Source organism: Rosa rugosa, chromosome 2 (assembly GCF_958449725.1).
Source record: "Rosa rugosa chromosome 2, drRosRugo1.1, whole genome shotgun sequence".
Classification (NCBI taxonomy): Eukaryota; Viridiplantae; Streptophyta; class Magnoliopsida; order Rosales; family Rosaceae; genus Rosa; species Rosa rugosa.
Genome location: NC_084821.1, coordinates 31534835 through 31606923, shown reverse-complemented (window position 1 = coordinate 31606923; position 72089 = coordinate 31534835). Strand labels below are relative to the sequence as shown.

Below are 72089 nucleotides of genomic sequence, written 5' to 3'. Positions count from 1 at the left end.
AAGGCAAGATGGAACAGTTCAAGGTGCGCCAACCACCACCAGTGATCGCCAACGTAGAGACGTTGGGCCGCATTAACACAATCGACGGCGGTGCTCCAATCACGGGCTTGTCTCACAAAGCCAGAAAGCGTTACGCACGCGTTAATCACCCAAAGGAAGTCTGCAATATCCGTTACGAGAGATCCGCCAAGGTCCCAAAGGTTGGTTGGGAACCTATCACATTCTCTGAGGAGGAAGAGCGCGGGGTGCACCTACCCCATGATGACCCCTTCTTGGTCGACGCCATTCTTGGTAGGTTCTCAGTGGGGAGAATATTGGTAGATAGCGGGTCAGCTGTCAACGTCATCTTCAGCGGTTGCTACAGCCATCTCAAGCGGAATAACAAGTTGCTCCAGGATCATGAGCCACTGCTCAGCTTCTCTGGTGACGTCACACAGCCACTCGGTTCTGACTACATGCGGTTGACTATGGGCACTAGTCCGTGTATGACGGAGGTACATACAGAATTTATAATCGTTGATTGTCTCAGCTCATATAATGCCATCCTCGAACGACCGGCGCTCAACAAGCTTAAGTGCATTATCGCCGGGTACATGCTTCTCTTGAAGTTCCCCACACCTAACGGCACAGGCAGTGTGAGGGGAAGCCAGCAGTTGGCACGCGAGTGTTATTCAACGACTATGGCACGGTCAACACGCCGCCATGATGTCCTAACGGTAGGAAACCAGGCACCGCCACCAAATATCTTCGAGGACCCTAGGGATGAGGAGAAGATGTAAGGAAGGAGCCGGTCAACCCGGACACATCCTTGAAGGTTGTCTGCATCTCGGACGAGCACCCTGAGCGGACGGTCCGTATAGGCGCCCAACTAGATCCAGAAGTAGAGGCAGAGCTCATTCAATTCCTACGTCATAACGCCTCCGTCTTTGCATGGTCTTACGCGGACATGCCAGGTATCTCCCCTGAGATTATCACTCATAAACTGACCATCAAACCCTCTTTTTATCCCATCAAGCAGAAGCGGAGGGCCTTCGATGAAGAAAAATACCGGGCAATCGGAGAAGAGGTCGCCAAACTCCAGGGCATTGGATTCATCCGCCAAGTCGTCTATCCCCAGTGGATCTCAAATTTGGTGATGGTCAAAAAGCCCAGCGGCAAGTGGCGGATGTGTGTTGACTTCAAAAACCTCAACAAGGCATGCCCAAAGGATAGTTTCCCGCTACCCCGTATCGATCAGCTGGTCGATTCCACCGCCGGACATGAGCTCCTCAGCATGATGGATGCTTTCTCCGGATACAATCAGATCAAAATGCACCCCAGCAACCAAGAATGCACAACCTTCACGACCGACAAAGGCCTCTACTGCTACAATGTCATGCCTTTCAGTCTGAAGAACGCCGGTGCCACCTACCAGCGGTTGATGAACGCCATGTTCGCGGAGCATCTGGGAAAAATCATCGAGGTCTACGTGGACGACATGCTGGTTAAGAGCGTAAAGGCCGACGGACATGTGGCAAACCTCAGGATCATAGTAACCATTCTCTTGGCCTATGGTATGCGCCTCAACCCGGAAAAATGCTTCTTTGCGGTCACCGCTAGCAAATTCCTGGGATACATTGTCAGCGAGCGGGGCATCGAGGCTAACCCAGACAAGGTCCAGGCCATCCTTGACTTGGCGGACCCAGAGTACAAGGTGCACGTCCAATGCCTCCAGGGCAAGTTAACCGCCCTTTCTCGATTCATCTCTCAACTCACTGACAAGTGTGCCCCATTCTTCAAACTCCTCAAAACAACGCACAAGAAGGTCATCGACTGGAATCCGGAATGTCAGGCGGCGTTCCAGGGCCTGAAGGAATATCTGGCGGCAGTCCCTCTCCTCTCCGTCCCTGTCCAAGGAGAAACCCTATTCATATATCTAGCGGTATCTGCATCAGCGGTAAGTTGCGCAATTGTTAGAAGGGAAGGCCAGGATGAGCTCCCGGTGTTCTACGCCGGCAGAGGCATGAACGGAGCAGAAACAAGGTATCCCCCCTTGGAGCAACTGGCCCTCGCACTTATCGTCGCCGCCAGGCGCCTCCGCCAGTACTTCCAGGCCCACACGATCCATGTGTTAACCAATCAACCACTGAGGCAAGTCATGCAGAACCCTGAACACTCGGGGCGCCTCAGCAAGTGGGCCATCGAGCTCAGCGAGTTCGACATAGAATACAAACCAAGAACCGCCATAAAGGGCCACGCAGTGGCGGACTTCATCGCTGAACTCACCGAACGCCAACCTGAACCCGGTGTAGAAATGGTACCCGGAGCGGAAGTGGTAACCGTCGGGGAGGCAAGCCCCCTCCAGTCGGATTGGAACCTACATGTGGACGGATCCGCCAGCGCCAAGGCCAGCGGCGCCGGGGTCATCCTAACAGTACCGGGGGGACTGAACGCGGAGTACGCATTGAAATTCAACTTCAAAGCTTCAAACAATGTGGCAGAGTACGAGGCCCTTATCGCCGGTTTACTCCTCGCCATTGACTCAGGGGCTGACAGCGTCAACATATTCAGCGACTCTCAGTTAGTCGTTAACCAGGTCAATGACAGCTTCCAGGCCAAGGACCAACAGTTAGCAGCATACTTGGGATATGTCAAAACGTTGCTAAAAAAGTTCAACTTCCACACCATCACACAAATCCCCAGGGAAAAGAACGCCAAGGCTGATTCCCTGGCAAGACTGGCAACCGCCCAGCCACATCAGAGTCCAGCGGACACAAAGGTGGAATGCCTCGACAAGCCAAGCATCACAAAGACCCGGGCAGAGATCTTCAACATTGAAATCAACCCCAGCTGGATGGACGAAATCACTGCATACAAGCGCAGCGGCACACTACCAGAGGATAAGGTCAAGGCACGCCAAATTCAGCGGAGAGCAACCCGCTACAATATCCAGAATGGCAAACTTTACCGCCAGGGGTTCACTCACCCCAACCTCCGCTGTTTGACCCCGGAGGAAGGAAAGCTCGTGCTGGCAGGAATTCACGGCGGGGAGTGCGGAAACCACTCGGGGGCCAGATCCCTGGCCAATCGTACAATGCGACAGGGCTACTTTTGGCCTACGCTTGGTGAGGACGCCCGGCAGGTGTCAAGATCTTGCCACAAATGCCAGCAGTTCGCCGATCTCCCACATGCGCCGGCTGAACCACTTTCAGTCATCATCGGTCCATGGGTCCACTCTACATGGGGCCTCGACTTAATGGGAAAATTCCCAACCGCCAAGGGACAGTTCAAGTACATCATTGTCGTTATCGACTACAACCGCAAGTGGATAGAGGCCGAGCCACTGACGGCCATCACTACCGCCAAAGTCATTCACTTCCTCTGGAAAAACATTTACTGCCGCTATGGTGTCCCACACACAATCATTACAGACAACGGCACACAGTTCAACAATGAGGAGCTCATTTCATTCACCGCCAATCTGGGCACCAGGATGAGCTTTGCCTCTGTCGCCCACCCCCAAACCAACGGCCAGGTCGAAGCGGCAAACAAGATAATCAAGAAGCTGCTAAAAAAGAAACTCGACACTGCCAAGGGCCTGTGGGCGGAAAAGCTTCCAGAAGTGCTATGGGCCATCAGAACGACTCCATCCTCCGCCACTGGTGAAACCCCCTTTTGTATGACGTTCGGAACTGAGGCCGTTCTGCCTGTCGAGGTGGCTCAACCCACCGCTCGGGTCGAATGCTACCACCCAGAGACCAACGGCGATGGCATCAACCTGGATTTGGACCTCCTAGAGGAAAAACGACACAAGGCCCATTTGCAAAACCTGCAAAACAAACAACGAGTTTCGCGTTTCTACAACGCCAGAGTCAAGGCCCGCAACCTCCAACTGGGGGACTGGGTAATGAAGGAAGTCATTCCAGCACCAACAAAACTCCGCCCAACTTGGGAAGGTCCATATAAAATAGTAGAAGTCGTTAGCCCAGGCACCTTCTACTTAATGGACAAGGATGGCGTCACTACGACCCACCCTTGGAATACCGAACACCTTCGGTATTACTACAAATAGTCGTGTCACTACCCAGGAGCATCTTGACTTAGCTAAATTTTTGTTCAATATTTAGCTAAGGGAAGCTACCCAACGGGTACATCCCCACTTTTGTTAACACTGACCAGTCAGTTATCAATGAAATGAGGAATTATTCAAACCATTGTTACCAAGTCTAGCACTGAGGGCAGCTGGCAACGCCAGCAATCGTCAGCGGACCTCGTCCGCTACGTTGTGCACTTGGACCAATCTTAATTCCTTTAATTTTTCATTGATTGCAAAAGAAAATCCTAAGTCAAACTCTAGCGGTATAGACATATCATCACACAACTTCAAAAATTCCATATTTCATATATTCAGGGCTGGGACTCCCCACCCAAAAAATTGTTCCTTACATTCAAAAAAAAAAAAACACAAGTACATATATTTTCAGCCTCAGCGGCTACACAGTCAAAACAGGGCACGTCCGGCATGTCAGGGGTTGGCCTCGGCGTCGCCTACTTCGGCCTGCGACGGCTGTTCACGGCTTGCTTGGTCGGTCCCTCGAGCGGTGGGACTTGGCGTCTCAATGGTCCCATCCGCCGGAGTCTGATACCCACTGCCTGAGCTGCCACCTCCTGCGGGGGGACTGGGTACTGGCGGGGGTCTCTTCGTCGGCGCTGCATTTTTTGCCTGCGGCGCCTTGGGCAGGGACGCCTTGGCCCAATCAATTGCACCCTTCGCTCGCAACAGCTCGACATTCGCCAGGGCGCCGGCCTTCGCCGCTTCATTCAGCGCGTTTTTGTATTCCGCCGACTGCTTGAAATTCTCCACAGCGGCGGCGGCGGCTCGGCTTCCGTCATCCCTCAGCCGGGTCAACTCTCCCTCCAATCTCTTCACTTCCCCCTGCCTGGCGGCAGACTCCCGCTGCAGGATGTCAATTTTCTTCTCCTTGGCGGTTACACGCTCTTGCAGCAAGGCCTTGTCTTGCTCCAGCTGGGAGACTTGATCATTTCGTTCTATGTCCCGCTGGATGGCGACGTCTAGCTTGCCCCGAGCGTCCGCCGCGTCACAGTCTGCCTTCATCAGGCGTCGCTCCACATCCACCAGCCTGTCCTTGGCCTCCGCCAGCTCCCTCTCCAGCCTCTTCACCTCCTCCCGGAGCTGTCCCTCAATTCGCGGTTGCTTGGAGGCCGCCAAGAACATTTCGTTCAGCCCAACCGCCAGATGCCCGAAGGCTGAGCTGAAGGGCGACTGCTCGATCGCCGTTGGCCGCGTCATCCCTGCCAGACCGCCGAACGACAACCGCTCGCACAAGTGGTAGAGAAACTCCCGCTCGCTGTTGGTCATGAACTCGGTGAAGGCAGCGAACGAGTCCAGATCGCTCACGGGCATCTCTCTCTCGGCCGTCACAGGAGCCTTCGACGGGTCCTGTCGGCTCCTCTTCTGCCTGTGGACCTCGAGGGTCTCATCATCATCCTCCTCCCCGTCCGAATCACACTGGCGCCGCCTCCGCAGGATCGACCGGGTATCTCCAGTGGGCGCAGCCCTGGTCCCCTTCGGCGGTTGTCTCCCCACCGCAGCGGCGGCAGCCCCCACTGGAGCCACGACCTTTTCTTTCTGTGGCCCGCGTCGAGTGGCAACCACTCTTTCCTTCTGCGGCCCGCCAGAGGATCCCTTTTTCCCCCCGCCCGCTTGTCCATCCACCTGCACGCTGGGCAGACCGTCGGCCCCTAGGTGCGAGTGGTGCGGCATGGGCAGCGTCACCGGACCCTCGGATGCGCTCACCTCCAGCGTCTCGGGGTTCACAACTGTCATCTGGGCCGCCTCTCCTGAAGCATACATTGTCTCCAGGAAGTTTTCTATCTCCGCACGGTCCATGGCTTTGTCAAAGGCGTCACGGCTCGCTTTGTTGCCTGGCGGAGTCTCTGAGAACATGCAAGCGCCCGTTAGCTTTAACCAAGTTATCAAGAGATACAAGGTGGCGGAAATCTCTTACCAATAGCGCGCGTCAGCTGCTGATCGACCAACAGCTCCCAGCCGGTGAGGAGACGGAAGTCCAACAAATTGCGGTTCTTCCAACAACCTTTGATGCGCGCAACCCGGCACTCTTCCTCTCGCGTCAGATTGTAGCGCAGTCCCGCTGTAAAACAACAGAAGGTGTCAGTCAAACGATTGCAACATATATACATTAAAACCGCCAACTATGTTCAGCGGAGATCGACGGACAACCTCGGATTGGCTGAAACTCCGACTTAATCCTAAACGTCGGCTCCCCCTGGTTGGACTCCGCTTGATACTCCCACCCCGTCGTCGCCACGCAAAACGTCCCCCGCCAGTAGGACATCGAGTCCCTCAAATTTTCTATCAGCTTGGGCGCTCCCTGCCGGCGGCTCAAATTTACTTGCCCCCTACAACCTTGGCGCTTAACGTACACCAGTTCGTAGAAATGCAAGACCTCCGCCACCGTCGGCCCCTCGCACCCGGATAGCCGCCACAAGGAGTTCATCGCCAGCATCAACCGCCACATGTTGGGACAGATCTGCCCAAACGCAATGCCGAACTCACACACCAGGATCTGAAGGTTGGGCACTAGCGGTAACGTCACTCCCTGGCGGAATATTGCCTCGTGAACGGCGGCGAACCCCGCTGGAAGGATTGAGGCCTTCTCGTCCGCCGTCGGTTGACGCAGTTTCACAACTCCCGGCAGCCGGTATGTCCGTTTCATCCGATTAACCGCGGCGGCCGTCATCCGCCCTCCCGCCTCGTCGACGGGGGTCCCATCCGGGAGCACCCACGCCGATTCCGTTTCCTCCCCCGTCACGTTTCCCCCGTCAGCAGAACCACTGGCGGCACTATTACTTGCTCGCCGCTCCTCACTCTCCCGCGCAGCAGCCTCCTCACCCGCCCTAGAACTCTCCGGACGCGACGTACGGCCCATGACAACTTCCCAGGGTATGGTTTGCAGCGGCTCGATGTCTAACGGCTCTGGCAGTGAGGTTCCTGCACGGGCAGACGGACGCAACGAGTCAATAAAAACCCTATCCGCCGCACTGATTGACACGTCAGACCCGGAGTCCTCACTGCTCGAGATCTCTACGACGTTGGCCATCCCAAAACCCTAAAACCCAAATCAGTTAGCCCACAGAAGGATCTAACCTATCCCTATATCAGGTGTAGAACAGAAACACCACGAACAGCTACCCAGAAAATACCAAAATATGAACAAACCCCCCTCAACCCAGATTCAACCATCTAGCAAAACCCTAACTGACAACTCTCTGTTAAACACCGTCCCCTACCCTCAAAATTCATCTTACACCCCCGACGAACATCAAGAAACCCAGTTCAAACACCAATACCAGACACAAACACCAGTCCCATAAATTGACAAAAACACGAAACCAAAGAGAAGGATAACCAGAACACTCACCTCAGTCGTGAACTCTCTGGCGTGCTGGTACTCGCTGTGCCCCGACGACGGGAATTTTCGTCTCTCCGACCACAAGAACTCCACCAACGCACTGCACTCTCCGCAAATCTCGGCTGGGCAGAGCTTGAAGACGACAAACAGTTCGAATGGATTTTCTGATCCCCCTTCTCAATACGTTCCCCCCCTTTTATGTCAACGTCAGAGGCTTTTGGGCCGTCCGCTAGAAAACGACATCACACCCCAGCCGTACACGTGTCCCCTGTCCACACTAACCCTCCGGGTTAACCGAGGCGCCGCCTCGGTTACGAATTCCATCATTACTCGCATTAATGACGAGAGGACGGCCGGACTGAGGAGACGCGTCTCCACACGCTAACCCTCTAGTTCTTTGCCACGTGTCAAGGCGTATCACGAAAGCAATCCAGGGTACGCCCTTCTCCAAGTGAGTCTCCGCTGAGCGAAACCCCGCCAGCGAAACTTCTCTCCAGGTGACCATCTCCGCTGGGCGGAACCCCGCCAGCGGAACTTTTTCACTAGCTTTTATTCACGAAGTCTCCCAACCGCGGAACTTCTCCCTTGTCATCATACAAACGGGGCACCTTCCGCTACACACCTCTAGCGGAAACCTCTTTTATCTGGCAAGTCGCGTACTTTGTTCAGCGCGGTACCGCTCAATAAATTAACGCCAAGCACGTCCACTGGACGCTGTTTACTGCTGTGAACCAGCGGGGGGACTCACGCTAGCGGCGGATCCCGAGGCCACGCCTCATTCTGACAAATGACCGCCACGCGACATTACAGTCAGATTGTCCCTACGGGACACGGGGACTAGTCAACAGTCTACGACGACCCTGATCAGGTACGTTGACCCCCGTCACTCGGGTCCTAAAGATTGGGTTCGCTACCCAACACCCTCTGCTCCGTGCAGCTCCCCCTCACCAAACAAATTTTGCGACCATCCGGATGTCCATCTTAGCCGGGGAGTGGGGGACTCCCTGGGGGGCCTAGCAGGGGCCCACCCGAAAGGGTATAAAGCGTTTGCTCAGTAATATCTATGGTTGACAACGCACTGACGCTAATTATGCTTTTGCAAAAGTCTAGCGGAAGAAAACGCTTCATACCGCCGATCAACTCCCCAACCAAGATTGCCCTCCTTGACTGGGGACTTGGGGGACTTGTACCTACATGTACGTTGCAAAGCATAATTAGCTATAATCAGACACACTCATCGTACCGCCAGAGGTACCAACTATCGTCAAAGGAGTAACCCACAGATAGGCAGCCAGGCGGGCCACGGCCTGAGCACAAGCGTTCCCCAGGATCCCCGCTGACGCGCCGCCACGCACTCTGCCAAGACGGCATCAGAAGCTACTGAAACTGGGAACTGAAGCACTTCAGTCCCACATCGAAAACAAGGAGAAGATCAGACCTCTCCTCACCTATAAAAGGTCCTCTCTTCTCCCTTCATTAAATTACGCATTAACTCTCATTTATTACTGTGCTGTCTATATATCAACTGACTTAGGCATCGGAGAAGTGAAGACCGCCCAACGCGGTCTCCCTCTGACGCCCTGTCTTTCACTTGACAGCTAGCAGGAATTACCAGGTATACAGAGTAACGGTCCGCCCGCCGGACCCGCGTTAAACGGAGGTTTGGCTACCGCCAGACTTTGAGCATTAACACTCGCATTAATGACGAGAAGACAAGTGTGCTGAAAAGACGTTACTGCACACGCTAAACCAATCCATGACGACCACGTGTCGGGCGTTGCCAAATGAAGCGTCTACCCTAAGTAACCACCAAGGAGGTAGACTACGAAATGACAGAGTCTCCGCTAGGCGAAACACCGCTAGCGGAACTTCTCTCCATCTTGCAAGCGAGATAGTCTCAGCTAAGCGCAACACCGCTAGCGGAACTTCTCTCCATCTTGCAAGCGAGATAGTCTCCGCTAAGCGAAACACCGCTAGCGGAGCTTCTCTCTTTCCATCTTGCAAGCGAGATAGTCTCTGCTAAGCGCAACACCGCTAGCGGAACTTCTCTCTTTCCATCTTGCAAGCGAGATAGTCTCCGCTAGCGGAACTTCTCTCTTTCCATCTTGCAAGCGATATAGTCTCCGCCAAGCGTAACACTGCTAGCGGAACTTCTCCCTCGGCACCGCTAACCACAACAACATTTGCCACACTACCGCCAGGCAGGCCCTCGCAACACTGCAAGCCACTTATCTTCAGCGGAGGGAATTCCGCCAACGACGATTCCTGAGGCGATGCCTCACTATGACAACGACCACAACGCGGCGTTGCAGTCAAAACATGATCCTCCGGGACAGGCAAGAGGATACGTCAACACAGTCTTCGACGGCCCTGATCAGGCATGTTGACCCCCGCCACTTGGGTATCAAAGATTGGGTTCGCTACCCAACACCCTCTGCTAAGCGCAGCTCCCCTCAACAAACAATACACTGGCCAAACAGAGGTCTATCTTAGCCGGGGAGTGGGGGACTCCCTAGGGTGCCTAGCAGGGGCCCACCCGAAAGGGGTTAAAGCGTTTGCTCAGTAAGTCCATGGTTGACAACGCACTGATGCTAATTATGCTTTTGGCAAGACTAGCGGAAGCAACGCTTTGAACCGCTAGGCAACTCCCCAACCAAGATTGCCCTCCTTGACTGGGGACTTGGGGGACTTGTACTTACATAGCCATTTGCAAGCATAATTAGCTATAATGAGCCACGCTCATGCTACCGCCAGCGGTACCAACTCCCTCCAAGGGAGTGACCTACGGGAACACAGCCAGGCAGGCTACCGCCCGAGCCCCGGCTTACCCCCAGATCACCGCCGACGCGCCGCCACGCGCTTCGCCAAGATAGCATCAGAAGCTCCAAAGCTGGGGACTGAAGCACATCAGTCCCACATCGAAAACATGAAGAAGATCAGCTCCTTATTCACCTATAAAAGGTTCTCTCTTATGTCGTCATTAATTACGCATTAAATACTTACCTACTGTTACTTTGTCAACATAAATACATTGACTAACTTTGGCAATGGAGAGTTGAAGACCGTCCGGCGCGGTCTCCCTCTGACGCCCTCTGTATTTCACTTGACAGGTAGCGGAAGCTTTGAGAACATCACAAGTATCGATCCGCCCATCGGATCAGCGTTAACAAAGGTTTAGGTACCGCTGAACTTTTAGACATTAACAGTTCTCTTGACCAATTTTAGGCTTGGTTGTTCCGAGCCGGGCATGTAAATAGCTTGGTGCTATTTTGTGGTTTTGTTTGTTAAATTATTGGTGACTTAGTAATCGGCATAACCAAGGATTGGAGTTAGCTTTTCAATCCCCGTGGTACGATAGTTTTGAGTTCAAATATTTCCCACTTCTTTGATGATCGTGCCCTTATTGCGTGTAAGTTGCATTTAAGCACCAAATCACACAACGTGTTTCATGTGTCTCAATCAAAGAAAAGTTCACCGGAAGCTCATCAAGTTCTAGCATGGATGGATTTGCCACTACATAGTGATGCAACATACGAAGAAGGACCTACGAGCATACCAAGTCGGAGTACCAAGAAATTAAGGAACCGCGTAGTCCCCTTGGTGAAGTTCCAATGGATTCATTATGGAAAAGAAAAAGCAACATGGGAGCTCGAGTCTGAGATGCGAGAGAAGTATCCACACCTCTTCTGACAACCAGGTAAATTTCAAGGACGAAATTAAGGAGGGGAGAGTGTGAGCCCCCATAATATTTCTTTTACTTTTAGCACATATATTTCGCGCATAGGAATTTTTTTTGAGGCCATTAGGAAATAAGCCGTGATTAATTTATAGGTTTAGACGAAATATAGGGTTTTGGAAGTGTTGGGGTGTTGAGAAATTCGATAAGGAAATAAGGATTGGAAGTTGGATTTGATGTTTGTACATTGGGCTTACAAATAGGTTAGAATTATAGTGAAAAATCAGATTAAGGCCCAAAGCCCATATGGAAGGACATTTTTGTCATTTCTCATTTTATGCATATATAGGAACTAAATCGAACCAATCCAAACCCTAGCCTCATTTTCACTTCAGCTCTCTCTCTAGCTGAGACTCTCTCTCTCTCTACCCTATCGCCGGAAATCGCCTCGCCATGCCAGAAACGCCACGCCGGCCACCGGCCGCCGCAACCAGAAAACGCCAAAACCTCCAAATTTTCTTGATTTCTTCTCCTCTACCCAAATTTGAGCATGATATCACGAGATCAAGCCTCAAAGCCATGAAATCTCTCAAACCCGAAGGCAAACTAGAGGGTTTTCAAGATTTCTCCGTTCATAGGTTGATTTGAGGTGAGATTCTTCATTCTAGGCTTGAATCCGAGTTTCTATTACGTTTTGGGTAAAGATTTAGTGACATGCAAGTAAAAATTTCAGATTATTTGAAGATATCTCCAAGTTCGTAGTCATAATTAAAGGAAGAAGTGGAAAGTCGTCATCTTTGGGTAAGGTTTCATACCCTAGCCTCGAAATTATGGGTTTATTGGTAAGGTGGTGATTTGCATGTTGGTTTTATGTAGAGATAAGAGTGTTGTCAAGGGAGCCAAGGAGGAAATTGAATGAATTTTTGGTAAAATCCAAAAGGTAAGGTTCGTGGGCTAAAGAATAGCCTTCATTCTTACAATTTCGACAATTTTATTGGAGTAAAATGGTTTTTGATAGGGTTGGATTGTTCAATTTTATTTGCATGTTGTTCTTGGTTTAACAATGATGTTTTTGGTGAAGAGTGGGAAGAACAAAAAAAAAAAAAAAGAAGGAAAAGAGTTATTCACTAGGCCAAAAAAGCTAACAGACAACGGACCAAATTCGTTGTGTGATTTGGACGATCTCCGTTGTGTATCGGAGCGTTGTGTGATGAAAAATGGCACAACGGTGGAAACCCGTTGTGTGAATCACAAACAGTCAACACTTATTTGGTTAAAACTGTTGTGCCTTCTCTCTGCAGATGGCAGCCAAAGTTTCCGTGCAGTCATGCTGCACATGTCATTGGCATCATTCACACAACGAAAGTTGTTTCCGAGACGTTGTATGAAAGGCGAATCAGACAACAGCATTTTATTTTCTCTGTTGTATGAGTTATCCTCACACTTCACTTTTGGAAATTTTATTGTTGTGTGTTAGTTTTTAGATAATGTATTCTAGTTATTACAGTTGTGTGATTATAAATAAGACAACGTATGTTTGTTAGAACCGTTGCATGGTTATATAAGGATTCATTGTGTGAACATCCAAATTGTTACTTCAGACAACATTATTAACATTAGAAATTCTGTTGTGTGATAATCGTCTTTTCTGGATTTTGTGCATTGATAATAATGCTCCATTTTACCTAATAAACAGTGACTAATTGTAAAGAAAAGACACTGGAATCTATTAAATGAGTAATCCAACTCATACTATTTGAAGAAAAGCATTCAAATGTTAAAAGGGAGGATTTCCCAATCATCCAAGCCAACTTTGAAAGAAGTAAAGCATTCAACTGCATGCCCATCTACTTGGGACATCAAAAGCTGATACAAATACAAACTATTTGTTACAAAACATGCCACATAGTGCATGAATATTGTACCAGCAGAGAAGCACAAAAATGATGCTTTCCTTCAGCAACAACCTACTTCCTCTTATGCTTTCCTTTAGCTCCTACACATACGCCTTCACGACATACTTTGCCCATTCATTTCGCATCATATCTATGTCTGCTTGGGTATATTGACTGTTGCCTCTCCTCTCCCACTGAATATGTCAGCAAATGCATTCTAGCTTCAACAAATGCATTCAACAAAACAAAGGCAAAGAGTAGCAGTCAAGCAACACTCACCAGTCAAGCTAGCTCCTTACAACTCCAGCAATAGCAGCATAGCCAACAATAACAGCTCTCCAACAAGAAAACTCTGTCTAACAATAGTCAACTCCTTTAATATGTACTCCTAAACACAAGCCCATAAAGGTAATTAGAATTTAACATAGGAAAATTTACCTGTATGTACATATCCATCAGGACCATCACCATCTTCATTCAATCCACACAAGAAAACCAAATACCAAACCCACAGGTAATTAATTTTGGGAAGAAGCGAGGTGCTTGGGACTAATTTTTATAGCTTTGGGAGATATATAGATGTGTCCCAGACCTGCCATACTTGTTTCCCACTACATGAAAAGCACCATAGCTATAACCTAAATTTATAATATTTCAGATTTGAGTTTATTAATTGGTTAATGGAACCCCTGAAAGCTTAAGAATTAAGGTTCTATAATTTTGGTGGAAAAACCCCTGAACCGGTAACATAAACCAAAGTCTATCATAAAAAAAACAGAAACCAAAGTCAAAAGCATATTTTGCTTATAAAGCTGCAACCATACAAAAGAATCATTCACAAGTACAGCTATGTTTTCTGCATTTCACAAATTATGGTTGCAAAACATAGATGAAAGTCTTAACAGAGAAACTGAAAAGCAAAGTACATTTATAGAATCCAATAAGAAACTAAAACAGAAAAAGAAACGTAGGCCTTAGAAGAAAGAAGAAATGAGTTCTTACATCTTCTGCTTTTAATTTCAATCCCTAGATTTTTTTTCTCAGCTACCCTTGCTTGGGCTTCCAGTTGGTCTTTTTTCTTATTCTGCAATATGATTTCATCAACAACCTGCTAGGAAACAGAAACATTACACCTGCAAGAAGATAGAATATATAATTAAGACAATTGACAATCTATAAAAGCAATGTGATCAAACGTAGAATCCAAACTCCAATGCTCTTGCATTTAACTCTTTTACTTGAACACCCAATAACTGCCCACCCAACACAAGTGTGACTACTCTCCCCAAAGTTCTAGTACAATCATCATGAGTTCCCAAGGAAATAGATTATCATTACAAAAGTACAACAGTACATCAACTTAAACCCAAAATCCATCACATCACAGCAAGACTTGTCATGTTTTATAAATGCATCAGATTTCATGGCACATATATTCAGAGAATTATGCATTTAGTTGAAAGCAACTTTAATCAAAGAATAGCATATGTAGCATCACCAACAATGAACATAAAAGGGTTTCGGTTCTATTACATAAGCATTGTTTATGAACCCAAATCAGAAGCAAAACCAAAATAGAGACAGAAATTCTTCACCTCCTTTGCAAAAGCTCAGCTCGTCCAAGCACCAAAGAGCATTAATAGAACACTGCAAAAATCACAAAGAGGGTCAATTTCTTATAGCAATGTAACCCAGTTTCATCAAAAACAAAAACCCAAAAACCAACTTAATTACTATATCGTTTATGGGATACAAAACACAGAGGCTGATGCTGAAGAAAGAAAAAAAAAAGGAATTATTTTTGTGACAAAACAGCTTATTTTCAATTATCCATGGCTTTCTTTGTAACTGAACTAACAACTAACAGAAATATAATGAAGTCCTCAGTTTCATAATTATTTTACATATTCACCCATCCGAGCATAAATCTTTCAGAAATTCTGAAACTCAGTTTCATAATTATAACGCTCATCTCCATGTTCTTATGCAAGCCAAAAACAAAACAATCTAATAACCATCGATGCAAGTGCCCATATTCTAAATGTACAGTACAATGAGATATAAGCAAATGACTAACTATCATCTTATCAGATACAGCACCTTATTTTGAATTCCAATATACAATGATATAGCATATAGCAACTATACAATTACATAACTGGAAAAGCTTTTCTTCTCTCAAGCAAATACATTTGTTTTGGTTGCTTTGTCTAAACCAGTACAATTAATCTTCCGGAAAAACTTGTCACTTTTGGTAGCAAAAGTAGCAAGGGAAATTGGTACATTTTATTAAAAAATGTTGCTCTTTGGTTTATTCAAGTTTCCTAGATCTCCCCAGCACATTACTGATGATGGTCCTCTGGCATCACAATAAGTCCTTGCAATCATGTATCAGACCTATACAACTTTAACAACCAACTTTTAAAATATATGCCCTAGAATCGAACCTTGTGTGTATGAGAGAGTATATAATCATATATATACCTAATCAATTAATTGGTAAATAGAATTGCTCAAGAATTGGTAAACATACCAACTTGCCTCAGACCAAAACCCAATAAGACATGCAGTTTCTCTATGTAAAATTTAAAAAAAAAATTAAAAAATATATAAATCAAAATAAGAACAAAACACCTCAATTACATTGGGTTGCCCCATACACCTTATCCCCGAAGCATGACATAACCTAATCTTTTATTTATTTATTTTTTTTCTTGAGCATGGATTACCCTCTGACTTATACATGGCATATGCAGAATCATAAGACTATGATTGAATCATTATCCTCCGCAAACTTATTAAAACTCACACCACAATTGAACCTCAAAACACTATCTTCAACTAAATATCCATAAAATGAAGCCATTCACCGTGGATGATTGTTTGGAGGGGTATTATGATTAGGTATATGAATATATCATCATCACAAAATTGGGAATCATATTAAAATAGCAGAGAAGCTTACCTAAGCTTTGACCAAGTTATGATCAGAAATTTTGATTGAAAGAAATGCACTAAAGCCTTGGCAAATATTTGATGATAAAATTCTGTGGGAATTAAACACACAGTTAAATTAGCTTTAAGGAAAAACTGAGGCATAAGAACGTCATTACAAAATAGGATTACAAATCAAACGCAGTAGCAAATCAAAGAAGCAATTAAGAGCAGTTTACCGAAAAGGAATGGTTTTTAACAGTTGAACATAGGCAATGCTGCTATATTTTTTTTACAAAGCCATAGTCTCTGAAATTATGTTTCATTTAAGCTATAAAAATCCTTAAAACTATTAAATGCACAGAACCATTATCATGATCTAAAGGCTTAAACTGAAAATTCAAATTCAAGGATCATAGCTGGAAAAGTTGACTGAAAACAAATTGATGAGGATTGATATTGGGTGGAAAAAAAAAAGCTACATAAAACACTTCCATAACTTGTGTCATTCATCTGAATTGTGTGCAGAGAAAGGAAAAAGAATAGATAATTCAACTATCGATCACTAATGATTCATGTTTCAAGAGAGAATCCACAGTGATAATATGGTTTTGAAGTTGAAGAGCATGAGCATAAATCTGAAGCACTATCATGAATATAAAGGTCCTATAAGCTGCCCCTTCATCATACTTACATTCCCTCTGTGAAATTCTTGCAAAACCTCTCGGACCAAGAAACCGATCCTCAATCAGAATCGCCAATCCGTTTGCAAATAGCAAACAAGTTACTAATCCCCCATTACTCACTCAATCCCACAGAGCAAAGCATTGGCCTCAAAACCCAAAAGCACAAGCAGATTACAGATTCAAAATATAAACAAACAAAAGAAAAGCCCGAAAATTCACCAAAAGAAAAAAGGAAATATGCTAAAAGGAACACCCATCACCAAAAGTTAAGGAAAAAGCAGAACACCCAAAATAGCAAACAAAACCAGAACCAACAATAGCTACACATCTATACCAAAGTAGACTAACAAAACCAGAAACCAACATGAAAATTAGCAACTTGAAGATAGAAAACGAAGTTCATGTATCAAAGTAGACCATGTGCACCAGTTGCCTGCACATCCAAACAAAACACAGCATTAGAGCTTATTGTTCTAATTCTTTTTCATGTTTCTCTAATTTCTCAGCAAAAAAAAAATGCAAAACAGAATCAAAATTCGAAAACGCACCATCTCTTGCGAGAAAGGATTGGCACCGGTGAGTTTACATTGAGTGACGACGATTTTTTGGAGCTCATTAATATGGCTGTGGAAAATCTCCCTCTACGAGTCGACGAACTTGTGGAAGGGCTTGATGAAATTCCTAATCTCTAGCTCAGAGAGATCCTCCATTATCGACCTCGATGGATTTGACCACGAATCGAGTAGCCGTGAAACCCCTATTTCCTCCTCAGTTTATAGACTAGCTCCCAAATCCCTAAATCGAAGAACCCTAATCTTCAGGTAGATTGAAACCCCCTTTTCCTCCTCCTTCAATTTATCGACTAGCTTGAAACCCCCAAATCGAGAAGCCCACAAATCTCCAAATTGAAGAACCCTAATCTTCAGCAGATCGAAACACCATTTTCCTCCTCTTTCTTCCCAGTACGAAGAACCCACAAATGAAACTGAGTCGAACCCTAATCGAGATGAATCGAGTGATGGCTGAGTAGAACCTTAATCAAACATGGCTGAGTAGAGTGATGGCTGTTCTGAGTGATGGTGTTGAGAGGAGATGGTGTTTTCAAGAGAGATTGTTTTGAAGAAAAGGCTATTTTTTCTAAAGTATTGGAAACACAGCTATTTTGATGAGAGATGGTGCTGAGAGGAGATGCTCGAAGAAAAAGCTATTTTTTCTAAAGTATTGGAACCACAGCTATTGAAAGATTCTAAGTAGGAGACAAACTCGCTGGCCCAGTGCACTTGGTTTTCATAGATCAAGTTACGTTGCCTCATTATGTACACATTAAATTTGAGCTGAGCGACCAAAGAGGGGAAATTCCCGCCTATGTGCAATCAAAATATTAGTTTTGGCGCTGGGTAGAGGCATTTCTTATTCAGACAACACATATAAATAATTTGGTTGTAGGAGCTTACAATCATCACACGCAAGTTGATAAAAATTTATTCATTTTGGGGGGGAATGAGTGGCATTTTGGGGCACATCCAAACCATCCCAATATATCTTCCTCACTTGGACAACACAGAGTAAAAAACTGTTGTATGATATTTTGCAAGCTACTCTCATACAACAGATTTAACTATTCTGTTGTACTATATAGTACCAATTTGGAGCCAAATTTGAGTCAAGCTAGGAGGGAAATCTACCTCTATATTTTTTTTCATTCACACAACAAACTATTATTGTCAGTGTTGTGCAATCACCTTCTACATAAAAACTTCAAAATTTTTATGTCCTTATACAACGTAAGGTTCCTAATCGTGTTGTATGATTGACTTTCCATCATCACACAACATTTTTTTTTTTCGTTGTGTAAAAAGTGTTGTATATTGAGGTTATTGGCCTAGTGATTTTGATTAATTGGGAAAAAAAGAGAAAGTGGAGAAAAGAAATATTGGAAATTTATTGGTATTAAATCCTATTTCAAGGAGGGTTTGACCAAACAGGAAACAATTAAAAAGAGAGGAGTATTGTTTTGACATTAATCAATTGTGTGGTGACCCGGGAGGGGGGTCCCACAGCGCCGCGATTCCGAGCCAATGAGAAACCGACATGTCACGAATGGCATCCCGATAACTCATTAACCCGAAAACGCAAGGCCTTTTGGGTTTGGACTGTTGGTTCACAAAACACTTTCTTGGACAAGTCATTCTAGCAACCTAACAACACATTTTCAAAAGCGGAATTCGAAATGGGCTAAGAGTTTTGGGCTTGCGATCGGAGCCCAATTTGGAAAATAAAACTGATCCGTAAGTAACGACAAGTATGGGAGACGCGCCCCAGGGTTACGGGTCTCCCGGAATTTTTGTAAACGAGTAGGAAATAAATAAATAAATAAAAAGTAAATAAATAAGTTACTACAAAATCCGATTGAGGACCAAAACCTTCTTTTGATAAAACTAAAGAGAAATGCGCCAAGCTGTGCCATGTGCCTCCCCTGTACGCTTCCCGACCACATGCTCGAAACCTGCACACTATAGTAGGGGTGAGCTTTCGTCCTCGCATGCCCAGTAGGGGCCGACCCAACCATGCTAGGTTTGAAAAATAATATACTTGAAAATATTTACTACATAATATTGTGCACGTTTATTGAAAAATGCTTTAAGAAAAGTGGCAACCACAAACATTTGTTTTCTTTCATAAAACATGTGCAGTATGCTTCACACACTTGGCGCTCCGAGATACTTACCTGCCGGCTAAAGTAAAATAAATCGGTGACCGACCTGGTTCAACCTGAGTACGAGAACCAGCCAACTACTCTGTAGTCTTTGTGACTACAAGTAGCGAAAGTGTCCATTTCCTGGCTCTGAGTCTCCTATGACTGGTTCACTGTCTGTATTTACCTTTCCTTGACAAACATAGGAGCACAGCCCCCTCCGGAGGTTCACGGTTATCGACACCGTGGGATCCCTAGGAATCAACGTGTCTAGGTCCCATTCACTTTCAGGTCACAAACATACAAAGGGTACAGTATCTCAACATGCAAGTCTAGCCTCGATTTTCGCAATCAACAATTATCAGCTCTGAAAACACATGTATCACGAGGCATCGACTGATGAACAACCAAAAACGTTCTTGCAGGCAACATACTATCATAGTATAGCATTCCACATATACTGAAAAGCCTCTAACAAGGAAGGGACAGCTCACCCTACCTGGATATGCCGGCGTATTCCACGCTCTGACGCTTTCCGCTTAAGCTTCCTTAACGATCGTGTTTCCTAAACCATTACTTAGTTTGTAAGTAATTATCCAGGTAAACATCATGATCAACTTTAAGTAATCGCGCACGCTAAATCCTTTTTATTTCAATGAGGCCATTAATTACTTCTTTTAACCTTTACCAATTTGGGAAACCAACTTCTTTCTTAAAAAGGAAAAACGTCCTTATTGCTCCGCTAAACTATCGCCAATCCGAGCGACCAAAGTCGAGTCGATCCTCACACTTTACGAGGTCGGTCAACCCTGGTCAACTCTCGGAGTTGACTTTTGACCGTTGACTTCTGACTTTTGACCAAGTATTCCCTTATTTACCATTATTTCTTATTTATTAAAAATAAATAAGTAAATAATTATAAATAAAGTTTTACTTTTCCCTTTTACCCAATTACTTCTCCTTTTTCACATTTTTACTTTTACCAAGACTTTTACCTCCACACTTTCACTTTTACCTCCTTTTTACCGAATTTACCTTTACTTTCACCTTCTTCACTTTTTACCACTTTACCAAGGTAAAACTCATTTAATTCAACTTTTACTCTTTTCTTCATTTTCTTCCAAAAATAAAGCCATTTCTTTTCTTCTTCCTTTTCTTTTTCTTTTGGCCAAAATAACACAACAACAATCACCAAATCTTCAACACCAATTTCCAATCCTTTGAAAATTAGATCAATAAAATCCTACTAATTAAACTCTATTTTTCACAATTTTTTCAACAACAACAATATCTCAACAAAATCAAAATCAACCAAATAAATTCCAAAAATTCTAGGGTTTGTCTAAAACCCATTCCTTACCCTTTCTTCTTCAAAACTCACGGCCTAAGCTTCCTCCATGGCCTTCTTCACCTACAAATCCGTCCATCATCAATACCACAACCAAAAATTGCGAAACAAGGTTGCATGGATAGATCCTTACCACAAATCCTTGTCAAACCCATAGCCTAGCTTGATGGTTCAAGGAGAAATCGGGTTCATGCAAACAAAATCACAAACCCAAATCAAAAACTCGGATTTAGGAAGAAAGATGTATAGATCGAAGGAATATAGGCTAGATTAGGATGGAAAATACCTTGATTTGAGCTTGGAAAGAAGAAATCACAAAAGCCCCAATTTTAGCTTCGGGTTCTAGGGTTTTTGGGGGATTAAATGGCTAAATTTCATGATTTTGGTTGGAGAAATGGAAAGAGGGAAGGAAGAGGAGAAAATCTGGAAATTTTGGTTGAAATCCGGATTCCGGCGACTGGCGGCGGTGCGGCAGCGACGGCGGCGGCGGCGGCGATTTCCGGCGACCGGGTAGAGAGAGAGGCTCTCGGTAGAGAGAGAAAGCTGATGGAGAAAATGAGGGAAGTGGCTAGGGTTTGAGAGGGATGTGTTCCTTAAATACCTCTCCCAAATTTAATTGTGAAAAGTCGAATCTGCCCCTCCTTTTGGGCCAAGTGGGCTTGGGCTGCTCCAACTTTCTTTTTCTCTTAATTTCCTCAAGCCCAATCCGAAAATTACATCTCCAAACATCCTTATTTCTCCGACACTTCACCGAATCCTTTCGGGAAAATTTTCCGGGCTTGTCCTAAGCCTCAATACTTTAAAAATACTTTTCTAGACCCAAATTGGATTTTCTCTAATTTCTTAATCCTTTTAATGGCCTCATAATCTTAATCTAATCTCGAATACATTCGTACATTACGAATACGTAATTTCATACGTTATGCGACAAATTAAAATAACAAGAAAAAGTACGAAGTTAAAATGTTCTCCTTTCAAATTTGCTTCGGCGATCTTTTTGCTGCAATGAACTTTAGTACCTTCTAGGCCCAAATGAAAGGACTTTGGCCCAAACTTAAATTGTCAACCCAGTAGGTGGTCTCGACACCAAAACAATTTCCAAAATCGATTTCTTCACTTAAATCACCTTGCGAAAATCTTATTGACGAAAAATTACCTTCTAAAAATTAAACAAAATTTTCGGGGGCTCACAAATTGGACTTAAAAAGGTGGAAGTGGAAAATAAGGAATTATAAAGGAAAGACAATAAAAGTTAATTTGTCTATTTTCAGAGAAAGGAAAGATTGAGAAAGAATTATTGGAGAATAAATTAGTAATAATTGGATGAGTTATTATTCTCCAAAATTCATAGTCAAGAGAAGATTATTTGGCTAAAGGTCAATTAAATTTTAAATCGGAGACAAAGGTGAGTCAAGGAGAAAATAAAAGGAATTATTCTAAGATTTCTTTCCAAGATTAGGTGTTGATTTTAAAAGGAGAATGATTGCTTAAGAAAAGTTGCCTATTTGGAATTTATGGGCATTAGTTGGCCTCAATTTAATTAACTGGATTATTAGATGCGCAAAATGTTGATTACCTAAGTAATACCAAGAAGGAATGATTATTAACGGTTTAAATTATTCAATCAGGGAATCGAGTTCATGTAGGAAACTTTAGCGAAGCGGACCAAAGTGGGGACACGTCTATTACATCCAGGTAGGGTGAGCTATTCCTTTCCATGTTAGTGGGATTTTGCTGTGTGTATACGCTTACATATATATATATATATATATATATATATATATATATATATATTTTTTTTTTTTTTTTTTTTTTTTTTTTGTTGCGTGAAAAATCCTGCATTGTTTTTGGTTGTCATTGTTGATGCCTAGAGATAAATGTTTCCTTATTTGTTGTTGATATTTAATTGTTGAGATAAAATCCAAGGCTTAGACATGCTTATATATCGGAGATATGTTTATTTAGTGACCTGAGACTGATAGGAGCTATGCTTCCTACGGTGTTGAAACCGTGAACCTCCAGAGGGGCGATATGACCATATGTTATGTTGAGTCCATGTCACCTTAGTAGTGTACGTAGGGAATCGACAGTGATATCATATGGCATTGGACCATTAAATGGACACTCTCACTACCCATAGCTAGTAAGGAAAATAGATTATGAATATTGATGGATTTAGGCTATGATTGGTAGTTGGCCTAGTTTACCGAGTATAGAAAACTGAGGTTTCAGTCACTGAGAAAGTTGAAAACCTTCCAGGTAAGGATCTCTAAGCTCAGACTTGGTGTCAGCATGTAATGCCCCGTACCTTAAAGTTTTTTTTACTAGTTACATTTTACCGTGGTTGACGGAAGAGTGACTTTTTCTTTAGTCCGGTAAATTAAGAAATTTATTTGAGAATATCGTAGTCTACGAAAAATCGAGTTCGTGGACATGTAGTTTGTTTGAATCGGAGTTTTATCAGGAAAGTTGGGGCTAGAAAGGAAAAGTTACTGTTCAAAGCTTGGTTATTTTTAAAAGGGGAGTTTCTAATTGAGGAAAGGAGGAAAACAAAAACAGAAAATAGGAGAGAGAAATCGGGAGAACCCGATTCCAACCCACCCCCCCCCCTCCTTTCTTTTGCCGTCCAACCCATCATCTTCTTCCGGCGATTTCTTCGCCGTCCGGCCACCCCAGGACAAACCGTTCGGCTTGGTGTGATCCTCTCCTCCTTCTCTACCTATTCATGTAAGTTTTTCCTCTTGGGTACCATGGATTCTTGAGATCTTCAAAATTTCAGAAATGGAAAAATTGGGTTTTTGCCTTGATCTTCGGTTTTCCGGCGGTTCCGGCCGGATTTCTTTGGGTTTTTGGTGGCTGGGACGATGCTAACCTTCATCCCTAACCCCTTGCAGCTTGTTTTGATCGGTGGAGGAAGATTTGAAGCTGTTTGAGACTGTGAACAGTACCGTGAACAGTAACCGTCGAATTCTTGGGTTCTTGTTTGATTTTTCTGGATATTCCTACTTGAATTTGGTTGTTGTTGCAGGTATAGAAATTGTTGGAATTAATCTTTGAGTTTTGTGTTAGACTTGAGGTTGTTGGGTATTGAGATTTCTTTGGAATTTGATGTTGATTATGGTTGTTTGATGAATATGCTTTATAAATGTTTTGGGTTAAGTCTCTTGGTAAAAGGCTATTGTTGAATTATTTTGTTGGGAGTTAGAGAGGAGATTGTGATTTGAAAAGGAAACATTAAGAGAGAATTTGGAGATTTTGGAAAGAGAATTATTTATAATTTGGTGGTTAGTTTTAGTTAAGAAATTGAAATTGTAAGGAATTCCGAAATTCGAGAGTTGAATCCTAAATTGAAGAATTGGTTATTAGACGAAATTTTGTGAATAACAAGCATTACTTTTCGAGGGAATGAGTTTTGATTCTTAGATTATTTTCTTATTAGGGTTAATTATATCATGCCCATTTACTACAGGATATACTGAGCCCTCGAGTGAGGAGGACACGGGCAGACAGCAGGATTAGCTGCGAGACTCACCTGTGAGTGGACTTTTATTTTATTTATATAATGCATGCAGCATGGTATTAAGTTTATAATGGATTACTATTTGTGTAAATGTGGTTTTCGTGGAAAGAAAAAGATTTTAAAGAATGGAGTTGGCAAGGAGGCTATTTTCGGCGCATGTGTATCTTACCTAGTCGGTAGTCCCCTCTAGGTAATAGTCTGGTCGGCAGTCCCCTCCAGATTATATCCCGGTCGGCAGTCCCCCCCGGTGAGTCATCTGGTCGGTAGTTCCCTCCAGATGAGGTAGTTAGTCGGCAGTCCCCTCTAACCACCGCCTCCTAAATCCGGTCGGCAGTCCCCTCCGATGCGTCATCTGGGCCGCAGTCCCCTCCAGTTGGCATGAGATGACTAGACAGCAGTCCTCTCTAGTTATCGAACGAGTTTTCTTGAAAAGGATATTTTAAAAAGGAATGAGTTGGAAATGTTTTGTAAATCTCGCTGCATGCCGGATTTTGTTAACGAGAAAATGGGGAAGCATTCAATTAATTGTTTCATAACTTATTTCAGTTTTGTCCACTCACTCTAACGGATTTTAAATGTTTTCCCCTGGGCCCTTTGGTTTCAAATGCCCAGATTTCAGTTTGGCCGAGATCGCGTCCAGGAACTTGAGGCACAGGAATCAGCGCTTTCGTTTTGACTGTAGGTTAATACTTAACCTACCTTGTATGATATCGGCTTAGTTATGTAGCACTGCTCTGATAACCTTTTCATTTGGTGAATGCTAATGCTTGAGAACTTGTTATCGTATTGATGTTAAGGTGGATTTCGTACTGTCTGAATGTAACTTATACACGTGGAATGTTAATTTTGAATTGTGTTTGTGAGTAGGAGCTTAATATTAATCATGTCCAGGTTTTGTGAACTAATTGGGTAGTCCATTTTAGGGGAGGTTCTGCCGATTTTTCGGTAGGATGTCACCTAACGTGGACCCCGCAGGCTCGTATCCGGGTTTCAGGGTGAAACTTGGGTCGGGTCCTGTCACAGCATACAACATATGATTTCTGAAAAATATGATGAATATTTTTGGTTGCCTTGATTTGAATCGTTTTTACAACGCGCGTATATATATTTAGTATATGTATGTTTCGTATCGTATTTTCAAACCTAGCATCGGTTGGGTCGGCCCCTATTGGGCTAGAGAGGACGAATTGCTCACCCCTACATTTCAAGTAATAAACAACCTACTGTGGAGGAGCTGGACCAGGAACTAGTTACGTGGCAGTGTTCGTGTTTTGGTGTTGTTTCCAAGAATCCTGTTTTCAACTTGGTATTTCCATTTCTCGATCGCATTTCCTACTTTCAATAAATGAGCTTTATCAGACTCTGAGAGGCTCACATACCTGGGGCGTGTCTTTTCTTTCGTTGTTGTATTTTGCATTCGAATTTCTAGACAATTTGTGTTGTCAGCCTTAAGGCGTCGCTTGACTTTTGTTTTCCCCTTACGACTTACAGCTACCTTCCGTCTTAAAATAAATGGGTTGTTTATTTATAAAGTGTTTAACGAAATTCAATTTCCTGAAATAAGGTTTCAAATTTTTTTTTAAATGCCTAGTGGCTTTGGGTTAGCGGGGTTTTCGGAATGTCCTTGTGACGTGACTATTTCTTGTTGGCTTAAAGTTACGGCGCTGTGGTATCCTGCATCTCGGGATTGAGAGGGGGCTAAATTTTAGGTTGCCAAATTCTTCCTCGAGTTCTTTTATATCATGCTAGGTAGTTTTCTGCCAGAAATATAAGTCGACTTTGGAGGCCTACAGTTCTCCCCTCGGGAAAGCACAAGCTCTGTGTCTAGTGTTTTCCTATATAAGGGTTTTTCATTTAGAGTCCTAAAACTTCCGGAATATTGATTGGAATGCTGGAGGGTCAAAACAGAAAAAATTATTGTAGATTGACTTTAGAAGACTCTTTTTACTGAAAATAAGGATTCAGGATGTATTGGAGCGTTATATGGAGTTGTTGGTTTTTTTGCATTTACGTTAGGCATTCGATAATTGTTTGCCAAAAGATTCTAAAAATAAATTTCTTCTAGATGAGGGTGTACCTTATGGAGTTGACATTAACACCAAAGGAATTGTTGATTTGTATGCTAACTTTGTCTAGGAGCCAGCAGTTGTAAAGGCTAGGTATATGCTTGTTATTTCAACAGCATAGATGTAGGAGGCATAGCCACATCATAGAGTGCCCTTGTGTCCCCCCCCCCCCCCCCCCCCCCTTTCTTTATAATGTCATTTGGCACGTGAAATAACCGTGTCTTTTACTGTAGATCAATGCTATAAATGCTGCTACTGCTTGCCTTGTTTTTAAGTGTTGACGAGACAGTGAAAAATTCAAAGGTATGCGGGTTCTATTTACTGTTTCTAGGTGATTATGTTTAGTCAAAATTTCATATTTCCTTGATAGTAGCTTGGTCATCCATGGTCATCATGTCAATAAAATTGTATCCTCTGCATTTGGTTTGAAGGAGAATAGTTTCATTTTTTTTTTAATTATAATTTAGAATGGACTCAGGATTCTTGAACTTCTGCTGTATTGAGCCATTGAGATATTGGCTAATGAATTTGATACTTACAAATAACATATAATTTAGGAACTGAAATTTACACTCCTTATTTACTTCACTTTTGTCTTTAGTTGTAATTTAACTTTTGTATCTTTATAAGAACTACAACAGAACTACAACAAAAGATAGAAAGAGAGAGTGGAATGTAAAATGTGGAGTGTGGATTTCACTCCGCATAATTTAACTTTATATCTTTATATTCTTATATAAAACAAGTCAGTTGTTTAATGCTTAATGTCACTTGAATGCAGTCTGAGAGTGCCCAGGGAGATGCTGCTACTAGTGCCATGGGAGGTAGAGGGTGTGGAGGAGCTGCTTTTCGTGGCCGTGGAATGAGAAGACGATAGTTGTAAGATCCAGACAGCAGGGGCAAATCCAGGATTTCAAGCTCAGTGGGCTTGAACTTCTTAACAAAGGAAAAAAAAGAAGTAGAAACTCAAATGCATATACACCTAGTCAGAAGGAGGGGGGGGGGGGGGGGGGGGGACATAATGAGCCTTATCCCTCAAATGCATATACAAAATTAAAGAACAAACTCAACAATAAAATAAACACGCAATGCAATATAATACAAGAGCATAAATTAACTAAATCTAACTCTACGAGTACATGAAGCTTCAAACTCTTTAATCACCGACTCATTGTCAATGCCATCATGCCAATACAATTATCAAAATAGCAAGATTTAATTACGGTATTACCTTTATTTTTCTTCAAGCTTTCTCAAAGGAATTGTGGCCCACTGCTTCTGAGGGCTTCTAGACACTAACCTCAGTAACCTGAAATGCGGGAATGTTGAATTAATTACCCAGGAAAGCTTTCAACTTTCAAGATTCTAACTTCCGCAAGCTTCTTCTAGTAAAATGGTTCGAAAGCTAATGATAATTTGTTGCTGGGTAAAATGTTCATTAATTTCCTTGAGAAGTGCATTAATAGTGTGATACCCCGGAAATTCGTAATTATTTTCCGAGGATTTTCCGGAATTAATTTTATGGTTATTGGACGGTTTAGTGGCTCGTGGACGGAGCGGAAGTGTTTCAGATGAATTTTTATTCTAAAAGTGTGGATTTAAGGGGGGGGGGGGGTTCAAGGTTGACTTTTGTTACGTTAAGATTCTCCGAAAACTTCCTTCATGAAATGTTGTAGAGCGCGTCAATACGAGTTCGTGGACATGTGGAACGCGTCAATCGGAGTTCGTATGAGGAAGTTGTGGCTTTCGGAAAAAGTTTCCGTTTTAGTATAAATAGGAATTTTCCGAAAATATTTTCATAATTCCAAATTGCCATTTCCGAAAACTCTCTTCCTCTCTCTTTTCTCTCGACTGATACCTTGGGTATCAAAGAAATCCATCTGACCCGACCCGGACCCGGTGTTCCGACCCGAATTTTCCTGCAATCTATGGCGGCGAAACTCTCCAGATCAGTTGGCCTCCTTGCTCCGGTCGTCCCTCTGGCATCCTCTAGAGGCGATTCTCGGTGGTGGCGGCAATAGAAGGCGACGAAAATCTGTGTATTCGGACCCGATCAGTTCTCTGATCTCCGACGTCGGCAAAGCTTCAAACCGGGCTTGGGGAGCTCAAAGCAGCCTCCTGGATCGATCTGTTTGGATCGATTCACGTGAAACTTGATTCAACTCGGATTGAACAGTAATCCACAGCTTGCGAGGTAGTTTTCGACCCTTTATGCTTAGATTTTGACTTTGTGCTAGTTATGAAAATGGATAAGCATGCTGAGATGAACATCTTTGATGTTGGAAGTTTTGGGAAATATTGAGTTTTGGCTGGCGGCCGCCTGTGGTGGCGTTCTGGCAGCGTTCCGACCATATTAGGAACTGTTTCTGGAATTATATATCTTCTACTCGTCGATACGAGCGCTTCGATATATAATACGCAATTTTTGGAGTTTGTATGGATTTGTTATGATTTTTACGGTTTCGGACCGTTCGATTGATTCGATTCGTGAGGATTTGAGCGTTCGATCGACTTGTGGTTTTGTCACATCGATCGTAGAAGTATTCCGGAGACATTGGGTGGTCTCAGATGTGGTTTCACCTCGATTGGCTCCACTTTGGGGATTTTAGTTCGATTTGGGGATTTGAACCTTATTTAATTGTGATTCGTTGACTGAATCAAGGCTGTACTTCCTTAGGTGCTTGACAGAGGGCGTTCTGTAAGTAGTCTAGTGGTGTGAAGACGAAGCAGGAATTTTGAGGTGAGTAATCTCACAAGGTTCATTTATGAACGGAATTACCTTTATTGTTTTGGCGTTATTTGTTTAACTGCAAACTATAGTTGGTATTGGTAGGCATTCCTGAGTGAATGACTACGTATATATATATATGTATATTTACGTAAAGTATATATATATTCTTGTGAATGATGTGTGATGGAATAATATGCATGATTGTGTTCATATTATTGTTGAAGGCAACTTTTCGGGAAACAATATTGTGGAAAAAGATGTTTTCTATTGTTTGAAAAGTACCGATGTTTGATTCTAAGACCAGACTGGGTCTGAAAATCATATGTCACAGATGGTGACCAACGGTTGGTTCTAAGACCAGACGGGGTCTGAAAACTAAGAGTCACAGATGGTGACCGATGTTTGATTCTAAGACCAGACGGGGTCTGAAAATCATATGTCACAGATGGTGACAGGTCGCAGATGGTGACCAACAGTTGGTTCTAAGACCAGACGGGGTCTGAAAACTAAGAGTCACATATGGTGACAGGTCGCAGATGGTGACCGATGTTTGATTCTAAGACCAGACGGGGTCTGAAAACCAAGAGTCACAGATGGTGACAAGTCGTAAATGGTGACCAAGGCAAGAAATAGGGAATCATAAGTATGGGGGTAACAGTCGCGGTTGCTGGAGACTCATAATTAAGTATGTAGCTTGAAAGAGAGTCTCGAGAGTATTCTCTCTTTTATTGTCTAGATGAGACTTGATTTGCTTATTGATGGTTAAGTTAGCAAATAGAACATTGTCACAGAGATGACTTAAGTTGTCCCTTCGGTGGAAAGGACATGGAATGTTAGAAGGAATCATAGTTGCATTGTTTCCATAAGCTGATTTGTGTGAGTTGTTTATTGATGTTCATGAGTTACTCATACGAGCTTTCACAAGCTTACTGGGTTTGTTGTGTGGCAACCCGGTGAACCATTCAAACGGTGTACGGGTTAATCCTGCAGGTTAGGATAATCGGGGCTGAAGCTGAGGTAGCTTGTTGGCAGCAGAACGGGTGGGAAGCAAATTTTGTTGGCTTTGCCATTGTTATGACTTCCGCTATGTAGTAAGCTTTGAGGAGCATTTACGTTTTATTTTGTGATGGCAATTTAATTCGTAAGCTTATGTAATATATGACTCTGTGGAGCGGGTCAATATTGGAATTGTGGGTTCAGGGCATCAATATGTACTTGGTTTAAAGGGAAGATGTCTCAATGTATTTTGTATGGATGGCTGAACGATCACGCATGTATAATTATGGGATTATATATCGATTTTTATTTGTGTTAAAAATCAGGGGCGTGACAAATAGATATGTCAGTCCCTAAAAACCACATACCAAATTTAAAGCTGAAGAAAACTTAGCTTCAAGAAATAGCAGAGTTTGACATACCTTGCAACTGAAACTGCAATTGGTGAATCGGTGGAGTGACCGAGTGAGTTGGCAACTGATACAAACAATCAATCGGTTAGGGCTGGGCACGGTTCGGTACCAGAGCCGCAGGCCCAAACCATGTACCATACCGGCCACTGAAGTCGGTATACCAACATGTCGGTATACCGAGACACTTGGTTGGTATCGGTTGGTTGGGCCTCCAACTGAGTTTATGATTGGACCAAAATTCCAATGTGACCTATCTGTAATTTTAAAAAGCCCAGACCAATAAGTAAATGAAAAAAAACAAAAAAATAAGTATATAACTCTCATTCATGATACATCAACTTCATTGCTTCATTTCATCACTTAATTGTTCATACTTCATACTTCATACAAATTCAGAAATTCCAATTCATAGTTCATAAAATCACTGAACTGAAAATTCATACAAATGTACAATAATCTGAATAACTAAACTGAAAGTTCATATGAAGAAACAAGAGAATTAAACAAAACAACAAATAGACAGTAGCAGTTGAACCAAAAATTTGCAATGCTGCCAATCTGCAATGTTGCCAAACACATCAAATTTGGTGCCAATGAAGCTCAGTAATGAACCAAAAATCTAATAACACTTAAGAGAAGACTGCATCACTTATAAGTTATAATCTCGACCATTAGGTTTGAAGCAAGTCAAACAACTAATTTAACTTCACAAATATCTAAAAGCAAAGACCGAAACAAAAAACAAAGCCCAGAATTAGTTAATCACCAAAACCTGAAAACCTAGAACATCACATAATTGAGAGACCGAGATCGATTCCAACAAAAAAACAAAGTAATGGGTTCAAAACTCACAGATAAAATTTTCACTTGAAAGAGACCGATTCGATTTCACTTGAGATTAATGGAAACACTGCAACAGAGATCGATTCCACTTGAGATTCAACAGCAGCAAGATGCAAAACAGCAAAAACATTAGAAATCACTCAACTTAGAATATGAATTGAATGAATCCAAGAGCTTCTAACTAAAATTAAAACAAAAATTAACCAAAAGGGAAGACTCACCGGCTGTAGACACGATTCGAATGAACAGATTAACACTTTCTGGGTTTAATTCTTGGATAGTTCGGGCTTCGAAGGAGAGATCGAGTTGACGAGAGGTGGAGAGGGTTTGAGTCTGAGAGAGATTCCAGACGGCTTGGTTTGAGGGACTGAATGATGTTTCTGAATTCTATCCTTAGGGTTTGGAAAGTTTAAGTTTAATCAAACGGTTATAATTTAATATGCAATAAAACTATTAATAATCAACGGTTCAGATCAATAGATACAAAAAATATATAAATAAATAAATAATATATTTTAAATACGGTTCGGTATGGTATACCGTATTTTTCTAAAAATCAAAACCAATACCATATTGTCATCTCTCTCTCGGTTCGGTACTACCGTACCAATAGTTTGGTTACCGAAAATATCGGTTACCAACTTCTTTGGCTCGGCTCGAACTCAGCTGGTTGGTTTGTCTCGGCTGAAAATGCCAGCCCTAATTAAATGCCATCATGCCAATACAATTATCAAAATATCAAGATTTAATTACGGTATTACCTTTATTTTTTTTCAAGCTTTCCCAAAGGAATTATGGCCCACTGCTTTTGAGGGCTTCTAGACACTAACCTCAGTAACCTGAAATGCGGGTATGTTGAATTAACTGGGAAAGCTTTCAACTTTCAAGGTTTTAACTTCCGCAAGCTTCTTCTAGTAAAATGGTTCGAAAGCTGATGATAATTTGTTGCTGGGTAAAATGTTCATTAATTTCCTTGAGAAGTGCAGTAATAGATATGCCAGTCACTAAAAACCACAGACCAAATTTAAAGCTGAAGAAAACTTAGCTTCAAGAAATAGCAGAATTTGACATACCTTGCAATTGAAAACTGCAATTGGTGAATCGGTGGAGTGACCGAGTGAGTCGGCAACTGATACAAACAATCAATCGGTGAATCAGTGGAGCAAGTCGCTGAAGAACTGATCAATTGAAGAAGAAGAATAAGGCAGCAACAAAGCAACTGATCAAGAATAAGTGAAGATCAAGAACTGAAGATTAGAAACTCAGATTAAGAAGAAGAAGAGGAGGAGTCGAGGAGGAGAAGAAGATGGAGAGGGAGAGAGAGATACCTGGAGCTCGGAGACGGAGATTCGGAGACCGGAGACGGAGAGAAAGTCATAAACAGCGCTGCTGCCTGCTAGGTTGTAGCCTTGCAGGTTGATGTGTTCGGAAGTGCTCCGCAAGGCTACAACCTAGCAGGTTGCTGTGTTCAAAAGTGCTCCAACCCCGAGTTCGGCAGTGGGGCTTGAAAGGAGCGGAGTATCCCAGAAAAAACATAAATAAATAAATAAATAAATAAACCTATAAACCTAATTTTTTAAAATTTTGGGCCCAAAAAGCCCGGTGGGGCTTGAGCCCAACCTAGTTTGTAGCTGGATCCGCCCCTGCCAAGCATGCCGGGTTTTATACAGTTTTGTCATCGTCATTGATGGTGTGCTTTGGAGTTGTACTTGCATTTGAATCAACTGATATTGGGGAATGTAACTTGCATACATGAATGATTTCTCTTTCTCATAGCATGTTATGTTAGGTAGCAGCAATGTACGTGTAGTTTGAACCAACTTTGAGTTGAGATCTTTCCTAGTGGTTTTGTATGAACATTTTCCCATCCATTCTCTCCTTGTTTTGTTGATTAATGGTGAGAATTGTTGCACATGTGGTCGCTTCTTTCATTGAATCTGTAGTCTTGGATTTTAAGTTCGTGCTGCATGGTCATTCTTGTCTAGGGTTTGTTTTTATCTCCTAGTTTTGAAATCCGAATTGGACTGTGTCTCAAAAGTCATAATCAAAATCCTAACAAACAGCACGACTAACATGCACAAGTCATATGCATCTAGGTGTTGAATAGCATTGAACCTCGCTGTAGGTTGTAGCTGTCTCATCATTTTCATGCGAGTGCATCATATTGTTGGCTATCATCTCAGTTACTGTAGCTCATTGCAATTGTCTAATGAGATGAGTTTTGCTCCACTTGGCTGGGAAATATTGCAGATTCTTGAAGAGACTGTACTTACATGAGCATTTGCCAAGCATAATTAGCTAGAATAAGCCACGCTCATACTGCCGCCAGCGGTACCAACTACCACCAACGGTGTGACCTACGGAAACACAGCCAAGCAGGCTACCGCCTGAGCCCCGGCTCACTCCCAGATCACTGCTGACGCGCTACCACGCGCCGCGCCAAGATAACATTAGAAGCTCCAAAAGCTGGGAACTGAAGCATGTCAGTCTCACATCGAAAACAAGGAAGAGGTCAGCCTCTTCCCAACCTATAAAAGGTTCTCTCATCTCTCCTCATTAATTACGCATTTACTACTTACCTACTGTTACGTTGTCAACATAAATACATTGACTAACTTAGGCATCAGAGAAGAGAAGACCGCCCAGCGCGGTCTCTCTTTGATGTCTCTTTGTATTTTACTTGACAGGTAGCGGAAGTCTCAATCATATCGCAAGTAGCGGTCCGCCCATCGGACCAGCGTTAACCAAAGTTCAGCTACCGCTGAACTTTAGACATTAACAGAAACATACTCGAGGAAAGCAAGAAAAGAAAAATTGTCCAGAAAATGTTGAAGGCTGGAAGATCAAACCAATATGAAAGATTAACAAGATTGGGTTGTTGTTTTCCGTCTTATTTTGTCCATTTGAGGCTGCGAACTGCAAATAATAGTTTTTGACTTTTTGTAGGTGTCAACCAGCGTTAACCAAAGTTCAGCTACCGCTGAACTTTAGACATTAACAGAAACATACTCGAGGAAAGCAAGAAAAGAAAAATTGTCCAGAAAATGTTGAAGGCTGGAAGATCAAACCAATATGAAAGATTAACAAGATTGGGTTGTTGTTTTCCGTCTTATTTTGTCCATTTGAGGCTGCGAACTGCAAATAATAGTTTTTGACTTTTTGTAGGTGTCAACCTGCGATGTACATAGACCTCGGTTATCTTCAAGTTTCAAAAGTGTACGTCAAACTATAGTCAATTGAGCCACGAGCCACGAGCCATTCTCGGCTCCCCAAGATCATAATGCTCCAAAATGTCAGCAACACTATTGTATTGGACCTGCATAAATGAGAGAGCCGCCCATCTCCCGCCCCTTGTGTGCAGTCGTTCTTTCCCTGACTGACTCTGAATTTTCCACGCTCAAGATATAAGTTGAATGCCAGAGTCAAGTCCAATAACCAATAATCAGAGTTGAGTGGGACCAACTGTTTGTAAAAAATATATATTTTCTGCCACAATCAATTGAGTACCTATTTCTCTTCTTCATTCAACGGTTCATATATTCTTCCATTGACTAAATTAAGCCTCTTCTGCAGTTTCTTCTCTCTCTCTCTCTCTCTCTCTATCTCTCTACCCCAAATGGACCCATATCCAGATTGCCCTCCTCTTCCTTCTTTGACATTTCCTAATTTCCAATTGATTTTGGGACTTGTTTCATTTCTGGCATATATATACCCAACAAGACTTGGTCATGTCTCTGTTTCTCCTCTCTCCTTTTGCTTTTGCCATTACATGTGATCAGATCAGTTAGAGGTGTAGTTGCCAGGGAAAGCATTATGGGGAACTTGTGCTTTAAACCAGCAAAGTGTGCTCATGCTTCTTCCAACAACTTCCCTGTCCCTCCTGGTTCGTACTTACTATTTTCTTCTTTCTTCTGAATTAATTAATCACACCGTGGACTCTGTATTGCTATGTAATTTATTAGATTATGACATTATATTACATGATATATGATTACGTTCCTTATCTTTTAATTTCATTCAGAATACATGAAATTTCAGACCCCAAAAGCTATATACATATACATATTTTAAATTTGTTGGTGTTTTCATGTTGGTAGTAGATTATCTATTCCCTTTTCCAATATAAAGTACATGTGAGTTTATAAATAACATTAAACTTGACTGTCCCAGGAACACAGTCATCCTTCTGAAGCTATCAGCATACCATATTCCAGCACTATGATAGATGGTTTCTTGAGTTCATGATAATGTGGTAGAACCTAATTTTTTTTTTTTTTTTTTTTGTGTTAACATTTATCAACTTACAGTTTCTCCTGTAGATATAAGACGTTGGATGACCTCATCCTTAAATTGAGGGGGCGTAAATCTTACGTTGCCAAATTCTTCCTCGAGTTCTTTTATTTCATGCTAGGCAGTTTTCTGCCAGAAATATAAATCGACTTTGGAGGCCTACAGTTCTCACCTCGGGAGAGCATAAGTTCTGAAATTTTGTGGCATTGTAGTTGTATATGTCTAGTGTTTTCCTGTATAAGGATTTTTCATTTGGAGTCCTAAAACTTCTGGAATATTGGTTGGAATGCTGGAGGGTCAGAACAGAAAAAAATTACTGTAGATTAACTTTGGAAGACTATAGCTCCTAAACCAGTTGGAATATGGTGCTGAAAATTTGCAGAAATGTAGGTCTAAGTGTCTCACATATGCCTGAGAAACAGTTTTTAATTTTCTGCCCTGTAGCTTCCACAATGGCAAGGGTACACCAATATCAGAATCAGCTTACAGCAGAATCTGCATAATAGAACAGTGAATTTGCAGGCCTATAGTTTTTTACTCAGGTTTGATTGGAATGTGATATTTTATGGGAAGAAAGGGGAAATGTGTCTAGTTTCTGTTTCAGGTGGTTTCATCCTTTTTAATCTTCTGGATTTAGAGAAATAGCAGTTTGAGTGACTATAGGTCTGTAACAGTTTGCAGAACAGTTTAGCAAGTTTGACAAACTACCGTTTTCAATTCAGTGGAAATTGGGTGGCCTACTTTATATGGATGGAAACCTCTCCAAGTCTACTTTTCATTTTAAGTGGAAGAATCACTCCATTCAGACTTTTTTTATCTTGGGTTGTGAGCATTTGAAGAATGAATGGTCAATGCTGAAATTTCTGATCTGATTGTTTCTTGTTAGCATGAAATTTCTTTTCAAAAAAATTGGGGTGGACTGCAGCTCAACCAAGCCCCACCCTAGATTTATTTGAACTACTTTCCAAATCCTGATTCCACTCGTATTCTTCATCATTTCTTCCAGCCTAGATTTGGTTGATATTTTCCAGAAAGGCAATAGTCTAATAAGGGAAGGCCTAATGATCTTAATATAGTTTTCCAAGACGTGTAATTGTATGCTTTCTAAGCTAGCTCCTCCACTAGACCTAATCGATGTTTCGGTCCATTCTTTAGTTTCAGTTACTGCATAAATTAATTCTGCAAATGGTTCGGAGGATGAAGGAGATGACATCTGAAAATATTTGAAATAATTATGTGTTCATGCTTAAGTTATAAGTCTGCTTTGCTATATATATGTGGTTATAGTATATATCTTTTTCTTTAACACAACATATTGTCTCTTTCTCCTTTAGGAGGTACAAAGTACAATGGGAAGGAACAGCAGGATTTAGCATCCTCCAACCAGGACATACCATTGGGTGGTCCCAATCCTAAAGCTCTAATAGCACCCAATGCAGCTGATACATGTGTTCCTAGCACCCTTAAGTCCTTTAGTTTCATTGATCTCAAGAATGCTACTAGGAACTTCCGCCCAGATAGTCTGCTTGGAGAGGGAGGGTTTGGGTGGGTCTTCAAAGGCTGGATTGATGCAAACACCTTAGCTCCCACTAGACCAGGAACTGGCTTGGTGGTGGCTATCAAGAGGCTCAAGCGAGAAAGCTTTCAAGGTCACAAGGAATGGCTTGTATGTACAATCTGGATGCACCCTTGCTTTTCTTAGATATTTTGACCATTTACTGCTATTCCTAATCTTGGTTAATTAAATCAGTTCTACACTTGGCAGGCAGAAGTGAACTATCTTGGTCAGCTTCACCATGAAAATCTTGTTAAACTCATAGGGTATTGCTCAGAATCTGACAATAGACTTCTTGTTTACGAGTTTATGCCCAAGGGAAGTTTGGAGAATCATTTGTTTAGGAGTGAGTAACTTAACCTCTTACTGTAGTTGTTTTGATAATTTATGGTATTTCTTCTTGTCAGTTTTTCTTGATTATTGAACATATAGATATATATCATCCTGGTTTGACTGCTCTAATCCTTCTAACTAAATAATAAAATATGTTACCTGAAAATTTTATGCTGTTGATTCTCGATCATTACCTGCATAGAGTGAATGCTAGAAATCTTGTACTCCTTCAAACTAGACGCCCGCCCTATATTCTGTCATGAAAACTCAAGTGTTTAGCTATTTTTTTAATTACATGCATACCTAGCTATGTGAAGTCAGTATAACCGAAAAGACAAAACGCTTGACCTCGATAGCCTACAGAAAAGATCCAGTTTCAAGTAAAAGGAGTAATCGAGAATCTCAAACTATCTCAAATTGAAAATTTTCTTTCACGATTTTTTTTGTATTTTATCGAGAAATCAAAGAATATTATTTCATCGAAGAAAATAAGTTTGTCCCAATTTGACTATTTCTCTAGATAGGAAGCTGCCGGCGTACATACGGCCAATCCATTCTAACATTAGCACATCTTCTACTCCTTTTACTTGAAACTGGATTTTCTGCCTATTTAAGGGACAGTTGTCAAGAAAAAAGGAATTTATTCCTAGGAAGTACCTGAACCATTATTATTTTTTCCTGTCTATTTGTCTAGATAGGAAGCTGCCGGCGTACATACTGCCAATCCATTATAACATTAGCACATCTTCTACTCCTTTTACTTGAAACTGGATTTTCTGTCTATTTAAGGGGACAGTTGTCAAGAAAAAAAAAGGAATTTATTCCTACGAAGTACCTGAACCATTATTATTTTTTCTGTGTTGTTGTGCAGAAGGTGTACAGCCTATACCATGGGCTATGCGGATGAATATTGCAATTGATGTTGCAAGGGGGTTGTCCTTTTTACATAGTTTAGATGCTAATGTTATCTACCGTGACTTGAAGGCTTCCAACATTCTACTTGATTCAGTATGTTTCCTTAATCATTAACTAAGCTCTCATTAATTTGTGGATGACACCAAGCCCATGCTCAACTATAATCTATATAAACAAGCCTGGTGATTGAGTTTAGTTTAAAGTAATTAATTTATGCAGGATTTCAGTGCAAAGCTATCAGATTTTGGTTTAGCAAGGGACGGTCCTACTGGAGACAACACTCATGTTTCAACCAGAGTCGTGGGAACTAGAGGCTATGCTGCACCAGAATATGTTGCTACAGGTGACTGTACCTTTCAATTGCATCCTTAACATTTTTAATTGATAATCCTGGAAGAGGGAAACATTAATTCAATTGATATAAATCCACATAGATAATTACCTTATATTCTATCATTCTATGTCTTTGGAGGGAAAGTCCCGATAATGATAAGGATCATACATCTGGTTAAAGCATATTGCTTGACTTATTCATTTCCATCAAAACTTAAAGGAACTTATTTAATGTGTAACATCATATCCAAGGCAAATATATTGAAATTTTTACAAGCGTCTGTCTTTCCCACTTATTCAAAACACATGTAAAATACCAGTTACCTTCCTCACTTATTCTGATGGTTTAACTTCTATGTGGTAAAGTACTTGTTATCCAGATAAGTGGAAGTTTAATCCATTCTATTCAGTAAAAGAAATTCTTTTGTTCTTATTCAGTTTGATTTCAATCCTTCTTTCTAGACCAGTAAAAGCGGTTCGAGTTTATATATGTATTTTGTTAATCAAGTCCTTTTTATCCCGACATCGGTTTTGTTTGTCTACGTTTTTACAATTTTTAATATTGGATCAGTTTTCCGATTTGTTTTTTGTCCTCTGATACCATACATTGATAGCTAAGTCAACCATTATGCCAGATATGTACTGTATAGCTGCTCCTTTATGGTAAAAACCAGTGAATAATCATTTTAATGACCCTCTGAGCTGTTTCATTCATTCTTCTGGCTTTGTCCAATGGTTGTTGCAAGGGTGACTAACTATAAAAGTAAGAATCAACAAAAAGGCTTCTATAAAGTGAAAAAGAAAAAAAAAAAAAAACTTCTAAAATAGAAACCTTCTTTCATTGGCAAAAAGATGCACAACATCTAGTCAAGTTATTTATGCATAATGTATTGACTAAATTGCTTTCTTTATTTAATGGTTTAAAATGAGCAGGTCACTTGACACCAAAGAGTGATGTGTACAGCTTCGGTGTCGTTCTGTTAGAGCTACTATCAGGAAGACGAGCAATGGATGATGAGAGAGCTGGGAGTGTGGAGGAAACACTGGTGGATTGGGCAAAGCCATTTTTGATTGATAGTAAACGAGTTCTGAGAATCATGGACACAAGGTTGGGGGGTCAATATCCGAAGAAAGCCGCCCAAGCTGCAGCTGCACTTGCTTTGCAGTGTCTTCATACAGATCCAAAGAATAGGCCACTCATGATCGATGTTCTAGCCACATTGGAACGACTCCACTCAAAGGAGATAGTGCGGACTCAACAACCTAAACTAACCCCTCATGGGGTTAAGCATTCGAACCATCTCACAAGATAATGAGTTCAAATTAAAACTTCGAATGAATTGTATGTGGTTTCCTAGTACTTGGTATAATAGACGTAGCAGAAGATGTGTTTTTTAGTGCTTGGGTATACAAAAAAGAATGAAAAATGGGGAAGACATATTAGTCATACATGTTGGTCTTGAAATTGTACAATGTATCAGTTTAACTTTGGTTGATGTAGACTGTAGAGATTGTAAGTGTTTTTTTTTTTTGGTAAATAAAAGGAACCAAAGAAAAGAAAAGAAAAATGATTGACATGGGGATTCCATGGCTCCTGTTTCACTTGGAGTAATAACAGGGTGAAGGAAAGATTGGATAGGGGGTTCTGCAATTGTGCTTGGAGATCCTTATTTGATGAAGCATTTATCCGGCATGTGGTGACCCGAGAGGGGGGTCCCACAGCGCCGCGACTCCGAGCCAATGAGGAATCGACATGTCACGAATGGCATCTCGATAGCTCATCAACCCGAAACCGCAAGGCCTTTTGAGTTTAGGTTGTTGGTTTACAAAATACTTTCTTGGACAAAAGTCACAAAACATTCTAGCAACCGAACAACATATTTTCGCAAGCGGGATTTAAAGTGAGCTAAAAGATTTGGGCTTACAATAGGAGCCCAATTTGGAAAATAACAAATCACGAAGTAAAAAAACAAGTATGAGAGACGCGCCCTAGGGTTACGGGTCTCTCGAAATTTTGTAAAGGAGCGAATAGAAAACAAATAAACAAATAAATTAGTAAGAAAATAAATAACTAAGTTACTTCAAAATCCGATAAGGGACCAAAACCTTCCTTTTGATAAAACTAAAGAGAAATGCGCCAAGTCGTGCCATGAGCCTCCCCTGTACGCTTCCCGACCACATGCTCGAAACCTGCACACTATAGTAAGGGTGAGCTTTCGTCCTCGCATGCCCAATAGGGGCCGACCCAACCCTACTAGGTTTGAAAAATAATATATTTGAAAATATTTACTACATAATATTGTGCACGTTTATCGAAAAATGCTTTAAGAAAAGTGGCAACCACAAACATTTGTTTTCTTTCATAAAACATATGCAGTATGCTTCACACACTTGGAGCTCCGAGATACTTACCTGCCGGCTAAAATAAAACAAATCGGTGACCGACCTGGTTCGTCCTGAATTCGAGAACCAGCCAACTACTCTGTAGTACTTCCGACTACAAGTAGCGAAAGTGTCCATTTCCTGGCCCTGAGTCTCCCATGACTGGTTCACTGTCTGTACTCACTTTTTCTCAACAAACATAGGAGCACGGCCCCCTCCGGAGGTTTACAGTTATCGACACCGTGGGATCCCTAGAAATCTACGCGTCTAGGTCCCATTCACTTTCAGGTCACAAGTACAAACATACAGTGGGTACAGTATCTCAACATGCAAGTCTAGCCTCGGTTTTCACAATAAGCAATTATTAGTTATGGAAACACGGATATCACGAGGCATCGACCAATGAACAACCATAAACGTACTTGCAGGCAACATATTAATATACTAGAGCATTCCACATATAGAAAAGCCTCTAACAATGAAGGGACAGCTCACCCTACCTGGAAATGGAGTGCTCGTCCACAGTTTGCTTCCTTTTCGACTTTCGATACTTCGTCCGGTTCCAAAGGCACACGCACAAGCCCTTTATAATAAAATTAACCAATGAGTAACCTGACGTTATTATAACTCAACTAACCGAGCAACCAAAACATTTATTTAGTTTTCCTTAAAGTCCATCGGACTATCCTTTTATAGATAAAATCTTTACCCATTCCCAAACAATCCAAATGGCATTGATTGCATTTCGGATATGGTGATCAAACTTAACACTTGTGTCTAATAAACATAGCTCAACTCAACTCATTTGACCTTTCCTTGTTTAGTATTCGTTCGACAAGAAAAACAAAGGATAATTTACCATTCCCGAATGTCTTTGCTTATTATGTTCATTCCGGGATATGGTAACTACGAAAGTACTTTAACTGTTACTATTTCATTATCTTTAATGGAAAATCCTTCTTTTAACTTAATGGCATAAGGTCCCCTATTGATACCCATTTCTGCCTCGATATGGCCGCAGTATCCATATCTCTTATGTTTTTTTTTTCCAAACCAACATTTCGTTGAAAGAGCCCACCGAGTTAACCATTACTACACTTCCAAAATTTACAACAGATTCACTTCTTTAATTTAACAAAGCCAACCTTCTCAATACATAAGCCAATTCATACTCAATTCATTACTACGTCAACTTTCTAACGAAACCGACAACTCTTTGAAGCACTAACCATTTCAGTATTGCAAACCAAAGTTCATTTCGCTTATTCAATCAAACCACAACTTCAACTTAATACAATCAGATCACAACAATACATGTTCAAGATACCCAGACCCTTAGCAATTCTTCTTTTCCAAATTACAAGCTAATCCAACGTATCTGCATTCCACCACTGTCAACCATTCAGATTCCTAGCAGGCAAAACACAAGTTAATAGACAACCCCCAACCAATCTTCATAACCAGAAACCGAGTTTGAGAATCCTTACCAATCTCCGATATCAACTGGACTGAACCAATAATTTCTCTCTTCTCCGACATCTTCAAAAACGCAGATTCCTCAAACCTCAAGTCTCCATCATTTCTGGTTTGTGCCCAGTAGCTCATCTTCTCTGAAACTCCAATTCGCAGAAATACAAGAACCTCATTTCGAAATTAAGTGATAGTGGGTTAGGGATTTCTCCATCCAAACTGAAATTGAATGTTTCAACTAAAGGAGGGTACGACAATTACCTAATCGGAAAAGCCCGAAGATCCGGTGATCGTGAGCGGCGGAGCTACTGTGGTCGACGCGCGTGCGGCGGCTCGGGTCGGAGTCGGAGGTCAGGATTATGGGGCTATGATAAAAAGAGAGGTGCTGATTTCATTCATGGTGGTCGTGTAGCTCAGACATGGCTGGAAATCGAAAAACGATTGCATGCAGAGCCATGACTCCAGCGATGTGCGTGCGGCACCATCCAACTTCGGTGGGTGGCGGAACTTCTGGATTTTCCTCCTCGTTGCTTACTGAGTCGGATGGTGGTGTTCGAGTGGCGAGATGATGGACGAAAATCAAGGAAAGCAGACGAGCAGTGGCGTCGCTGCTTCGAGAAACCCGTGCGTAGGCTGGAGGTGATGCATGTCGACGGTAAGGCTCCAGTTTTGGTCGGGTTTTGGTGCGGCGTCGACTGGTGGAGGTGATGTGGTGAGGTGGTGGCCAGAGCTGGAGTCTCCGGTGATGGCAGAGAGTGAAGATGAGAAAGAGAGGTCGGGCTTGGGTCGGATTTGGGTGCTGGATCGATTGGTGGTGGTGGTTTTGTGAGATGGAAGCCGGAAACTGTGTTTTCTGGTGATGGCAGAGAGGGAGGACGAGAGAGAGAGAGAGGAACGCGGCCGAGAGGGAGAGAGTGAGGGCTCTAGGGTTTTCTAGTTGCCCCTTTTCTATTTATACTCATGTTTGTGAAATCCCCTTTTTGCCCTTGCGACAAATTACGGAACTCTTCTAGCTATTTGCTTTCGGTTTTGAGCTCGTAACTTTTCTTTTATTCGTTTTTTGTCCGAAACTTCCTAAGTTACTTCTCGACTTCGGCCTAGGCCCAAAACTCAATTTCGTAAAAATTAAGAATCCAAAACTTTGTCACAACTCAAAATATCGTCTTCGAAACTTTGACAAACGGTCGCGTCTCTAAACTTTTGTAACCTTCTAGGCCCAAATGAAAGAACATTGGCCCAAACTTAAATTGTCGGCCCAATAGGTGGTCTCGACACCAAAACAATTTCCAAAATCGATTTCTTCACTTAAATCACCTTGCGAAAAATCTTATTGGAGAAAAATTACATTCTAAAAATTAAACAAAATTTTCGGGGGCCCACACGGCACCTCCCCAAAACCAGGTCTGATCATTGCCCCATTGTTATGCAGCTTTTCTCCAACAATTCTGTTAATAGAAGAGCCACTCTGTTTCGTTTCCAGGCCATGTGGTTCTCACATGCTAAGTATGCTGATTTTGTTTCCTCCACTTGGAATTCTTTATCTGGCGATTTTCCTACTAGAGTCAAAAATCTTTCCATTGCTTTTGCTAAATGGAATAAAGAGGTCTTTGGGCATCTCTTTCAAAGAAAGAAGAAGATCATTGCTAGGATTGGTGGCATACAGAGAGCTCAGGACAGGCATGAGAATCCTTTCTTACTTAAACTTGAAGTTGATTTGATTCAGGAGTATGAATCCATCCTTAATCAGGAAACCTGTTTAGGAGACAAAAATCTCGTGACAAGTGGCTACAGGGAGGGGATAAGAACACTAGCTTCTTCCACCTACCAACTCTTGTTCGAAGAAGGAGGAATAAAATAGAAGGATTGTATGACTCTAATGGAAACTGGTACACTGATTCTGAATCCATGAAAAGAATTGCTGTTGATTTCTTTATCAATCTCTTTTCATTGGAAAATGTTGAAGATATCAGATTTACCATACCTTGGCTATTTCCTAACATTGATCAGTTGAGTATGGAAAGCCTATGCAGGCTTATTACCCTGCTTGAGGTTAAGGATTCTCTCTTTGCTATTGGAGGCCTCATAGCTCCGGGTTATGATGGCTTTCCTGCCATCGTTTACCAGCATCACTGGCAGCTTTATTCATGTGAAATTTTCAGAGTGGTTAATGATGCTTTTAACCATACCTCCTGGTCTCAATCATACTGTGATTTCCCTCATCCCTAAAGTGGATGGCCCACAACACATGGCTAATTTCAGACCAATCAGCTTGTGCTCAACAATTTACAAAGTGATCTCCAAAATCATTGTGGCTCGGATTAGACCCTTAATGCAGCATCTCATTAGCCCCAATCAGGTTAGTTATTTCCCTGGTAGAAATATCTCTGCTAATGTCATGATTGCTCAAGAAATGCTTTTTAAATTCAAAAAATCTTGTGGTGGATTGGGCTTCTTTGCTTGGAAGGTCGATCTCTCCAAGGCCTATGACAGATTAAGCTGGCAGTTTATTGAAATGGTCTTGTATGAAGCTCAATTTCCTCATTCCTTGGTCAAATTAATTATGAGTTGTATTACTTCGACTAGTTTCCAAATTTGCTTTAATGGTGAATTAACTAACTCTTTCAATGCTCAAAGGGGTATCAGACAGGGTGATCCACTCTCACCTTATATTTTTGTTCGTTGTATGGAAAAATTATCCCATCTTATCCATTCTAATGTTGAGGTTGATCTTTGAATTGGAAGCCTGTGAGGGCCTCCCAATCTGGGCCTAAAGTTTCTCATATTTTCTTTGTTGACGACCTCATGCTTTTTGCTGAGGCTTCTCCCAATCAGGCTGCTGCTCTTAAAAATTGCCTTGACATCTTCTGTTCACTCTCTGGTCAAGCTGTCAACTATGAGAAATCTCTCATTTACTGCTCTCCTAATACTTGTAAGTTCATTGCCTCCGCTATTAGCAGAACTTGTGGCTCTCCTCTAACAAATGACCTTGGCAAGTATCTTGGGATGCCTCTTATCCATTCCAGGGTGAATAAGCATACTTATAATGGGATCTTTGAAAAAGTTCAAAGCAGACTCTCCAGTTGGAAAAGCAAGGTCCTAAGTATGGCTGCCAGACTAACTCTGGTGAATTCTGTCACTGCTTCCATTCCAATTTATACTATGCAGACTGCTCAGCTCCCCATGAGCCTTTGTGATAAGCTTGACAAACTGAACAGAGATTTCATATGGGGAGACACTGTTGACAGGAAGAAAATCCACTTGGTTAACTGGGAAACTGTTTGCCAACCAAAGCAGTTAGGTGGTTTAGGCATAAAAAAGACCGAGGTTATGAATCAGGCCATGCTTGCTAAGGCAAGCTGGAGATTGTTCAATAATGACTCTGGCCTATGGGCTAATATCTACTCCAAGAAATATATGAAGGACTACAGCCTGTTTGATGAAAATTATTTACCTCCTCCTGATTGTTCTAGCACTTGGAGAAGTATTGCTCATGGTGCTATCTTGTTGAAAAAGAATCTTAAATGGCGTGTTGGTGATGGTAAAACCATTAGATTATGGTATGATATTTGGATTCTTCCCACTGCCCTCAGTAATTATGCTCTCCCTTCTGCCAACGTTAATCCTAATGCCACGGTTTGTGAATTCTGGAATGACTTTGGTTGGGATATTGATCTTCTCTCCTCTGTTGTGCCAAGTGAAATTGTCAACCTCATTATCAATGCTCCTACTGGTTTTGAGGGTTGTGGAGATGACACTCTAATATGGGGTGCTACCTCAAATGGCTGCTTTACTGTGAATTCTGCTTACAACTCTACCTTTGACTTCTCTGAGCAGAATCCTCAATGGAAAATGTTATGGAAACTGAACTGTCCTCCTAAGCTTAAGACTTTTATCTGGACTGTTTTTCATAAGAACCTGCTTACAAACAGGCAACAAGTCAGAATAGGCCTCACTAATTGTGCTACTTGTCTAATCTGCTTGAGAGCTGAGGAATCTCTCATCCATCTTTTTAGGGACTGTCCCAGATCCAATACTATTTGGAGGTCTATGCTTAAACCTGGTACCATCCTTAATTCTTTTTCTCTTGATTGGAATGGATGGATTGCTGCCCAACTCCACTGCCACACTAAAATTCATAATAATATTTCATGGTGCAATTTATTTGTCTTAGTGTGCTGGTACATTTGGAAATGGAGGAATAAGCAACTCTTTGATCCTGCTTTTACCATGCCTGCACATCCCTTGAAAGTCATTTTTGATTATGCAGATGAGTGGATGGGTGCCCAAACTAAGGCCAAGGTTACTGATATGTACAGCTACTCTATGCTCTGTTGGTTAAAGCCTTATGAGAATTTTTATAAGCTGAATATTGATGGTACTAGAGTTTCTCCTTCTGGAAGAATTGGTGCTGGTGGGGTCATTAGGGATCAACTTGGTTTATGGATTACTGGTTTCCAAATTTACCTTGGTTCTGGTGAAATTCTGGAGGCTGAAGCCTGGGGCCTTTACTATGGCCTAAAATTGGCTACTGAACAGCATAGTACAAACCTAGAGATTGAATCCGATTCTGCCATTTTGGTCCAGTTGATGCAAATGCCTGATCTCTCCCTCCATCCTCTGGGATCCCTTCTCAATGGATGCAAGCTGTTTATGTCTAATATGAACAATGCTCAGCTTAATCATGTTTTTCGGGAATGTAACAGAACTGCTGATGCATTAGCAAAGAACAACATCAGTCATGATCTGGGTATCATCACCTTTGAGAGCCCCCCTATTCATGCTACTCAGGCTTACTTAGATGATATTGTTACTGTGTCTAGAGCCAGCAGATCTGGCCTGTGCTCTAACACTTAAGTTGTTTTCTTTTGCTTTTGTTTGGGCCTTTTAGGTCCCGATTGTAACAAAAAAAAAATGATAAGAGCAATGGGCTCATTTCGGGTGTGTTCAGTCAACTTATGCTTTACTTCACAAGTACATTAATATTATCAACTTCAAATAAGACAAGTCACAAGAACAGAATTGTTTCAAATAATCATTGCTGCCGTCGCAAATTGTATATCATTGATAAAATAAATAAATAAATAAATAAATAAATAAATAATAAAAAAACTGGCATACCAGATTTTTGCATACTAGATTTTTTTTGGAGCAAAAAAAGCCATATAAATCATAAATTTTATATATTTTTTTACAGTATTTTTAACACTACATACAACTTCATCAATCTTGAAAAATACAATTTGAAATTGAAATACATAATGCTGATGCCCGGTGAGCAAAGTATCATGACATCCATACTCTGAGCTATTGAGATGATTGAAAAACTTCTTTGCCTCCATCTTCGATAAATTCTGGAGATAAGGCAGCAAACTATGAGTTATAACCACTGGCGGACGTAGGTAAGGCCCAGTGAGGGCACCTGCACCCAGTGGATTTTTTATTTCTGTTATATAGCTTCACAGCCTTTGTATTTCGATATTGATTTGGAGTTCCAGTCATATCATTGCCCCCACTCTACAGCAATAGTGAAGACCTCTGTAAACAAAAGTCTGTAGGATCAATTAAAAGAGATGCTTTATGGCTCATATATATTAGGGAAAACATCACAAACCATGCACCAACTATTGACATTTCTACACTTTGGTATACCGACTTTTATATATATCACAATGGGTATACCAAGTTTGCTCAAATCTTTCACTTTAGTGTACACTGTTAACTTTTCCGTTAAATATTCCCTAGAACAGCAAAAAAAAAAAAAAAATTACTTTTCCGTTAACTTTGCATGATATCTTTTATTTTATTGTCCAACTTAACGGCAAAAACTTAACGGTGTTAACCTGATATACCAAAATGATGTTGAAATGCAAAGTTCATACACCAATCTGATAGTTTTCAAAGTTCATATACCAAAGTGTAGAATCATCCACACTTCATACACTGTTTGTGAAAATATCCCTATATGTTAAACAAAGAAATAGAATCTTTCCTTCTCCATAGATAATAATTACCTAATCTTTGAAGATTAATTTTCTTCTTTTTCATCACAGTTGCAGGCTAATTGATTGGCTATATCAAAGATGATTTGATTCATAATTTTTATTTTTTTCTTGAAAATTTTATTTATTTTGCTTTATGAGTGTATGAATATTGGTTTATGGCAAAAAAGTATTCATACGAAATGTTATTGATATATGCACATTCATTGAAGTTCCGTTATGTATTGAATTTTTTTTTTGCCCCCTCACATGTATAATCCTGCGTCCGCCACTGATTATAACCAAATTAAATTTAATTTGACAAACCTTTACACTAGTGTAGTTATGGTAAAAGAAAATAACTCAGGTGTTGCTATAGTCTGCAAAATCTGACTAGGGAAGAACACCTGACTAGGAGATAACTTCATGCTCAATATAAGACCTCTACTCTTGGTCCACCCAAACGGGTTCTTGGTTATAGACAAATCATCATCATCCTCTGTGGAAAACATAGCCTCTTATTATATCATCTATGCTTACAAATGAAATGTAAAAAAAATAGCATGAAAAGGATAGAAACTCAAGAATTCTAAGCAGATATGAAGACTTATGAAACTAGCTAGGATTCGACCAATTAATACCCGTCTACCTAATCCATGAAACCAAAATCAAGGACTGAAAAATCGATAATATCCTCGAAATTTCCGCGATATTTCCGTTTTTTTAGGGTCTCGATATATCTTTGACTTACCAAGAGAATATCGTGAGAAATTTTCGAAATTTCAGGATATTTCAAGAAATATTCGAAATTTTCGCGAAATTCTGAGATTATCGCCACCTCTCATGATATGTGGCTCGTGAAAACTAGCTCTTGTCCTTATCCAATCCTACTAAAATGAGTAACATCTAAAGAGAAAAACTTTAAAAATTTATAGGAAGAGCTTTGAGTCTTTTCCCTCCATGCTTATAAATCTTCTAATTATCTAATTTTTTTTTTTTTGGTTACAATCGGGGCCTAAAAGACCCAAACAAAAACAACAAAAAGGCTAAGAATTAGAGCAGGAGCTCCTCCTTGCTCTAGAGACAGCAGAGATGTCATCAAGATAGGCTTAAGCAGCATGAATGGGGGGGTACTCAAAGATGATGCTACCAAGCTCATGATTGATGTTGTCCTTAGCCAAGCAGTCAGTAGTCATATTGCACTCTCTGAAGATGTGAGAAAGGTGAGCGTTTTCCATAGCATATCCATAATGTTTGAGCAGCCCTTGAGGAGAGAACCAAGGGGATGGAGGGAGAATTCAGCCTTTTGCATTAGCTGCACAAGGATGGCAGAATCAGACTCGACTTCAAGGTGAGAGATATGGAGGTTCAAGGCTAGTTTAAGACCATAGAGTAAACCCCAAGCTTCAGCATCAAGGATTTCCCCAGTTCCCGAATTCACTTGGAATCCAGTGATCCAATTACCAAGTTGATCTCTAATAACACCGCCAGCACCAATTTTTCTAGTGGATGAGGACCTAGTCCCATCAATATTTAACTTGTAATAATTGTCAATAGGTTTTTTCCAAGCAAGCAAAGTATATCTGCAAACTGTATTAGTATGTACCTTGACATTAGCACTGGTCCATTCATTAGCATAGCTCCAAATCACCTTGTCAGGACACGCCGGCATGATAAAACTTGGATAAAAAACAGTCTTATTCCTCCATTTCCAGATAAACTAGCAAATGAAAACAAACAGATTGCACCATTTAATATTCATCTGAATCAAAGTCTGACAATGCAACTGTGCAGCAACCCAGCCATTCCAGTCTAATGTAAAAGAGTTGAGAGTAGCCCCAGGCTTAAGAAAGGCCTTCAATATAGCAAGAGATCTAGGACAATCCCTAAACAAGTGAAGGAGAGTTTCATCAGCAGCCTTACAAATAGGACATGAGGAGGTGGAGGAGAACCCTCTCCTAGCTCTTTGAACATTAGTCAGAAGCTTTCTATGGAGAGCAACCCAGAGGAAAGTTTTCAACTTAGGATGAATATTGCATTTCCGCACAGCAGTCCATTGAGGATTTTGAAGGTTAAGAAAATCAAACTTAGAGTTGTAGGCGGACTTGACAGTGAAGCAACCATTAGAAATAGCTCCCCAAATTAAAGAGTCACAACCACAATTATCAAAACCAGTAGGAGAACTAATAATTTGATTAACAATATCACCTGGGACTAGGGGTGGGTTCGGTTCCGAGCCTAAACCGAAAACCGAACCGAAAATAGAATCGGTGCGGTTCAGTGCGGTTTTTGCATTTTCAGAAGTTGGCACCGAAAACCGAACCGAACCGAACGGTTCGGGTTGGTTCGGCCTAGTTCGGTTTTTTTTTTTTTTTTTTTGTAGACAGATTTTTACCAAATATAAATATACTTCTTTGGTATTGTGACTCGAGAAGTTTTTGTTTCTTCAAACCTGTAATAATAATCTATCACAATGTGTTTACAAGTTTACTAATGCATGCTTTGTACTTTAATAGACAATAATCTATACTTCCATACTCCATATAATTCAATTCAAAGCCCATTCCAACATCAAGAATGTGGAATTCCACCTAGTAGGGACATCCAAAATCACAAGCCCTTTGCACTCTAGTTTCACCCTTTCAACACATTCCTTAAAAAAATCAAGCCTTTGTGGGGAGGATCTAACATACCTCACCGCATTCCGAATGGCACTGTTGTGAAATTTTAATTAAAACTCGCAAGCGCACGAATCGTCGTTAGTATAGTGTGCAAGTACGAGGTCGTTCCAACTGAGGATTGATAATCAATTTAAATCCTAACCTAATTAGTCCAAACACAAAAACACATAAACAATCAAACTAAAGAAGATATTGATTTTTAAGGTTTTCAACTAAACAAATAATGTGAAAATTAAATAAAGAAAGAAAGAAAGAAACAAATAATGATAAAACCTAGGGTTTCGGAATCAACCACTAACAATCCTATTTATGTTTCAATGCAATTAACAGATTCTTTTGTTTCTTTTGATGACAATTCCCGTATCTAAGTCCAGGTACGGCACTTAGACCATAGTTTTCCTTAAGTGTATGATTCTCTCCAGGTACGGCAGAGGTCGTATATCCTAACATGCAATTTATCCAGGTACGGCATAAATTTAACACATAGGACTCATTACGTTCTAGAAAACAAGAGAATCATGCAAACCATTACTTCAGGTACGACAATAATGTAATTCACAATTCTTAATCACAAGAAGCTAATTTGAATTATATTGCAGGTACGCCTCAAATTCATCTTCTAATTACTAGATGCAAAGCCCTAAGGTGATCAATCAAAGAACTTAAACATAAAGCATCAATTCAAATAGTGACTAAAAATTCATCATAAAGAAACTATAAATCCATCAATAAATCATCAAAGTACATAAACAATCATGATAAGGCATCATCTTAACCCTAGAAAAAGGTTTAGCAAAATATAACTAAATAAAACATAGAAAGAACATAAAAAGAATGGAAGGGAAAAGAAAGGAAAATGGATGAGTCGTCTCTGCTCCTTAGGCGTCTACATTGTGCTCTCGAGACTCCTTTCTCATGTAAATTCGTGCTCCCTTATATAGGGAAGATTTCTGCTCATCTTTGGCTTCATGTTTCCTTGTAAGACTTGGATTTGGATTCCTTTCTTCATTTGGAATGGGAAAACCTTGAAATATCTCTTGTAGAAGTAGGAATAAGTTCCTCATTGAATCCTCATCTGAATTAACTTCCTTGAAACATTAGGATTGATGATCTTGTGCCACGGAACTTGAGTTCTCCACGAATGGTTGTAAATTCCCGAGCAGATTTCCTGTCCGACCTATCTTCACTCAAATAATCATAACTTTCTCCAGAAGTATCGAAAACTAGATCCGTAAAATTCTACAGAAAGTAGACATCTGTAGCTTTCCATTCATATAAGGCTCATTGTCTGATTCGATCTGAGTAACTCCCAGTAATTCGGCGAAGTTGGATGTTCTGCACAGACAGATTCCCAGTCTTAGATTGCACATTGCATTTCAATCCTACTTAGCTCATTTTGGCTTCTTTTCTTTTTTCTATGGAACAAACCTACAAAAACACTAAAACATGTAAATGAATCGAAATAAGGAGGACTAAGCATAAAAACCAAGATTAAGAGGCATAGAAATATAAGATAATATGAGCACATCAGGCACCAATGAATATCTTCATTACACTCAACCCATCATTGACAATCAAATTAAGAATATGGGTGACACACCTCATTTGTAAATTCTTCCCTTTATGCAAAAGTGCATTAGGGACACCCCAATCACCTATCCTCCTACTCAACTCCTTCAATGCAACATCATTTGACGAAGCATTATCAACGGTGACTGTGAGAATCTTCTCTATACCCCATTTCAACAAACAATCCTCCAATAGCTTAGCTATAGCCTCTCCCTTATGACTAGGAATCACACAAAAATTTAAAATTCTCTTATGCAACACCCAATTATCATCAATAAAATGTGCAGTGAGGACCATATAATTAATGTTTTGAATAGAAGTCCAAGTATCGGTTGTAAGAGACAACCTATATCTACTCAATTGATCCATTAATTTTTCTTTTTCCCCCAAATAAAGCTTAAGGACATCCTTTGCTATTGTCTTACGGGAAGGAATTCTCCAATAAGGAAGAGCTCTACCCATAAAACGCCTAAACCCCTCTCCCTCCACATGAGAAAATGGTAGCTCATCTAATATAATATACTCCACACATAACATAGATAGCTCTTATTGAGTGCATTCTACAGTACACAACTCAGTAGTTGGTTTTTTAAAAGAGAAAATCTTTTGCCTTTTAGCTTTCATCATCTCAATATTAGGGGGATACTTTAGACACTTGTCCATATGATTATTAAGGGAGCTTGTACCATTCTTCCTAGGATCGGAATAGTAAACTTTTCCACAATAATTACATGTACCCTTAATTCTACCATCCACCACATCCCTCTCAAAATGATTCCAAATTTCTGACCTTTCTTTTCGTTTCAACGCCTCAAGGATGCTTTCCACACTGTGAGAATCTTCAAGCTCGGTTGCTTGACTTCCTTGAGTTCCTTGAACTTCCGGAGTTGCAGTAGAAGTTCCTTCGCGGGGAGTTATTGGTGTTGTAGATTCACCAACACTAGTGTTGATCTGCAAAACAGAACAGAAACTGCAATAAGAAACAAAAAACAGAAACTGCAATAACAAAAAAAAAAAAACTAAAAACTGGAATAATCAACAATAAACAGAAACTGCAGTTTTTAAGTGCAAAACAGAAACTGGCAAACTGCAAACATAAACAAAAAGCAGAAACTGCAATAAGAAACAAGAAACAGAAACTGCAATAACAAAAAAAAAAAAAAAACAGAAAACTGGAATAATCAACAATAAACAGAAACTGCAGTTTTTAAGTGCAAAACAGAAACTGGCAAACTGCAAACATAAACAAAAAGCAGAAACTGCAATAAGAAATAAGAAACAGAAACTGCAATAAGAAAGTGAACTATACAAGAGCAGACATATCAACTACGAAATTACAAATTAAGTTCTTCAAACTGGAATACATGGTCTCATTCTAAATATAGTTTACATAAATTGCATATAAGTTTAAATGTGCAAGTGGAAGACTGCTGCATCACTACTTTGTCAAAACCTGAGAAGTAACTAACCAACTAGTATCCATTTAAATTCTATAAGACCTGAAAAATCAAGTGTCTTTCCAGTACTCAAACTTTCAGATATGCATTACTAAGGTCTACCACTCACAAAATTGATGGCCTTAACTTATAGAAGAGGAAATTTAAAACAACATCAACAAAAACAAACATAAACTGATTTTAAACATCAACATCAACAAACATAAACTGATTTTAAACATCAACATCAACAAACATCTTTGTCAACCTATTCAACCTAGTCAACATCAACAAACATAAACTGATTTTAAACAAAAAAATGATACCTGAGATGATGAAGATGATTTATTCTTCAGGGCTGAGGTAGAACTTGTACCACATGACGTAGATTTCTCCATTTGCCTCTTCATTTTATGCAATCTCAAGTCGAAAACTACTCAGCCAAAACAAATGCAGAGTACCTGAAATTAACATACTCAATTCCATGTCCAGCAAGAACATTCCACAATATACACAACATAACATAAACTGAAACCATCTTTTGCCTCGGCTCTTACCTTATCCAGAAAGATCACAGCTATAAACACCAACTGACCAAAGTCTAGCCCAAATCTGTAAGTCTCTTCCAAGTTCCAAGCTAATCTACAAAAAATAATAGCACAAGAGAATGTCCATATCAAAAACCATCAAGAAACCCCATCCACGAAATCAAGAAACCCTTTCAATTTGGATCAGACCTAACCTGGAATTCTTCAATCTCTGAAGCCGAGTCTTCTTCAATCTATACTTGCTGCTATGGAGGAGAAAAGAACACCGACTCTTCTTCAATCTCTGAAGCCGAAAAACACGAAATAAGAAGACATGGTGAAGATTAGTGAGTCACTGAAGACTTGAGATCAACTAGCTACACACAAATTGGTGAAAATCAAAGACGGATTGGAGATCAACTAGCTCAGAATCTCAGATCGAAAATCAAAGACGGAGTTCGACACTTCGACTAACCTTACCGATTGAAAGAGAGATGGAAAGCTGCTGTGAGTTCCAGTCTTCCTGCGTTCCCGCCTTTGTGTCGCCGGAATTGATTGGCGGCGTTTGGTGGCGGCGAGGATTCGACTGAGTAGGGGTGGGCTTGAGAGAGTTTAGGCACTGAGGAAGTGAGGAACAGAGGAAATGAGTATTCGACTCGAGGCCGGGCGACTCCAGCGAGGTAAGTCTCCAAACCCTAATAAAAAACGACGTCGTTTTGTAGTAAATGAACAGTGTTTCGGTTTTGCGGTTCGGTTCGGTTTCGGCCGAAAACCGAACATAACAGATTCGGTGCGGTGCGGTTTTTTCCAGTTCGGTGCGGTTTTTTTCTGCTGCGGTTCGGGTATCGGTGCGGTTTTTTTCGGTTTTCGGTTTCGCGAGCCCACCCCTACCTGGGACCATGGAGGAGAGAAGATTCAAGTTCCAGCCATCATCAGTCCAAAAATCATTAATGGTTGCATTGATGTTAATGTCAGCAGTAGGAAAAGCCAAGCTGATGAGGGGAGTAGTAAGAAGCCACTGATCAAGCCCAAATTTAATTGATCTGCCATCACCAACACGCCATTTTAGGCAATTCCTTAACAACACAGCACCATGAGAGATACTCCTCCAAGTGCTGGAGCAATCAAAAGGGGGTTCATAGCTTGTATCAGTAATACTGGAATTCTGCAGATATTTAGCAGCATACATAGAAGCCCAAAGACCAGTGTCATTTTGAAAGATCCTCCAACTGGCTTTGGCAAGCATAGCCTGATTCATCTCTACAGTTTTCTTAATACCAAGGCCTCCCAACTGCTTAGGTTGACAGACAGTATCCCAGTTAACTAAATGGACTTTCTTTTGTTAGCGTGAGTCATGACTTAACGTTAGGAATATAATATATTGTAATTATTTCGTAGTTAGTACTTACCTGTTGTATTCCTGTAATCTTCTTTATATACCTCCACTGTGAGATGAATAAAATATCTGACAATTCATTCTCTAAATCTCGTTATTTCATAAAATTTGAACACAGTTTAGAAAACACAATACTGAGCAACTTTCATGAATAAGTCAGGATAACCTGAGTACCAAAAGATGGAGCGTTTAGCCGTCAAAGTCAGCTGACGAGCAGAGTTCCGTGAAATTCAGGCTTGGCAATCTGGGCGACGTCGAAAAATGGCCAAAGTCAGAAGGCCGATAGGGTTTTGGGTGAGAAGTGTCGCGTTCCGTAAACCCCATCTTCACCTCCATCCCTCCCCCTACAAAAACGAAGAAGAGGGTTCGAACAACAAAAGCTAGATCCTCTCCATCCAGAGAGAGCTCCCCCAAGATCTCTAGAAAGAGTCTTAAATACCTCTTCTACAGAGGGGAGAGAGAATTCTCCCAAGGGTTCCAGACACTGACAGAGAGATGGAGGCGGTGAGTTGTTTTTTTTTTTTTTTTTTTCTTTCTCGTTCTAGAACCTCTTATCTCTTTCTCCATCCCCCCCCCCTAAAGAGTCTGGAACCTTCCCCTTTTCTCCAGATTTCATTATTTGCTTCCTTCTTTATCTTCGTCCATTTGTCATCTATATTTGCTATGTGCCAACATGTACATTTGCTATGTGTCAGCATAAAATTAATAGGCTTAGAAGCCTAATCATATAGCATATACGAAGATAGAATTCAATTCGAATTCCAAATCAATAGTAGTCAATTATTAACTAAAAAAAATAACTAACTCAAACATTTAATTCTTTTATGCGTTTTTTGGGTACCGGTATTACACTTCTACCCACCGCCTCCTATTCCGGTTGGCAGTCCCTTCTGATGCGTCACCTGGTTGGCAGTCCCTTCCAGATGACATGAGGTAGTTAGTTGGCAGTCCCTTCTACCCACCACCTCTTATTCCGATTGGCAGTCCCTTCCAATGCGTCATCTGGGCGGCAGTCCCTCCTAGATGGCATGAGATGACTAGACAGCATGTGATGCCCCGAAAATTTGTTATTATTTTCCGAGAATTTTTCGGAATCTAATTTGTGATTATTGGACGGTTTCATGGCTCGTGAACGGAGCGGAAGTGTTTCGGACGAATTTTTATTCGAAAAGTGTGGATTTAGGGGGGGCGCAAAGGTTGACTTTTGATACGTTGGGATTCTCCTAAAACTTCCTTCACGAAAGTTGTAGAACGCGTCGATACGAGTTTGTGGATATGTGGAATGCGGGAATCAGAGTACGTATGAGAAAGTTATGACTAGCGAAAGAAGTTTCCGTTTTAGTATAAATAGAGAAAAATCAGAAATTCTTTCATAATTCCATATTTCCATTTCCGGAAATATCTCCTTTCTCTCTCTTCTCTCTCGGCTGCACCTTCAGAATCGAAAATATCTGGCTGACCCGACCCGAACCCGGAGATCCGACCCGACCAGAACTCACAACTCCGGCGACCTCTGGCCTTGAAATTTGGACAGCTGGTTCACCTCCTCCGTCTGGTGGTCCCTGTGGTGTCCTCTAGCGGCGATATCCACCGTTTGCGGCGCAGCAAGGCGGTGCAGTTTGAGGTTTTTCGACCCGACCGGAAATCGTAGCTCCGGCGACGGCACGGCTTCAAGTTTCCTTCCTTGGCTTCGTGGGGGTCATCTGAGTCGATCTATGGTGTTTGTTTGGATCGATTTACGTGGAAATCGATTCAACTCAGATTGAGCAAAAATCCAAATCTTGTGAGGTAGTTTTCCACCCTTTATGCTTGTTTTCTGACTTCGAGCTAGTTATGAGAATTCACAAGCATGCTTAGATGAAGCTTTTTGATGTTGGGAGTTTTGGGAAATATTGAGTTTTGGCCGGCGGCTGTGCGTCACCTCCTGTGGCGGCGTTCCGGCGGTGTTCCGGCCATGTAAGGGACTTTTTTTGGTATTATATATGTTCTACTCGTTGATACGAGCGTTTTGATATATAATACGCATATTTTGGAGTTCGTATGAAATTGTTATGATTTTTACGGTTTCATACCGGTTGATTTATTCGATCCGTGAGGATTCGAGCGTCCGATCGACTTGTGGTTGGGACGTATCGATCGTGGATGTATTCCGGAGACTTTGGGAGGTCTCGGATGTGGTTTCGCCTCGATTGGCGCCACTTTGGGGATTTTAGTTCAAAACAGGGGTTTCGAACTTAAATCGTTTGTGAATCGTTACTAAGTTGAAACCGTATGTGATTACCTACTTGGGAAGTATTCTTGGACGTTTGTTTTGTGGTTTGGCTGCTTTGTTCTGTATTGAAGACGCAGCGGGAGTTTCGAGGTGAGTAATCTCACAAGGTTCAATTATGAACGGATTTAATTGGTTGATTTTGATTAGCTTTCGAAATAAATGATAGGAGCATTTTAAAGTGGTATTTTAATAGTTAATTCCTCACATTTTGCTTAGTTAATTCCTTAACGAATCGATTTTTAACTCAATTTCTATTTTCTTAGGTACATTGGAGTAGATGATGATGAAATGAGAATTAGGTCCATAATTACCTATAAATGATGGAGAAAAATGGAAATGTACTAAAAGGTCAATTTTACACATTTTCCTACTCCGGCTAGGAGAAACCAAGCCAAGCAAGGAAGAAGGAGCGGCCGCCTGACCAAATGAACTCCAAATGAGCTGAAAATTTCCAGATCCATTCTAGACATCCTAAGGATCATTTCTTATGAAGAGTGCCAGAGCTAGAATTGAGTGGAAGGCCTTCAAACAGTCAGCCCAATTTCCTGCAGAAGCAAAACTGGAAAACTGGACCCGTAAGGAGTCCAGCAGAGATTCTGGCCCAAAGACATGGAAATAAATTCTGAAATTTTACCAAAATGATCTACACTCATGGTAGATCATTTCATATGAAGAAGTCAAGAGCCAAAACTGAATTCCTGTTGGAGAAATAATTGAAGGAATAAAGGGGCAGAAATTGACCTAAAAACAGCTCAATATTCACATGTTCATGTTTCCTACCCACATGAAGAAAGCTAGATGCTTTTCTCTTTTTCCTTGGATATATTTTTCTGCTCCAAAAGATCATCATCACTTCCATACTTCTGCACATTCATGCCTTGCTTTCATTTCATCATTACTCCATCTTTTCCATATTTTACAAACCACTTTCATTATTTTTCTTCCATTTATCATTTCACTCTTCTTTTTCTTCCCTATATAAACACCTTCTCCTCTCACTCTAAACACATTCCTTCATCCATTCCATTTTCTTTGTCTTTCCATTTCCTTTCTCATGACTTAGATGAACAATATTAGGGTTTGAATCAATTTTAATCATAAGTTTCGGTTTTGATCTTTGTTCCTTCATTCCATTCGTATTTTTATGTTTTTGCATTTTAATTGTTTTTGTTAACTTAGTTTCATTTTCGAAAAAACCAAAAACAAAATCCCCCTCTTTTCGTGTAAAATGTTTATATTTTGTGAATACATTTGTGAATATTATACTTTGTTTTAATTTTAATTGTTTAATTGTTTGACAATGACAGGTGTACCCTCAATCCCCGGAATAGAACGATTCCTATTTGCTTATACTACTAACGATCTTTTCAGGGTTAAATTATGCGCTTGCTTTGAGCGTATCAATAAACTATAGTTGGTATTAGTGGTATTCCTGAGTGAATGACTACGTATATATATATTTACGTGAAATATATATGTTTTGGTGGGTTGTGGATTGATGAAAACAATATGCATGAATTGATGTGTTTTATTGTTTTGGGTTGTGGCTTTTCGGAAAACAAATGGTGGGAAATGGTATTTCTATTGTTTTGAAAAGTGTTTGAGGAATTGAGAGTAACAGGTTGTGATTTCTCCTTTTGGGTTGATTTAATGTTTTGATCCGACGACCGGTGGTCTGAGGATGTGAGAGTCACAGGTTGTGATTTCTCCTTTTGATTTGATTTAACATTTTGATCCGACGACCGGTGGTCTGAGGATGTGAGAGTCACAGGTTGTGATTTCTCTGTTTGATTTGATTTGACATTTGGGGTCCGGTGCGACTAGTTTAATGTTTTGATCTGAATGTCAGGTTGGCCTAAGTATCCGGGGTTGCAGGTTGCATCCTCAGGCAATGTATATCGTAAGGTTGAACCTTGGTCGAGGTGACAGGTTACGATATATTCAGTTAGAGCTCTAGTCTGTCTGCCATGGTACCTCATGGATCTAAGTAGGTTACTTACGATTACTGGGTACGTATTTTGTCCAGGTTGGACCGATTTGATGTGTTTTATCCAGGTTGGATCGATTAATCATATTTGAATTGTTAGGTTAACGATTTATATGATTTTGCAACGGTGTGACTTTTGTGATTTCCTTTTGGGAAAAGATTATTATTTTGGGAAGTATGGTATGTTTTCCTTAGTCTAGAGTCGAAAGGTTTTCCTCGTGTTTGGCGTAAGTTGTGCGGGCTTTTATCCCATGATTTTGTGTGAGTTGTTTTGAGTTACTCATACGGGCTTGCAAAAGCTTACCGGGTTTGTTGTGTGATAACCCGGTGCACCATTCAAACGGTGTAGGGGTTAATCATGCAGGTCAGGGTAATCGTGGCTGAACATGAGGTGGCGTGCTGGTAGCATTGCGGTAGGAAGTCAATTTTGTGACTTTACCGTTATAAAGACTTCCGTTGTAGTAAGCTCTGAGGAGCATTTACGTTTTATTTTGATGTTGACAATTTAATTCGTAAGCTTGTGTAATATATAACTCTGTAGAGTGAGTGTATATTAATTTTGAGCGTTCAGGGCATCAGTATGTATTTGGTATTGATGGCTGAACGATCACGCATATATAATTATGGGGTTATATATCAATTTTATTTGTGTTAAAAATCAGGGGCGTGACACAACAGTCCTTTCTAGTCATCAAACGAGCCTCTTGAAAATGATGTTTTATAAGGATTGAGGATGAGATTTTAAGAGATTGCAAGATGTTCTATTTTTACGTGATTAAAATCTTTTCAAGATTGTTACTGCATGCAAGGTTTTAGAGAATAACTTGGGAAAGCATTAAGTTTTACATATTCATTCGAAATTACTTATTTTTCGTCCACTCACTCTAACGGTTTTTTAAATGTTTTCCCCTGGGCCCTTCGATTTTAAATGCCCAGTTTGCAGGCCAGTTTAGCTTGAGGTCGAGCGTACATGGGGTTGAGGCATAGCTGTCATAGCTTCCGCATTATAAAGTATCGGTTATTTATCTTGTATTTTATTCTTTTGTACACCTGTACATTAGATTGCTCTGATAACCTATGAGATTAATATTCTTAAGTTCAGAATTGTTTGTGAAATGGGAGATGTTGTGTTTTAGGGAGCATGGTGGCTCCAGGAGAATAAGGATGGATGATTTAGAAGTGTAAATGTTTTTCTACAGGTTTTTGGTTGTCCATTTTTAGGAGAAGTTCTGTCAAATTTTTGGTAGAATTTCTTCTAAGGTGGGCCCCGCAGGGCCTCTTCGGATTTCAGGGTGAAATCTGGGGCGGGTCCTGTCACTTAGAGCGTGAGAAGATCAAACCTACAGTGTCTAAGCCCTGAAATATACTTAGATGATATTGTAAGTAAACTTTATGAAATTATACAAGTGCCGAAGTTAAAATTGTAATCAATATCATAGGTTGTGATGTCCATTACTGTTACGGATGTATTGATAGTATGCATCATTTACACATCGTATATAATACATGTAATAAACATATATTTGCAAGCTATATGAATTGCCACGACTCCGTCAACTGGTAAATTAAGTCATCAATATGAAGGATGTGTTAACAAAACTATCAAAATGTTGTGGAAGTACACAGTGCCTATATAGGCTCCTGCTATGTCAATCACAGTCCAAAAATTGTGAAAAAAACATCTAAAAGGAGCATCCGCAAAGACCTCCGTAATCCACCCCCACTTCATCATCCGCAACATACTTCCTATTTGAACATTTATCAATCAGACTTAGGAGATTTTAAAGCCGAGATTTCCCCTAACTCACCTCTCATATCATCAGCAATTGAGCCCATCTTGCTTTCTTCACTAGGTCCCCCAACATCATACATTCCAAATATATTAATCAAGGTTGGCAAGTCGCAAAAATCCGATGCATTCCATTCTGAAAATGGCTTGGTTATATTGAGTTTTCCCTTTTGACCAACCTCCCCTTTGTCATATTCATCATTATACCTTGTTGCCTTCAGGTACAAGGCTGTGCATATTATTTTGAGAGAATTTCATACAATATAACAAAATCATTGCCATCTACTCATGCGATTCATACTGCATAAGGAAATCATTTACTTCAACTTTCAGCAATATATTGTAGATTACATATACAAATTCTTAAAAATTGGACATCCTTGAGTGTGTCGAAACCAACATTTTCAAGTCATTTTTTCCCATATTGCTGCATATTTTGAATCACATATATTTTGCAATCACATCTTTTTTTTAGAGGAACCCATTCAGGAACGATGACATTGAATGTACCAAATAAAGTTTTGGCACCTTTGTATTTGACTGTCACAAAATACATTACATGGTCCAAGTGTCAAAGATGATTCAATTTAATAAGTTCCTAACATTAGTCCCTCCATTTAGCAATATGAATAAGAGTGTTATGAATAATAATCATAAGCCTATTTGCAAATTATATTTGCATATCTCACTGTCGTAATTGTATGTCTCCATTTGCAGGCCTCTTTCTCCACAGAGGGATAGCTATCCATATCTCATCAATTTTTTTCCTAACAAGAACCACAATCAGATACCAATGTCCTCCATCTCCTTTCTCATGCAACGGCACAAATATCTACATTTAATTACAATTTCTTTGTTAATTTAAATGGGACGGACACAAAGCATATTATTGGTAATGTGAAGCGAAATATAATTTATAATATGCATTCTTACAATTGTGCAATTGTCCATTAAATCTATCAATATTGCATACACTTCTTGTATTCTCAACCCACTCTTGAAATGTCTCTGTAGGGTCATATGTACTTGTCTTTTTCTGAACAATGACATCATTCACCATAGTTAGGGTATAACATATATTCAATCTTCATCCCTAATTATGTAATATTAACAACATCCTTCAGTTATGCCTAATTACTTAGTTTGAACAACACCCTTTAGTTTTGGTGAATTTGGTTGAACATTTTATTGTTTTGAAACTAAAGCAAAACAATTTATTTTTTCCTGGACACTAAACAAAACATTATCATGCATGACTTAAACATATGGACACTCAATTGTTGCATCTCTATAGGTAATCATATTGCAAAGCTTCAGACACACAAAGTCATGAATATAAATAATGTTTTTGTGCTTCGCATCGAACCCAAATATAAAGGATTTTTCATTCACATATAGGACCAAGTGTTTGGTTAATCACAAGATGAATGATTGAAAGAAATTTTATACAATAGATATTCTAAACATAAAATGTACATACCTAAAAAAAAGTACCAACTATTAGAACCTTCGCAATTTATATATTCAGCCACATAGTTAATGACCTACAGGGGTGGACTATTGTGTTATGTAATAATCAAACTAATCTGATTAATTCAATATGTGAAAATGAACAAGAACCACATCTTCAATACCATTAATTAAATAGAATTCGGTAATTCATCTCGGCTTACCGGTGTATTAACGCATGTCTGTGGCTAAATTAAGACAACTAATTTTGTCCTGATAAAAGAGAGCTCTATCATTCCCAAACGCAGTCACCAGAGTCCTGCAACAAAGAGTGAGTAATTACTTACCACATAGATTCCTCATAATTGCACATTCATATATATGTCACACAAGAAATACATTTTGGTTATTCCTATAAATCACAATTCATTCTACCTTTAAATATTACCTTATTGTCAATTATTTTTGCACCTTTAGAGCACATAATAAATATCTTTTACCTTATTCAAATTATTCCTATTATTTTATTTTGAACACAGTTATGTTCTTCCATCCTAAATTTGTTTAACACCAACTTCTACCATTATATCCCCTTACAAATGTAATGCAGGTGGACATCATGGGCCTACCTACCAAACCATATGTTGACAATGTGGCCAATGAACCGTACTGTACATGTGATTTACACAAAAGTTTCATACTCATCCTAAAATTCAAATTTAGCTTACATTTTTTCCTCTCTAGATAAATCCTTACCACCCATGTAAATGAAATTTATCAACCTCATTTCATCTCCCTCCAACAGCTTCTTCAGGTAGTAAGGACCAACACCATACCTTTGTACCTCACAAGTTAATTGTGGGTCACAATCAACCAATCTCGTTAATTAGTGCATGGCTTCATCTTCGTTTACTGTAGCTGGGAATAGAGCTCTAACAAGACCCCTGGTTACACCCTTTACTCCACAGTCCACATCTATGTTCACCGTTCTACTTGGTCTTTTAGGAGGCTCTTTCCAAGCTGCTAGAACTTGCAAAGACGACCAGGGAACAATTTCCCTTATTGTATTTCACTGGACTTCCTTTTGGCTGCAACAACCACAAAAATTAGTGGGGTTAGTTAATACAAATTAATAAGCATTGTAATATGAAGTTGCTGATTCTTTGATTTTATATCATCCACATGTCTATAAGAGGTAAGGTCATTCTGTTCAGTTCATGAATTGCTTAATTTGATGCTCATTACACTTTCTTTTCTTTTATCCTTATCACTCATTATGCATTCTGTTTTGTTCAGTACAATAAACTATACTAATTGTTTCCCTATGCGAAATTGGGAATTTGGAGCATGCAGGTAATTCTCTAACTTTTGTTTTAGATGAATTGCAGTGATGATATTGTACTGTTTGGTCTCAGGCCCTTGATCTACAATTTTATAATACTGTAGTGCCACTACAACAATGATAGTCATTTCTAAGGGTGTGATTTGGTCGGAAAAGCCACTTTCCCCGTCGGAAAAAGCTATTTCCGACAGCTAGGTGCCCTCGGTGGTCCTCGGAAAAAATATCATCGGAAATAGTCTTTTTCCGACCAACCCTCAGAAAAATATATATTTTCGACAGCCAGATGTGGTCGTAAATAATTTTTCGGTGGTCGGAAATTGTTACTCCTAAACGACAACAAATAGTATTTTCGACAAAATATGTTTGTTGGAAATAATTCGTTGCTTGTAGGAAAAAATTGGTTACTAGCCAATCCATTTTTTTCCAAGGACTTATTTCTAACGAATAGTAGTGGTCGGAAAAAACTATTTCCGATAAGAATATTTAATTCCGACGGCTATTTGGCATCGAAAATGAATAAGTTTCGAGGGTCATATTTTCCTCAGAAATTGATATTTTCTGTCGGAAAAATATAATCTAATATTTCTGAGAATGATATTGTGGTCGGAAATGTTTTTCCACGAGATTTATTCGTTGAAATTTGTCAGCAATTTTTTTTTCTTCCCACTCAATTTAATTGTCAATTAACCTGAATGGAAGAGGTAGATGAATCAAGATAATTTTTTTATTAAACATACAAGGAGACAATTAAATCTTCATAAAAAAAATTGCATTAGAAGAAACATGGTTAATCATTCATACATGTTCAAACAAAGATAAATATTCAAAATTTGGTCTTTATATAATCATTTCTTAAGCAAGGAAGCTAACAATATATCTAATATAAGTCCTCATTAGAGTTTGCATCATATTCATCAGCAACATCTTCATCACTATCTTCATCAGTACCATCTTCATCATGGTGTGCACTTGAATATGTTGCAATATTGTCCTATTGTAAAAGAAAAACAAAGAAGTTAGAATGCAAAATAAGTAAGAGCTAAAACATGCAGTAAAGAACATATTCCATGACAAAAAGAAAAAATTAATATTGAAGGTCATGAGGAGTTGTAGTATTAAAGAACATTTTTAAAGGAATATATCCTACAACTCTAAAAAAAAAAATATAAGGAAAAAAAGAAATACCAGTCTGTTGTCTTTCATTATCAGTGATCGATGTTATAATATCTTCTGTCCCGCTGACTGCCGTTTTGCGACCTGTTGCAACTTTTTTTCTGCACAGAACAATGCGGAGGCACATAGGTAAGGTCTTTAAACTGATAACAGTAATAACCATAATGTTAAAAACTCTTTTATCACGGAAATTGGTATGCCATAAACAAAGGAAGAACTGCAGGACCACGAAACAGACACCAACAAAGACTTTCAGCTCTCTTTTGTATTTTGTGGACATAAGATGGTAAATTAATTCTTACATCAGTCCCATAGCAAACCAGTAGCACATGCCAAATTTAAGAGGGATATGAAATGTACATATAATCATGATAAGTGCAAAGAAATTGAATCCCTTACGTTAAGAAAGATATTAAAAAGTGTCAGTTCCGTAAGTTCCTGCATTGATAGGAGCATTTTAATGTGGTATTTTAATAGTTAATTCCTCACATTTTGCTTAGTTAATTCCTTAACGAATCGATTTTTAATTCAATTTTTATTTTTAGGTACATTGGAGTAGATGATGATGAAATAAGTGTTAGGTCCATAAAATGATGGAGAAAAATGGAAATGCACTAAAAAGGTCAACTTTACACATTTTCCTACTCCGGCTAGGAGAAACCAAGCCAAGCAAGGAAGAAGGAGCGACCACCTGACCAAATGAACTTCAAATGAGCTGAAACCTTCCAGATCCATTCTAGACATCCTAAGAAACATTTCTTATGAAGAGTGCAAGAGCCAAAAAGAAGTGGAAGGCCTTCAAACAGTCAGCCCAATTTTCTGCAGAAGCAAAACTGGAAAACTGGACCTGTAAGGAGTCCAGCAGAAATTCCGGCCCAAACACATGGAGATAAATTCTGAAAATTTTACAGAATGATCTACACTCATGATGGATCATTTCATATGAAGAAGTCACGGGCAAAATCTGAAGTCTTGGTGGAGAATTAATTGAAGGAAAAATGAGTAGAAAGTGACTCAAACCTAACAAATTCCATTAGTGTTTAAATATTCAAACCTAACAAATTCCATTAGTGTTTAAATATTCAAACCTAATAAATTCCATTAATGTTTAAATGCTCAAACCTAACATATCATCATTTGTTTAAATCCAAATAGTTTTGCTTGGTAGCCTATAAATAGAGGCTACAACAAAGAAGAAAGAACATTCCTTCATCCATTCCATTTTCTTTGTCTCTCCATTTCCTTTCCATTTTCCTTTCCATCCTCTAGTTTCACGTTTAGTCATCTCCACGAGTTCAAGCAAGGCCAAAGAAGAAGAAGAGAAGCCGTGAGCACTTCCATCCATAGCCATCCTTGAAGCTTGCTTTCGAGTTTCAAGAATCCACAACGTGAATCATCCATCTCATCTTCATCCACGGTGTAATCCTATTCTCCTTTGTAACCTTTGCTTTGAATTTCGTTGGTTATGAACTAGTTGACATATATGTTTGAACAAAGTATTATTTCTGGAATTTTTATGATTAATTGAGAATTTTCAGATTCATATATTGTGATTCGAGAGTTGCTTATGTGGGTTTGTTTAATTAAATTTGCGTTATAGATAACTTTTGTATTTTAATCTTATGTGGTTGCAAACACTTAGGGTTTCGATATGAATGGTGCTAGGTTTAAGAACATGAAATCGACTTTTCGTTTTGTGTAAACTTGAATCAAAGTAGTAAAGGTTTTGTACAAAGATCGAATTTAATTAAAGAGAATTGCAATTAGGTGGACTTTTCCATACTAAGTTGTACACTTGAGTTGATAGCCTTTCTCTATGTGTAATGCGTTAAACATGACATGATTGACTAGCTTTCTAGGGTTTGATTGCATGTTTGATAGGATTAATCTAGGTGCTTTCGCTTAGGTTAATTAGCATTGAAAAGTAAAAAATGGGAATTCATTTGCTTTCGAATGTTTCACATGATCAACTCCTTTCTCATGACTTAGATGAACAATATTAGGGTTTGAATCAATTTTAATCATAAGTTTCGGTTTTGATCTTTGTTCCTTCATTCCATTCGTATTTTTATGTTTTTGCATTTTAATTGTTTTTGTTAACTTAGTTTCATTTTCGAAAAAACCAAAAACAAAATCCCCCCTTTTCGTGTAAAATGTTTATATTTTGTGAATACATTTGTGAATATTATACTTTGTTTTAATTTTAATTGTTTAATTGTTTGACAATGACAGGTGTACCCTCAATCCCCGGAATAGAACGATCCCTATTTGCTTATACTACTAACGATCTTTTCAGGGTTAAATTATGCGCTTGCTTTGAGCGTATCAATTTTTGGCGCCGTTGCCGGGGATTGAAAAATCACTTGTTTTTGTTTATAATTGTTGTATATAAACTGTTTGATACTTAGTTTAAATTAACTAGGTTGTTTTTTTTTATTGTTGAATACGAATTTAATTGTAGGTTGTAAATTAAAGAAGGAATAGGTGAAGTCGTGTTTATTAATATTGGCCTAAACCCCTTATTGGTACCTAGTTCAGGTCCCTTAAGGTTGAGGGCGGCCTTTATTAACATTCATTGAACTGTCTAACACACTTAGGACCTTTTACATCCTAGTAAGAATATCCTATGTGAGATGGTGTCTAGGAAGGGGACAACGTTCATGACGGGTTTTTGAATCCAGAAGTGCTTATAAATGGGCTTAGCTCATGCCAAAATGGATTTTTCCTCTCGTGTTCACCCTCCCCTACCTGGCCATTTCAGTAAGGTTGCCCAACGGATGTAGGAGGGACTTTGTGTCTAGACGACTATACTTGGGCCGCACGTCCACTTGATTTACCGCTTGGAATTAGATTTGATATCAATAATGTTTATAACAAAAGAAATACTTGTGCATACTCTTTACGTGTAAATTATTTTGTTGTTTCACACTTTATACTTGTAAAAATACTTTTTACGTTTTATACTCACTTGTGTACTTAACTTGTGTCTTATGTACAAAATACTTGTTAATTATACTTGTAGTTTGTAATTCATAGTTACTTGTTTATTATTATTTTTTTTTTTTTTTGTATTTCTTTGTTAATATTAAGTTACTAACTTTATTTAATGTAGGTACCGTCTGGCTGCAAGACGTAAAATACAAGCGCTGCTTGGGAGGCAACCCAATTCAGAATATAATCAGATTTGCTTTCTCTTCCCCTTTTACTCCTCCATTTTCTTTTTGTTTTAGTAGTTATTTTCGTAAATTCCATCCCTATATGCTTACTTATTTCATTGCATGCTTTTAATTGATTACATTGAGGATAATGCAATATTTAAGTGTGGGGGAAGGGATTTATATTTTTGTCTTTCATTTTGAATCCTATAAATATTTTTGTCTTTCATTTTGAGTCCTATATTTTAAAAAAAAAAAAATAATAATAATAAAAAATAAAAATAAAAAAATAAAAAAAAAATAAAAAAAAAATAAAATAAAATGCATTCATTCAGTCTTATTAAATTCAGCTTTTTACAAAAAAAAAAAAACAAAAATAAATAAATAATAAAATAAATAAAAAAAATATCTCCCAAATTGTATATTTTGTATTTCTTAGTTAATTATAGTTACTAACTTTCTAATTTCTATTCTGTCTGGCTGAAAGACGTTAAACTCAAGCGCTGCTTGGGAGGCAACCCAATTCAGAAGTAGCTGTGAAGGAGTCTACCTACACAGATTTGCTTTCTCTTTCCCTATCTCTTTTTATTTTTTATTTTTTTCTCTTTTGTTTTTATTTTAGGATTTATTTTCATAAATGTCTTCTATCTATGCTTATTTGTTTCATTGCATGCTTATGATTGATTACATTGAGGACAATGCAATATTTAAGTGTGGGGGAAGGGATTTATATTTGAGTCTTTTATTTTGAGTCAGATATATTGGAAAATACAAAAAAATCGAAAAATGTCAAAAATTAAAAAAATTTCGTTGATTTTATTTATTGAGTCTTAGTCCTTTGTTTTTATTTTTGAGTCATAGGATGCCCTTTTAACTGTCTAGGATGAGCTTATATCTCTGAAATTAAGGCTAAAAGAGGATCACAAGATTGGGATAATATTTGATGATATTCTTTGGTTAATTATGATTTATGAAAAGCATATGAATGTGTAGTAGATATGGTGCATGCGTAACTTTGGTACAGAATATGAACATGTGGATGATAAGTTATGATTCATAATAACCCTTGTGAGAATTTGAGCCATGTGCCCTTTCTTTGTTGAGTGATTAATGGAAAAAAAAATGAATTATACTCTTATTTTCTTGGCGATGATTCTGTTGATCTCATTATTCTTTCATCTTGATTGATTACATGCCATAGATTAAGTTTAATGGACTAGAGAATGCTAGAATTCGCTTTTGTGCTTGTTAAGACATTTTGTCAATACATGGCCCTGATTCTGGAAAGGATAGAGGCACCTAGGAACTACCACCATTGCCAAATAAGCCTGTGTCCCAATTTGTGCCCGTCGTGGGACCCCCTTAGATAAACCCCTTTGTAATACCCCGGAAAATCCAAATTAAATTCCATGGATTTTTAGAAATGATTTCACGATAGTAGGAGCGAGTACGAAGCTTGGAGAAGTTGTGGAATTAGTTCGAACGATTTTATTTTCGAAAACGAACGTTTTTAGGGGGTCAACAAAGTTGACTTTTTATACGTTCAAAATTTGGGAAAACTTCCTTCATGAAAGTTGTAGAGCTCGTCGATACGAGTTCGTGGACATGTGGAACGCATTATTCGGAGTTCGTATGATTAAGTTATGAATTTTTGAAATTTGGGAATTTTCTATAAATAGAGAAATTTTCCGAATTCTTTCATTAAGGACGAAAAAATGCAAATTTTGCATTTTGGCCCCCGGTTTCCTCCGTTCTCTCTCCTCCCTACGCAGCCGACCCGACTGACCCGACCCGGACCCATCTCCCTCCTCCGGCGTCCTCCGGCCACGACCCGGCCCTCTCCGGACTCGCCGTGCCACGCCCAGCCGCCTGGTGGCCTCCCCTTGCACCGCCGCTGCCCCCAGACGTGGATCGAAGCCCCCCAGAGCCTAGCATTCGACCCGACCGGATCTTGGCCGTGCCGGCGTTGCACGGGCCGATCCTCCCCATTTTCGTGATCTCCTCCTCCCCCTGATCATCCCCATATAGGCCTTGCTTGACGATTTGGAGTGTGGAGTGAAAGATCACGAGTTGAAGATTTCGACGTCCCTGATTCAATCTGGAATCTGATCAGACGCACGAGATTAATCCAACTTCAACGCTTGATCTAGGACGATCTAGGCCGAACCAGGCTTAGCTCCAGGTATGAAAGTCGACCACCCTTTCATTTTGAACCAGTTTGTAGTTGGTCACTTTGCCATCTGAGGTGGTTGACCGCCGCGTTGACCGCCGTTGACCGCCCACTGACCACCGCTTGTGGCGGCGCATCAGACCATATTTCGAGTTTTCATTATCTAGGCGATGATCTATGCATCCATACGAGCGTTTTGATATATAACATGGTCATGTTAGAAAGAGTTGATAAATAGTGGATTTACGTTTTGACGTTACTATTTAACGTTTTTACGTTTATCTTCGGTTTACGATCTGTGAAGATCTGACCATCGGTTTTGCTTCAATTTTGGATATGTTGATCGTATGACTGTCCCGGTGACCTTGTGAGGTCACGGGCGAAGATCCGACCGTTGGATCTTCGTATAATTGAGAAATAGTGATTCGGAAGGCGATTCGTGAGAATCTGACCGTCGGATTTTCATATAATTTTGTGGAGATGTTAGTAAAGGCGATTCAGGAAGATCTGACCGTTGGATCTTCGTGATAATTTTGGAGGATGATCCTAAAGGCGATCCGTGAGGATCCGACCGTTGGATCATCATTAAATTCAGATCCGACCGTTGAATCATCGTTTAATTTGAATCTGAGCGTTGGATCGTCGTTTAAT

General features: G+C 40.2%; 1 protein-coding gene and 6 long non-coding RNA genes across 14 annotated transcripts in view; 2 read left to right on the top strand and 5 right to left on the bottom strand.

Annotated features, from left to right (window-relative positions):
• Positions 1 to 12907: 12907 nt before the first annotated feature.
• Positions 12908 to 14651, bottom strand: LOC133729744 (uncharacterized). The gene is made up of 4 exons (XR_009856484.1): positions 14600 to 14651; positions 14007 to 14112; positions 13284 to 13392; positions 12908 to 13198 (listed from the first exon to the last, which is right to left on the bottom strand). It is a non-coding gene; the product is annotated as an uncharacterized LOC133729744 (long non-coding RNA).
• A 4211-nt stretch (positions 14652 to 18862) lies between these two features.
• On the bottom strand, positions 18863 to 21137 carry LOC133727901 (uncharacterized). 2 transcript variants are annotated; one of them, XR_009855421.1, is made up of 3 exons: positions 20680 to 21137; positions 19819 to 19884; positions 18863 to 19137 (listed from the first exon to the last, which is right to left on the bottom strand). It is a non-coding gene; the product is annotated as an uncharacterized LOC133727901 (long non-coding RNA). The 2 variants fall into 2 exon arrangements; XR_009855422.1 differs by lacking the exon at positions 18863 to 19137 and having other exon boundaries at positions 19671 to 19884; positions 20680 to 20730; positions 20801 to 21137.
• Positions 21138 to 23269: 2132 nt separating this feature from the next.
• LOC133732949 (uncharacterized) lies at positions 23270 to 25048 on the top strand. The gene is made up of 4 exons (XR_009857406.1): positions 23270 to 23394; positions 23562 to 23695; positions 24137 to 24201; positions 24800 to 25048. It is a non-coding gene; the product is annotated as an uncharacterized LOC133732949 (long non-coding RNA).
• Positions 25049 to 34764: 9716 nt separating this feature from the next.
• On the top strand, positions 34765 to 40245 carry LOC133731866 (probable serine/threonine-protein kinase PBL18). 4 transcript variants are annotated; one of them, XM_062159299.1, is made up of 6 exons: positions 34765 to 35119; positions 36861 to 37192; positions 37277 to 37427; positions 38289 to 38422; positions 38549 to 38672; positions 39596 to 40245. In XM_062159299.1, exons 1-6 carry the CDS (start codon positions 35050 to 35052, stop codon positions 39973 to 39975), a joined length of 1191 nt encoding a protein of 396 aa, XP_062015283.1. In that variant the 5' UTR covers positions 34765 to 35049; the 3' UTR covers positions 39976 to 40245. The 4 variants fall into 4 exon arrangements, with proteins under 4 accessions (XP_062015283.1, XP_062015285.1, XP_062015282.1 ...); XM_062159301.1 differs by having other exon boundaries at positions 34769 to 35119; positions 37292 to 37427; XM_062159298.1 differs by having other exon boundaries at positions 34769 to 35119; positions 38286 to 38422.
• A 329-nt stretch (positions 40246 to 40574) lies between these two features.
• Positions 40575 to 43574, bottom strand: LOC133731868 (uncharacterized). 4 transcript variants are annotated; one of them, XR_009856844.1, is made up of 3 exons: positions 42532 to 43440; positions 41075 to 42454; positions 40575 to 40859 (listed from the first exon to the last, which is right to left on the bottom strand). It is a non-coding gene; the product is annotated as an uncharacterized LOC133731868 (long non-coding RNA). The 4 variants fall into 4 exon arrangements; XR_009856846.1 differs by having other exon boundaries at positions 40579 to 40859; positions 41545 to 42454; positions 42532 to 43438; XR_009856845.1 differs by lacking the exon at positions 40575 to 40859 and having other exon boundaries at positions 40870 to 41379; positions 41545 to 42454; positions 42532 to 43438.
• A 10946-nt stretch (positions 43575 to 54520) lies between these two features.
• Positions 54521 to 55385, bottom strand: LOC133730960 (uncharacterized). The gene is made up of 3 exons (XR_009856674.1): positions 54921 to 55385; positions 54736 to 54820; positions 54521 to 54639 (listed from the first exon to the last, which is right to left on the bottom strand). It is a non-coding gene; the product is annotated as an uncharacterized LOC133730960 (long non-coding RNA).
• Positions 55386 to 65914: 10529 nt separating this feature from the next.
• The window catches only part of LOC133733260 (uncharacterized), an 18390-nt gene continuing 12215 nt past the window's right edge, over positions 65915 to 72089 (bottom strand). The window contains exon 4 of the long non-coding RNA XR_009857595.1: positions 65915 to 66551. This is a non-coding gene — a long non-coding RNA (uncharacterized LOC133733260). The remainder of the gene's footprint in view (positions 66552 to 72089) is intronic.

Coding starts and splice junctions, on each gene's coding strand:
- LOC133731866 (XM_062159298.1), top strand. CDS start 35,050: ATGGGGAACTTGTGCTTTAAACCAGCAAAGTGTGCTCATGCTTCTTCC. Junction 35,120..36,860: donor CAACTTCCCTGTCCCTCCTG/GTTCGTACTTAC, acceptor TTTCTCCTTTAG/GAGGTACAAAGTACAATGGG. Junction 38,673..39,595: donor ACCAGAATATGTTGCTACAG/GTGACTGTACCT, acceptor TAAAATGAGCAG/GTCACTTGACACCAAAGAGT.